Source organism: Phascolarctos cinereus, unplaced genomic scaffold (genome assembly GCF_003287225.1).
Source record: "Phascolarctos cinereus isolate Bilbo 61053 unplaced genomic scaffold, phaCin_HiC Scaffold_2;HRSCAF=192, whole genome shotgun sequence".
NCBI lineage: Eukaryota > Metazoa > Chordata > Mammalia > Diprotodontia > Phascolarctidae > Phascolarctos > Phascolarctos cinereus.
Window position 1 is genome coordinate 236,501,868 of NW_027555625.1, and position 72,089 is coordinate 236,573,956.

The 72,089-nt window shown below is 37.4% G+C and overlaps 1 pseudogene; it reads left to right on the forward strand.

The window, feature by feature from the left end:
* Nucleotides 1-35,246: 35,246 nt before the first annotated feature.
* Nucleotides 35,247-56,166, forward strand: LOC110206716 (eukaryotic translation initiation factor 2 subunit 2-like; annotated as a pseudogene).
* The last annotated feature ends 15,923 nt before the right edge of the window (nucleotides 56,167-72,089 follow it).

Below are 72,089 nucleotides of genomic sequence, written 5' to 3' on the forward strand. Positions count from 1 at the left end.
ATACACATCATTCTTGTCTTGTTCCCCCAAACCTTCCCCTTTTCTTAATGTCCCTATATCATGGAGGGCAATACCATTCTCCTAGTTAACCAGGCTCACAATCTAGCTATCATCCTTGACTCATTCCTCTCTCTCACCTCCCTTATCCATTCTATTGCCAAGTCCTGTCAATTCCACCTTTGCAATATTTCTCTTATATACTCCCTCCTCTGACAGTGTCATGGCCATGGTGCAGGCTCTCATCACTTCACCCTTGAAGTACTGGAATAGCCAGCTGGTTGGTCTCCATGCCTGAAGTCTTTTCCCACTCCAGTCCATCCTCCACCCACCCGCCTATCAAAGTGATCATCCTAAAGTATAGGCACCTTCCTTTCTATTCAGTTAAGTCCAGTGGATTTCTATCATCTCCAAGATCAAATATAAAATGTTTGGTTTTTAACTTCTTTCTCATTGTGACTCCATTTGGGGTTTTCTTGGCAAAGATACTGGAGTAAGCTTGCCATTTTCTTCTCCAGCTCATTTTACAGATAAAGAAACTGAACTGAAACAGGGTTAAGTGAATTGCAGAGGGTCACACAGCTAGTAAGTGTCTGAGGACAGTTTTGAACTCAGGAAGATGAGTCTTTCTGACTTCAGGTCTAGCATTCTATATCCATTGTACCACCTAGCTGCCCATGATTTTTTTCGTAAGCTGGCCCCTACTTATCTTTCCAATCTTACACCTTACTCCTCTCCACAACCTCTGTGATCCAGTGATACTGGCTTCCTTGCTGTTCCTGACACAAGACACTCCCTCTCCCAATTTCATGCTGGTTGTCCTCCATGCTTAGAATTCTTTCCCTCCTTTTTTTGGCTGTTGGCTTCCCTGGAGGAACTAAGAGTTGATGTTTCCTTCAAATCTTAGCTAAAATTCTACCTTTGATGAGAATCCTTTCTCAATCTCCTTTGATATTAGTGCCTTTCCTCTGTGAGATTATCTCCATTTATTCTATATATGGCTTTTTTGCATGTTGTCTTCCTACTGTATTTAAGCTCCCAGAGGGCCAGAATTGTTTTTACCTTTCTTTGTATCCTCAATGCTTAAGACAGTGCTTGACACACGGTAGGATCTTAATTAATACTTGTTGACTTGATTTGTTTCCTAACTTTGAGTTTTCCCCAAAGCTCTATCCTGGGTCCTTTTCTTTTTATATCTTCTTGGTCATCTTCCCAATTCCCATGGATTCAATTATCACGCCTATGCAGAAAACTTTTAGAGCTATATGATCATCCCTATTCTCTCTTTTGAGTTTTAGTATTATATGACCTATTAGACATTTCCAAGTGGATATCCTATTGGCATATCAAATTCAACATTCCAAAAATAGAACCAGTCTTTTTCTTAAAATTAATTCATCTTCTGAAATTACCTGTTTCTGTTGAGGCACCACCACTTTTCCAGTTATTAGGTTCAAAACTTCCATCATCAACTCCTCATTCTTCCCTATATCTCTAATCAGTTACCAAATCTTAATGATTCTGCCTTCACAAGTCTTATATCCAGCCCCTTCTCTCCACTCACATAGTCCCCATCCTAGTTCAGGTCCTCATCTCTTCTTAACTGGGCTATTTCAATAGGCTCATACTAAATCTCCCTGACTCAAATTTCTTCTCTCTCCAATCCATGTTCCAATAACTGCAAAAGTGACATTTCTAAAATACTTCATCACTTTCCTACTTCAAAAACTCCAGTGGCTCCCTACTGCCTATAGGATAAAGTAAAAACTCTTCTCTTTGGCTTTCAAAGACTTTAACTTTCAAGGACATAACAAGTATGGATCCAGTCTAGTTTTCCAATTTTATTACATAGGGTATTCCAAAAAGTCTTAGTGTGCTTTTAAACTTTAATAACCTAAAGTTGCACTAAGATATTTGGGACATATTATGCTCCCTCATTCATTCTTTGGTCTGGCTAAGCTGGATTACTTGCTATTCTTCATACACAATATTCCATCTTTTATATCTGTGCCTTTTTATAAGCTATCCTCCATGCTTGAAATATATCCTCTTACTTCTGACTTTTAGAATATTTCCTTCAAAGCTCAACTCAGGTGTCACTTCCTCCACAGATGCTCTTCTGACCTATCCAGTTGCTAGTGTTCCACCCTTCTCCTCCAAAAGCATTGCCTTGTATTTATTTTCATAAATATTTAGTTTTAAAATCATCTACATTTAGTATGAATAATTGTATATATAGTGTCCAAGATTACAAATTGCTGAATGTTACATTAGTAGAGGGAATTGCCTCACTGAGAGATTGCTGTGCCAAAGAAAAGGCATTAATTAATTAATTAATTAATTAATTTATTGTTAATTTTGTTTATCCCAATAGATGTAAGCTTCTCAAGGAGCACTTCTCATTTTTGTTTTTGTATCCCTAGCACGTGATACAGAGTCTGGTACATAGTAGGTATTTAATTAAGTGCTTAATAAATGCTTGCTGCTGGTGTTGACTGTTGATGTGTACATATCTCTCTGTATAAGCATCGCTTTATGACAAAAGCCTAGTCATTGGAATAGAAGCAGATATGTTGGTTGGCTGCATAATGTATAAAATGAAAAGACACATCAGGCCATTTCAGAAACAATGAGCCGAGAACTGTCAGCTCAACTCTACTACCCTTTCCCTGAGTATTGATATTGAGCTTTATTAGGCACTTCAAACCTTGACAAGAATTTAAGTAGTTTCTATGACAATCTACAGTTCCATAGAATTGCTTAAGTGAGGTGCTCCTCCTTGCTGGAGGGATACATTAGCAACTGGAATATGTCAAGTGCCTCATGAGGATGAGGAGTTAGATTTCAGCCTCTCTTTGGAATAGCTGACATGTTTCCAGGTCCATTTTTTTCTTCCCGTGAGTTTGTATGGCTCTCTTTAATAGAACCTGTCCATATTGATTATTGGTTCTAATAAAGGCAGTTGATGCTTTCTTCATCATTTTACCAATTGTCTTCTGACTAAAATCTGCATGTTTTATCTCTGAAGATAGTAAAGTCCAGGGTTAGGGAATATTAAAGAGTTTCAAAGTGTGTTCTTTTGTTGACCTCAAAATGATTTTGACCTAGCAAGAATTTTGGAGTCAATGAATACAGCATGTATTGCCTTTGAAATCTGGAAATAGAAGATCAGAAGATGTTTTTGAGGTTGCCTACTCTCAGAGTCACTCAGGGGAGTAAATGCATATTGCTTCCTAGAAGGATGTTTGTTCTACTCAAGTGCAAAATATTAGGAAATTTTCCTACAAATATTCAAGAATCGTCTCTTATCATTTATTTTACAGTTAAAGACTCCATAAGAGAGTTCTCCAACTCATACCCTATGTAATAATAGGAAATGACATTCATATAGCATATTATACTTTAATTTAAAATTTTTTTCTTAAAATTTAAAATTTTTTTTATTCCAAACATAAAGATAAAAAGAGCATTTCCATATATACTGTGGAACACAAAAAGAGGGTTGCATATGAAAACATCATTCTCCATTTCATACCTTTTGTCTTTTAAAAAATGTAATATACTTCATATTTCATTTTCAAACCTGTCGTAGTTGTCTGCGCTTCCTCCTCAACTTCCTTATATTCTCTTCAGTGTATTTAAAATATTCCAATAGGCATTAAAAATGACATTAATATTGCTAATCACTTTAAAAATGATATTAATATTGCTATCACTTTCTCAGAAGTTAGAGAGAGAGAGAGAGAGAGAGAGAGAGAGAGAGAGAGAGAGAGAGAGAGAGAGATAGAGAGAGAGAGATTGGGATTGTAACAAATTGAATTATCAAGCAAAATAAATCCACAGTGACCACATTGAAAAAAGTGTGTCTCTTTCTGCACCTTGAGTCTGTCACTTCTCTATTAGAAGTTGAGTAGGATGCTTCATCATAGGTTGTCTGGGGGTATGGTTAGTTATTGTTTTGGCCAGAGTTCTTTCAGAGATGTTTTTCTTAATATTTTTGTCATTGTATAAATATTCTCCTCTCTGATATCTCTTTCATTATTTCTTTTTTTTAAAAATTTGTGTATCAAACTCAGATTTTTTACTGACATGCAGAAATGTGCCTCAGAGTTAATGTTTCTACAAAAAGGCTCTAAAAACAATTAAGAAAACTAGCATGAAATCACAAGATGTTAAAAAATATCACCACACTATAAATACAACTGTTCCCTTCAAGGCCCCAACCACACACAAGTATAAAGAGTTCCACTGAGGCAGTAGTCAAAGCTAGAAGAAGGCATGTTTCAAAACTGACTTTGTGGTCAACAGAAAAACCTAAAAATACTACAACAGAATGCTTGAGTGTGTGGAGGACAGCAAGTCTGTGCAACACAGATAGATACAATGGATTTGAAACCCCTTCTCCCAGCTTTCTCTTGTTCTTCTCTAACCTATGGGTCCATGAGCTGTAGAATCCTCTTGCCAAAGACATTTTCAGCTCATTTTTGTCATGACCCTAGCATGGAATTTCCAGAACTATGGGTAGCTCTCACGATCCCTGACTGAATGGTGGTATTTATAAGGAAAATGTCCTGTAGGCAGTTGGAACTTCAGAAGCCATGAACTTATTAAAGGCACCTGAACCAGGCTACATGGGAACCAAGCCACAAGAGCCAAGTCATGGGAGAAAAGGTCAATGGGCTTAGTTAGCTCTTAGGAATAGATGTTGCCTAATTCTGTCAATAACCTTAGATGCCCATAAAGCACCTGAGCATTAAGTGAACTAGTTAGGGATTGTGGCTGTTGCTCCTTAGGAACCCTTGCTAATGAGAGAATGAAGTGTACTAGTCATTAACGATGACTAGATGTCATCCTATCATTAGTGATGAGAAGGCTTTCCTTGACACAGGGAAGGCAAGGGCCCTGAGGTGAAGACTCAGGTTTGTTGAGTCTCTGAAGGGATATTGTTCTTGGCCACAGCCACTTGTAGATGGTCCATACCCCTCCTCTCAAGATGCCATGCATGCACTTCACTTGCTATCCTCCCAATCCAGCAACAAAATAGGTCTTCCTCCCATCCTCCCTTCCCTCAGCATCTGGGTTGAAGTTGCCAAGAAAAGGCATATGTACCAGTCCCCATGCCTGTAGTGCAGCCGTACACTGGTGGCAGCTCTAGGACTTGCTGAGTTTGGATGAAACAGACGCCCCAACCCCATGTTCTACATATGGTGCAAAGACTTGGAAAGGGAGAAGGGAAAAATGACAACAAGGAACTATAGTTCTGCTCACGGCTTCTCTTGAAAATGCTCAGATATGGAGTTCTGAGTGGGTTAGGAGACATCTTGGGAGAACTAGACAGAATAACGTAAGTCCTAACTCCCTTGAAAACGACACCAATGTAATTGCTTCTGGCCTCTTCTTGGAGCCAGTTATTGGCTCTCCATCCCCAAGCCTGGTTCTTTCTCCAGGTCAGCACTGGAGGAGGAGGCAGTGGAGACAGAGCTACAGGTTAGCTATGAGGGGGAAGGAGAAGAGATGACAATGAAGGCCTGGGAAAATTGTTCAGATGGCCGCATCAGGGTTTGAAGATGGTGCTCAAGCATCCATCCTCATTTTTCAGCACATCACATTCCAGCAACGGCTTTGGTGTTTTTGAAGAGCGATGAATCTTCCATCATTATTTCTGAAAGCAAAATAATATTTCATTACATTCATAGACCACAATTTGTTCAATCATTCTCTAATTGATAGTTTTTCCCTCACCCCAGATTCTCATTAATTTCTGTTCTTTAATTCTTTTTAATTCAGTCTTGAGGATGAAGAAGGTGTTATTTGTTTATTTGTTTGTGATTATACCTTTTCTGATTAGATCCTGTTTCAATATCCCTTCTCCATGTCTCTATTTATTTTTCTGATGTGTTTCTGCATCAAAGTGTTTGTATTTATGTGTAAATGTGTTTTCAACCTTTCTTTGTTTCTGATGAGTTAGATTCATCTGATGTCCACTTCTCACCCTTTTATTCATGTTTGTGTACTCTTTATATCACCTCATTTATGAGCAATAGCAAATTCCACCCCTTCTTTGACTTTTCTACGCTAATGTTCCCTTTGTTTTCTTTCCTGAACCAAGCCTCCTTCCCCCTGCTAGGTCCTCTGTTTTTCTTATTTAATTCCTTCAGTAACCTTTGAATATATTAAGTTTCTGAAGGGACAATTTCTTCTTCCCCATTAGAATATTAGCAAAATGTCTTCATATAGCCTTCTCTAATTGCACACATAAATGCACTTTTCTAAGTTTCTCTGAATTCTTTTATTTTTATTTCAAAGTTCCTACTCAGCTCTAGTCTTTTCATCAAAAATGCTTAGAGGTTCTCTTTTCTAGTAGAGGTCAATTTTCCAATAGGATAATACCAGGCTTTGTGGATGTTACTCTTGGTTGGTCCGCCTCTATCTTTTGCCTTTTGGAACATTGTTTCCCAAGATCTTCTTTTGTTTGTAGTTGAAGTTGCCAGGTCTTATTTGATTCTGATTGTGGTTCACTGGTACTTGAACTCCTTTCTGCATACTTTCAATATTTTTTTCTTTCACTGTTGTCTGAGATCTGGATTTTGGCTATGACATTCCTGAGACTTTTCCTTTTTTAAAATTTCCACCAAAAGGATGATTGGTGGCTTCTTTCTATTTTCATTTTGCCCTCTAATTCTAATGGATCCAAGGAGTTTTCATCTTTGATTTCTTGAAATATGCCATCTCAGTCAAAAAATAAATCGTGGTTTTCAAGGAATATCATTGTTTATGAACTATTTCTCCTCGACTTGTTTTCTAGGGCAGTTGTTTTAAAAGTCATATATCTCAAATTTTCTTTTTTTTCAATCTTTTTATTTTGTTTTACTTATTGCTATCTCACAGTGTCATTGATTTTATTTTTAGTATATTCTAATTTTGAGGAAGACTGTTATTGGATAAGATTTATCATTTTCTGTTATAAGTTATTTATTCTCTTAATCCTTTCCTTCAGTGTTTCTATTTATTTTTATTTTTTTCTTCATTTCTTTTAGGTATTCATATAGCTCTTGTAGATAATCCATTTTTTTTCCTTTTGAGTCTCCACTTACAATTGTTACAGAGTTACTCTCTTCTTCTAGGTTGGAGTTTGGGGCTTCCTTGGACCTATAATAACTGATATTTCAGTTAGGAAATCTGCTAAATCCAGGCTTTCCCATTGAGAAGAGACTGTTAGATTTTCCTTTCTCCTGTTTTCTTTTCTCTATTTTTTTTAAAATTGGTGATAGGCTTTTTCTAGTACCAGACAAGTTGCAACTCAGGAGAATTGTCTAAGATTATGCTTATTTGTTGAATTGTGTAACTGCATATTTAAGGATGAGTATAATCTCCAGACCCACCAGCTATGTATTGTAGACCTTGAAAGATTTAATTTTTAGATTTTCCAAGAACTTTGCCACATGTATTTTTCTGAGATTCTTTGGTACAAGGTGCTGAGGGAAGGTACTTCAAAGGATAATGTTAAGCTCCCCTAAGATACTAGAAAACAATTTAGAATTGGGAATGTGGATACATTTGCTCAAAGCATGCCAATTCTTTTGATAGAGACAGCGAATGTTTTACTGGGGAAGAGTGTGGTGTGGGGCTATTGATCACTACACCCTGATCAATTGATTTCCTCCCAGCCCGATTAGTGAAATGATCACAGTTAAGGGGCATGTAATAGAGACAATGAAGTGTTGAGGTCTTAAACGTTGTAAGGAAGTATTTACACTTTATTTCCCTTTTAATAGATGTGAAGAAGTTCTTGGTCAAGTCTGAAGGAAATAGGTGGCTGGACCATTACTTGACTAAATAATCTGTCATGACCCCTTATGATCCTTTAAACTGTTGACATTCTCTGGAGAGTATGAGCCAGAAGACAGCTCTGAGGGGGTATGAGATCTAACAGTTGAGAAGATAGTTGCCATATCATAGTTACCAGCTCTTGAGAGGGAATTGTTCTTTGTTTCTTGGTGGTGGTGGAGAGGAAATTCTTTCTTCATCTCCTCTTATTGGTACTGGTACATTACAGAAGATCCATCTTTCATTAGAGACCATGCCCAGCAGGAAGAAGGCCCAGGGAAACTAACAGAGAAATTGAGATGAGGGGAAACACTGAGAGGATGTCACAGGAAGAAAAAAGTCATTGTAATCTGGTAGCATTGGAGGACCAATCAACTTGGTCATGTTTGTTCCCTGAATGCATGTCATTCTAAGAGTATACACTTTGGGTTTACTCATTCTTCCCACTGACACTGTGTGTATTTGTGGAATATTGTGCCTTGGTTTATGGAGGAATGTTTTGTAACTACTGCTTGTATTATGCCATCTTAGTAAATGCGTTGCTGAAATCTGTGTCAACTGGCTGAATGTTAAAGGTAGATATATCGTTGGGGGCTTTTGAGACCTAGTTTTAAGCATGTATTCATATAGTTATCATTATGCCCATTTTACAGAAGAAGAAACTAAGGCTCAGAGAAATCAGTTGATAATCCCATGGTTCAAATAGCCAGTAAGTGTCAGCAGGAACATTAGAATCAATTGGAATTTGAGTGAATTTGCAGCTGTGAAATGTTATTTCCTTATTTCAAGATAAAAAGAAAGACCACTGATAAGTGATTGAACTTCAAAACAATCTTTCAAAAACAACATTCAGTTGATTTAAGTTAAATGATCAGGGAGATCTAGATTTCAATTTCCTTTGAAATTCTACTAGGACTGCACATTAAGAGAGTTAAAATATATTGGGGATTTTACCAACACAATGTAGGGAAAGAAACTGATGTTTTCAACCCTCAGTCATTAAATTTGTACGAGGCCTATGCCCTCCTTAATGAACCTTAATGAAATGAGTAAGAACCAAAATATACTAATACCAATTTTTATTGAGATAACATTTTATAGTTTCAAGATGCTTTATATACATTATGTCATTTGGTTATCACAATAATCCTGTGAAGCAGGTAATCCAAGTATTTTTATCCCCGTTTCATAGAAGAGGAAACTGACACCTAAAGAATAATTTCTCATAATCACACTGTTAATGAGTAGTAGAACCCAGTGCACTGGTATTTGCCTCCAAATAATTCTTTTCAGTCTTTCGTCACTTGTCTTCATACTGTTAAATGCAACCATTATAGAACAAACAGATAGACAATTAGTTAATCAGTAAGCTTCTTTGTACCAGGCACTGTGCTAGGTGCTGGAGATAGATGGCAAAAAGAGAACCAGTCCTTGTCCTCAAGGATCTTGCATTTTGTCAAGGGGAGACGTCATATACATACATGTTATCATTCAGTCATTTCAATAATGTCTAACTCTTTCTGACTCCATTTGGGGTTTTCTTGAAAAAGATACTGGAGTGGTCTGCCATTTCTTCTTCCAACTCATTTTACAGATGAGGAACCTGAGGTAAACAGGATTAAGTGACTTGCCCAGGGTCACACAGATAGCAAGTATCTGAGGCCAGATTTGAACTCAGGAAGATGAGTCTTCCTGTCTTTAGACTTGGCACTCTATCCATTGTGCCACCTAGCTGCCCCCCCATAAACATACATAGGTGTATACAAAATAGACGCAGCATAATTTTTTGGGAAGGCCATAGGAGCAGTGCTCAAGAAAGGCTTCTTGTAGATGGTGGCACTTGAGTGGACTCATGTAGAAGGTTATGGATACTGAGATGCAGTGATGAAGGGATAATTGCAAACAAGGGAAATAGCTAGTGCAAAGGTATAGACATGACATATGGACTGCTATGTGCGAGGAACAGCAAGAAGGTCAGAGTGACTGGACCAGGGTATATATAAATTTAACAAACACCAAATTAAAAAGAACATTTCTATGTAGAAGAGAACAAAGAGAGCAGGAAAAAAGAGGCTTGTGCATGAAATTGTGAATCTCTGTTACGTATAGCTTGCTTTTCTTTTAAAGTATGCAATAAATTTGATATGTAACTTTTAAGGCCATTCTGCTTATCTGTGTTTCCTTCTGGCCTTTCTTCTGTTCTCTTCTGTGCATTAAAATGCTTCAGTGACCTTCTTTTCTTTTTTTTTAACTTCCTTTTTTTTACACCCTTATCCATAGGTCCCTTCCACCTCCTACCTCATTTCCTCATTGAAATAAAGAAAAGAAAAAGAAAGTCTTTGTAACAAATATATGTATATATATCTATATCTATATCTATCTATCTATCTATCTATCTATCTATCTATCTATCTATCTATCTATCTATCTATTGTCAAGCAAATAAAATTCTAACACTGGCTGTGTAAAAAAAATGTGTGTTCCATTTTGTACCTTGCGTCACTTCTCTTTCAGCAAGTAGATAGGTAATATGATTCATCACTGATCCACTGGACTTGTAATTGGTCATTGCATTGATTAGAGTTCTTAAGTCTCTCCAAGTTGTTTGTCTTTACAACATTATGTGATTATATAAATTAGATCTGGTTCTGGTTCTAGAAGAGCAGTGTTTTTAAGAGTATTATAGCTTTGACAGCATTTCAATTTTGGCAATACCTGAACTAGAACTAATGGGACTTTGTACTCAGAGCCTTAGCCTCAGGATTTGGAAGTTTAGAATGAGAAAACAGGAGATTTGGCCATTCTCAGCTTTGTTCACTTCTGCTTTATCTCATTAGGATAACCTCTAGGATTGGAGATTGAGACATAAACAATGCTCACTGGATCTGGAGTCAGAGGACTTGGGTTTAAATTTCAGTTCTGCTGGTGAGTGACCTCAGCAAGTAATTTCATTTTTCTGGTCCTCAATATCCTAATCTCCAACATGAAGAGATTATACTACAGGATCTCTAAACACTCTTTTAGCTCTCAATCCTAATATCCAATTTTTCTTGTGGATCTCTATGTTTGACAACACATTGCTCAAAGAGAGAAATCAAATTCAAGGGAAAAAAACTGTAGAAGGAGATTTCATTCAGCCCATTAGGAGGCTTTCTGCAAAAACAAAACAAAAACCCAAACCCTTCATTTTTCCCTCCTTAAAATAAATGATTGGATTGAGTCATTTATGTAAATAACAAAACAATATAATTTTACAAACCTCTGAGTAGAGAGAATAAACCTGACCAATAATAATAACCTTCTAAATGAACATATTTGCACACTGGGGCACTTGCAAAGGAAATTTTGTAATAATATTCAGCAAACAGCCCATTTCCAACAAAATTTCTTATGAGCTTAAAAATATAATTCTGGGGGAAATAAAAGGCATAATATGGAAAATGCTGAATATAAAAACTATCACATGACCTAGTTAAAAGATCTGCTATGGAGGATATCTCCGAACATCCGATAAAATGAGTACCATTATGACATTTTGGGGAAAAAGCTTGTTTATTTTAGCAGTGCAAATTCAAGATAGCACAATATTGAAAGAAGAGAGATTGGGCAGCAAAAGAGGTTACTAGGAAGGAGTCCTTTAATTCTAAAGACAAAAATCTCACTCTGGCTACAAAATTCAGGACTCCAGACACCCACTGAGGAGTATAGTTATTGAAACTTGGGTCTCCTGATGAAAAACCTAAGTTTAGTCTCCAGGTATTCAAACATCTGGAATTCTTGATAGGATTGCCAGTGTCAATGAGAATCCTGCTATTGAGAGTTGCCAGAGTGCTGGAGTTGGTATTCTAGTGGTCTCCAACCTTTTCCTATGACATATCCATATTAATGAAAATCTTTTGAAAGTGCACACCCAATATGTGTATATTGCCAATATAAAATTATAAATGCACAGCAATGTACTAATAATTATGTACATTTTATAACGTTGTCCATAGAGAGGTACTGAAGTTAATTGAGTTAATTAAATGACATGGTCATATCTGCACTTTAGGAAATCACTTTGGCAGCTGTGTGGAGGATGGATTGGGCTGGGGTAAGGTTTGAGGAAGAGAGATCAAATTGGGAAGCTACTGTAATAGTCCAGGTGAGAGGTGGTAAGCCTGAACTACATTGGTGGCTATGTGATTAGAAAGAAAGCGTAAGTCCTTGATTAGCTAGGTGGTATAGTAGATAGAGCGCTGGGCTTGGAATCAGGAAGACTCATCTTGATTTCAAGTCAGACCTCAGGCACTTTCTAGCTGTGTGACCTTGGGCAAGGCGTTTAACCCTGTTTGTCTTAGTTCCTCATCTGTAAAAAGAGCTAGTGAAGGGAATGGCAAACCACTTCAGTAACTTTGCCAAGAAAATCCCAAAACAGGGTCAAGAAGAGTCAGAAATGATAGAAACAAGTCAACAACAATAACGAATTCCTTGGGAATGGTGATTATTTCATTCTTTGTATTTATATCCCTAGCATGTAGCACATGCTTGGAATATAATCTGCATTTAATTAAATGATTGTTTATTCATTAATTGATTGACAGATAAGGGTTATGGAGGTATTACCCACAAGATTTGGCAACTGTTTGGACATATAAGTTAAAGGAAAGTGAGAAGATGAAGATGAACATTGAGGTTGTGAGAACCCAGATGGCTGGAAGGATGGTGTTGCCCTATACATTAATGAGGAAGTCTAGAAAATGGTAGTTTGGAGGAGAAGAAAATGAAATGATTATCTATGATCTATATCATAATCCATTCCATGCCTGCTCGTCTTGTGTGACTTACTCTGTCCCATTCAGAATAAAAAGGTGGAGGGGAGACTGTTGTCAGGTGCAAAGCCTGGCCACACACAGATCTAGATGGTGATCTGGAGGGCAGGAGTTGGGGACAGAATTTTCCCAGTGTGCCCTGTGTAGGTGCTGTGGGTAGAGGTTAGTTTAGGTTTATAGCTGCCCTGAGTGTTCAACACCTGGCCAAGTAGGGGTGAATTTGGGAGTTGGCACAGTGAAAATAGACTGGTAGAGTGCTGGGAGATAGAGTAGGTGTGGTTCTGTTGGAGACAAGCCCTACTTGGCTATGGTATGGAAGGTGAGATGACACCTGACTTCCTACATTCTGACCAGTAGATCACATATTCCTTGAGGTGAGATCATGGCTTCTTTAGAATGTTGTCCCTAATCCCCAGGGCTCACCATTCTCAATTCAATTCAATAAATATTTATTAAGTGTCTATTATGTGCCAGGGATTGTGCTAAGGGCTGGGGATACAAATAAGAAGAATAAAGCCCTTAACGAGCTTACAGCACCTGAAAGGAAGCTGTAAAGGGTGAGGGAGCTTCTTGTTCCATGGAGTTCAGACCAAGCAGAGATGCTGATGGAAAGTGGAATAAGCTGCAAAGTCCAGATCCAGCCCTCCACAAAGGAAAGCTTTGGATGGAATTTAGTGTTTCATCCTCTTCCCTCCAATCAGAGGAGAGAGGAGACTGAGGAAGTTGGAAGGTGCTCCATGGAACAAGTATCTAAAGTTGAGTTAAACAGCAAGATGAGATTTTCAGTGATCAGCTTATCCTGGGTGGGCCATCTTCTTTCTGGATCTTAGACCAAGCAGAGCTATAGGTAGGTCTCACTTTGAAGATGACCACTCTACTCATCAAATAGATTGAAAAATGGGAGCAATTTTAATTTTTGTTCATTTTCATGGCCAAAGAAGAACATTGCCTCATTGACCTAACTGATAATAGCTGAATAGAGCAAGTGGAGAACATGTAACTTCTCCAAATTTATGAAGGTACATTATTGTCTTAGAACATGACTCTTTGAAAAACATTTTCTTTATTAATTAAAAAGTATTATTATCTTTCCTCACCCCCCCATATTAAACAACAAAAAGAAAATCCTTATAATAAATATGCATAATCAAGCAAAGCAAGTTCCTTTGTCGGCCGTCCAAAAATATATATGTCTCATTCTGCATTTTGAGGTATTACCTCTCGGTCAGGAAGTGCTTCCTTTCTGGTCCTCTGGGATCATCCTTTGTTATTTCCTGGGGAATCATGGTCTGTTATTGAGTTCTAAAATCTTTCAGAATTGTTTTTGTTTAGAAATGTTGTTATCGTATAAGTTGTTCTGCTGGTTCTGCTCAATTCACTCTACATCATTTCATCACAGGTCTTCCTAGTTTTCTATGAGACCATTTCATCATTTCTTATGGCTCAATAATATTCTTTTTTTCTTTTTTTTCCCTCCTTTTTAGGAAATTGGGGTTAAATGACTTGCCCAGGGTCACACAGCTAGTAAGTGTCAAGTGTTTGGTCTGAGGTCAGATTTGAACTCAGGTCCTCCTGACTTCAGGGCTGCTGCTCTATCCACTGCACCACCTAGCTACCCCTCAGTAATAATTCTATTACATTCATTTACGATAATTTGTTTAGTCATTCTTCAACTGGTAGGTACCTCATTAATAGAAACCGTTTACTTATAGGATCATAAATCTAGAGATGGAAGGGACATTAGAGGTCACTTAGTCTAACTCCTGCACTGTACAGATGATGAAACCAAAGAAGTTAAAATAGTTGCCTGAGATCACAGTAGCAGAGCTGGGATTTGAACCCAGGTTCTCTGACTGCAAGTGTAACATTCTTTCAACTGTACCATGCCACATTCCTTTGTTCTCTTATATTTAGATACTTCTCTGCTGCCTTGGCAGAACAGCTGGGGAAATAAAACCTACAGGGAGAGTTGAGGTCAGGAAGTCAGAAGAACCTGCCAACCCACCTGTCAAGAGTCTGTATATTCTCAACGCCTACTAAAGCAGATTGAGTTGAAATTCCCCTAATTAAAAGCAGCCACTTCCTTCTCAAGTATATAATTTGTGCATTCCATAATTATAGATTACATGAAACATTTCATGCTTCTTTCTTGGGACAGATGAAAATGTTATGGTATTTTAAAATACTGGGTAAGCTAGTTTTTTCAAAGATAACACAGAATTCTATCTGGATTGGTGCTTAATAATACTTCCAGACCATAAGGAGTGCTGTTTGAAGGCATTTAATAAATACTTGCTGATTTGACATGTGTGGCCTCGAGTAAGCCATTCTCTTGATCCATTCTGTAAAAAAGGACAGTTGAACTAAATTCCTTTCCGACTCCAAATCTTCAATCCCATTCTTTCACGATGAAAATGCACAAAGTCTATCCATTCCTATAACATCTAAAATTAGGTTTTATTGCAAATCATCTCTGATTTGGGATATTCCCATCCTTTTTTTTTTTTTTAGAACTAGATCCTTGAACATCCATTTAGAGTGGGAAGGAACCTTATAACTTATCTGATCCAAACCCCTCATTTTACACAAAAGGAAACAGCCCAAAGAGGTTAAATGATTGCTCAAGGTCACAGAGGTGGAAAATGGCAGAGTCGGGATCAGAACCAGGTAGGTCCTCTGACCGTATGTGGTACATTAATTCTACCTCCTTTTTGGTGTCCTCTGGAATCATCATTTGTTGAAAGCCATTACTCTGATTAGGATGGCTGGGGATAGGAACAGAGGAGGACAGAATAAGCATTTATTAAGTACCTATTAGGTGCTAGGCACTGTGCTAAGCAGTTAACAAATTATTGTCTCATTTGATTCTCACAATAACCCTAGGAGGTTGGTGCTAGTAATATCCCCATTTTACAGTTGAGGAAACAGGGGACCTAAGAGACATCTATTGACCCCTTTCCTTTCTATTTACAATTATAGCCACGTCCCCTGATAGATACAGTGGGGAAGTTTGCCACAGCAACAGAATTAGAGACCAAAACAAACAACCTGCCCCTTGCCCAAGTGTTCTGGTAGCCATCAGTGCAATTTATGGCCCCTTGGAAAGGAATGACAAAGTCCTGCAGGGGAAGGAACTCATTAGTGGTAATGCTCCTATGCTTTAGAATCCCTGTGACCCTGTGGAATATAAATCTCAACAAGGACTTCAGCATGCTGGCCAGCACACTGATAAATAGACAGAGCTGCCCTGGAGCAAAGATTTGCAAACTCTTTGGTTTCTCTGTCCTTGTGTGGCACTCGAGGCCATGGATTTTTCCTGCTAACCAAACATCTACATTATCAAGGGCTGCCAAAGCAAGGTTATCAGTTTGCCATTTCACTTAAGGTCCTCCCCCACTCTTCCTGCCCCTTAACCTTAATTAGGAATGTCCTCTGGGGCTAACATTTAGCAGTGTGTTGAAAAACCCCCAGCATAATGCAGTACCATCCATCTATCTTGACCACCTTAGTTTCAAGGAGAGAATATTGCCCATGGATGGGAGTGATGGGGGAAGTATTTCCACTTCAAAGAACACTTTTTTTTTTTTGCAGTAGGCTGTAGCTTCCCAACTGGTGTGGCTGGGATGATTTAAGATGAAATGTTATAGAAAGAAACAGGTATGAAACATGGCTATCCCTGATCCTGTGGCTTATACCTTACTGCAAACAAATAGAAAGAGTAGCTTCTATATCTTTAACACAGCACTGATGCAGGTCAGCTAGCAATAACCCTTCTTTCCCAAATGCCTTCCAACCCCATGGAAGGAACTTAGAGCCATTAGCACAGCTGGCCCCACTGAGAACCCAAGGAAACCTTCTGGTGTGATTATCTTGTACTTCTGGAAACAGTCAGGCATTTGAGGATTAATAATTTTTTTTTCTCAAAAGAATTGAATTATCATTACTGATTCCATATAAAAATAACTAGTATGAAATTTTGCCCAAAGATCAAGTCTGGAATGATATGTTACCACCATATTTAACATCCCTTCAATTAAGATGCCAATTAAAATCTGATTTATTTCAAGGAAATGTCCAGTTCATTTTTAATTACTGCATGCTCTGTCAGTCACTGAGTTTAATAGCAACATCATCATTAGCATATTATTTGTCTTATACATAGTTAAGTAAGCCAGAGCCCCAAATCACACATTTTTCTAATTTGAGGATAATAGAGAATAAACAAAATAACAGCATTTTATCTTTCAGAAAGAAGTGGCTGCCCTAATAGATAGCCATTTGAGTTCTTTTTCTCTTCCCTTGAGCTTCTTAAACACACACACACCGACACACATGCACACAAGTACATACAACTTAAAAAATTCTCGGAGAGATTAAATACCGTATGTCAGTTTTGCACTAGGTAGGACTGTTTTTCTTTTCCTTAGTCTACTGAGCTATTATAATTATCTGATTTTTTTCAGTAAGAGTAATATAGCATGCAGGGAGGGAGCTCTGTTTTTTTTTCCAGCATGCCTTTGAATGTCCTTCATAGCCCTATGTTTTTCTGTATGTTTGCCTTTCTTTAGCTTTTAAAAATATATCATTATTTTGTTTCAATTTAACAAGCATTTGTTAAGCACTTATTATGTGTTACAGGCAGCTAGGTGGTGTAGTAGATAGAGTGGTGGGCTTAGAGTCAGAAAGACTCATCTTCCAGAGTTCAAATCTGGCCTCATATACTTGCTAGCTGTGTGGCCCTGGGCAAATCATGTAAGCCTGTTTGCCTCAGTTTCCTTTTTGGTAAAATGAGCTGGAGAAGAAAACCACTCCAGTATCTTTGCCAAGAAAACCCTGAATAAGGTCACAAAGAGTCTCATGCAACTGAACAACAAAATTTTTATTCATTGGTAGTCATAACTTATCTCAATCCATTGATAATATTATAATCAATGATGCTCATCCATGCTCTATGCCTAGATGGAAGATATTCAAAAAGTCAAGATACTAACATAAGCTTGACTCCTTTAGTGAGTAGCAGTATATATTCACAGTAGAGTTAACAGAACATTGTGCTGGGAAGCCAGAAGACCTGGGTTCAAGCACCACTTGTAACACTCACCAGCTGTATAATCCTTGGAGGTTTCTAGGACTAAGTTTCCTCTTTCACAAAAAGAGTGGGTTAGACCAGGCACACTTCCTACTGTCCATTTCAGCTCTGTTTGTCATTCTATGTTACTACGTCATTTTATATTACTTTTCCCACTCTCCTTAGGCTCATTCTTGGCACATAGTTGGATGTGGGCAACAACAATAAAAGACAGACCTGGTCCTCTGAGTCATTTTCTTGATCGATCTAATTTGCCATGAAGGTTAATGTATTCTAAACTAATTCTGAGATTAATAACCACTTAAAGATATGTGAAAGACACTTAGCTGTATATGAGCAGTGTGTTGTAACCTCTTTTATTACCTGTTCTATGACTTTGGGAGTTTATTTGATAAAATTTAAAGGGAAATTTTATTGTAGGCTATAGAGAATGACAGGTGCAGTGCACAAAAAGGCCTTTAGAACTAACTCTTTTTTAATAAGCAAAACAAGGATGTAATTTGATTTTTCTGTAATGTGATGCCCTGAATCAAATATTTATTTTCAAGGTGGAAACAATTTTTATTCATTGAATAGTTAATTGAATGTGCTACATGGCTAAAAAGGAAGAATGAATCTTAGGACACAAAGTGACATATGAGTTTGCATTTTACTTCTGTCTCTCTCCCTTAATCAAGTAATGAGACAAAACAGGTAGCCAATTGCTGAATGATTCGTGCATAGCCCAGAGAGCATTTTTGAAAGATTTAATTTGTTTTCACTCAATCGATTTATAAGTATTTATTAGCATGGCACTATTAGTCTCCCTAAGATGCATTCAGGTTAAAAAAAAGACAAAACACCACTACCAACCAAGTAAGTTAATCTGAAGGTTACACAGTTTCTCTGCAGTTTTCCTTTTGACTCTCCAATATGCACGCTATACCTTCTTCCCTTCTCCTCTTCTTCTCCCCATCTCTCTTGTTTGAATAATAGTTTATATTTGTAGAGTGCTTCATGGTTACACAGTACCTTATGTAATGTGTCTCATTTGAGTCTCATGACATCCCCGAGCAGTAAATAGGACAATTAATATTGCTTCTGTTTTATAGATGAGGAAATTGAGTCTCTGAGAAGTGAAATGCCTTGTCCGAGGTCATACAACTAACTAGTAAGTTCTTTCCTCCTGTTATGTCTTGCTCCTTTTCCTCTCCAATTCTCTCTTTCCTCCCCGCTTCTCTTCAGTCAACTAGCTTTCATAAAGTACATATTATGTGCCCAGCATTGTCCTTTGCCTTCAGTAGCTAGGCAATGCAGTAGATCAAGTGCTAGACTTTAAGATCAGGAAGGACTGAGTTCAAATCCTGCCTCAGACACTTAGAATCTTTGTGATTCTATGTCAGACACTTAATCTCAGTTTCCTCATTTGTAAAATGAGGACAATAAAAGGGTTGTAAGAATAAGATAGCATATAAAAAGTGCTTTGCAAATCTGAAGCACATATAAATGCTAGATTATTGCTATTATTAGTTGTCTGATTATCCATGGTATAGCCAAAGCTTACATTGATAGATATATAGAAGAAGTCATGGCCAAATCATGTTCCCCTAGAGGTTATTGTTAGTGTTTGTGGGCATTGGTCTTAATAAAAGCCCATTATATCAATCAAGGCCCAAGATTTTGTAGTAGAGGAAAAAGATGTGTGTATGTGTATCTATATCTATATCTATATCTATATCTATATCTATATCTATATCTATATCTATATCTATATCTATATCTATATCTATATCTATATCTATATCTATATCTATATCTATATCTATATCATCTCTATCTCTATCTCTATCTCTATCTCTATCTCTATCTCTATCTCTATCTCTATCTCTATCTCTATCTCTATCTCTATCTCTATATCTATATCTATATCTATATCTATATCTATGTATTTAAATTTCTCTTGAATGGTTCTTTAGGCTGATAATAATAATTCTTCATTATTTCAAGGATCTATAATTTCATTAGCATAGGTATCCTCTTCACTGGTTCAGATGGCAACTCCCCTATGACTCAGTAGATGATCTTTGAGAGTTGTTTCACCTGATAGTCATTTCTGTGCAGCCAACCTGGTGATAGCCTCTCTGAACTTGGCTAGGGCAAGTTCATGAAGTAGCTAGGTGATGCAATGGATAGAAGGCTGAGCCTAGAGTCAGGAAAACCTGAATTTAAATCTGGCCTTACGCATTTACTAGTTATGTGACCCTGGGCAAGTCTCTTAAACTTTGTCTGCCTCGGTTTCCTCATTTTTAAAATGGGGATAGTGATAACACTTACCTCGTACTGTTGTTTCAAAGATCAAATGGAATTATAATGACAAAGCACTTAACATAATGCCTGGCACATGCTATACAAAGTTAGCTATTATTGTTTGGTGATCCTTGGACAACAGATTTAAAGGTGGGTTGGAGCCCATGTGGGAGTAAACTGTCAAATATTCAGTGAGAAAGCAGCAGAAATTATAAATGAGAGCTTGGTGTTGCTTTATTGGTTGTCTACATCTAAGAAAGTTATGGAAAATATTAATATTAAAATTTAAAATGTATTTATTTTGTATTTTTCTTAAAAGCTGGTTGTTCAATATTCACCAGCACACCCTTGTATACAGTCCATTTCTGAGCCTATATTTGAAGCTTTTCCAGAGATTGTGCTTCCCTGGTATAGCCTGCAATAACCCATAGTCCCTTCAAGGGCACAGTGAGGCATCAGAGAAGGACTTCAGTGAAGCAAGAATAGAAATAACACTAATGATATATTTTCCCCATCATAGCTCTTTGGGATAAGTACCTCACATCTTCCTTATGACCAACTCTAAGAGGTCATGACCAATCTGGTCATTATCCAGCACTAAGAAAACTTCCCAAGGAATCTATGAATTCTGTATTAAAAATAAATAAGGAACTTCTTTGCCTGTAACTAAAAACATGTCTTGCCTGTCTCAGAGTTGGAAGATCAAATCAAATTGATTATTTATTCAGCAAGCATTTACAAAGCTCCTTCTCTGTCCAGTTCCATGTGTTGAGGATAAAAAAGAAAAGAAAACAAAACTCCCTGTTGTTAGGGACTTTGATTCTATTATAGTATCTGTAAAAGTGATTTGTAAAGCTTAAAAGCACTAGTTGAATGCAATTATAAGAAAAATAATAATTATTAATTTTGTTATTCAGTTGTTTTAGCTGTGTCTGACTCTTTGTGACCCTATTTGGCTTTTTCTTGGCAAAGACACTGGAGTAGTTTGCCATTTCCTTCTCCAATTACTACTACGACTACTACTACTACTACTACTACTACTACTACTACTACTACTACTACTACTACTAATTTATTCTCATTTAATGGAGTTCATATAGAGAAAGCATTAGAATGCATTGTTATCAGAATATACTTTTATGTTCTGTGGAATGTTGCTCAGGCAGATGGAATGTCTGCCTTTTGTAATTGAATACAGGGATTGGGATGTGAGTGCTGTTTCTATAGGCTCACTGAAGGCACTTGGGGCACAACTCCAATAGCAGGTAAGGTGACAGGTTTAGTATATACTTTATCCTGTTCCCACATTTGTAATTTCTGGAGACAATGACCTGATCCTGAATCATCATTACAAACCCCTCCATTGCTGTAAACAAATCTATATGACTCAGCTATTTGACACTTTTTTTGGTCAAAATATTGTTAACTAAGGCTTCTTCTTGTTCTTCTTCCTGGTACTCTTTTTACCTTTGGTACCTTTCTATAAGCTAAACGGAAGGTCCAAGACTAATGAAATTGTGTTGGGAAGGCTTAGAAGAAGGGAAGACAACCTGATAGTTCACATTTATTTTTTCTTTGCACATCCCATTGGCCCTGGAAAAATACATAGATGTCAACCAAGGAGGTGGATAACATGCTACTTCTTTTTTTTTTAAACCATTAATTCCCCATTATTATTTTGTCTTTTGAAACTGCATCACCCCTAGCTCCTCTCTGGAAGTGTCTCTGGGCACTTATCCTGTGTACCCTTTGTTAACTTTTCACATAGGTATGTCTTATCTCTCCAGGTAGATTGTAATTATTTGAAGGCAAGGATTGTTGTATTCAATTAAATTTAATAAAAATGTATTAAAAACCTACTATGTTCTAGTACGATGTTCCAGGAATTGTGCTAAGCACTAACGATACCAATAAGAATTCTTTGAATCACAGGATTTCAGAGTTGGAAAAGTCCAAGATATGATACAGTCTAAATTCTTGCCCAATGCATGAATTTTCTCCCTAGCATCCCAAACAAATGATATTCTAATACTTAGACAACTCTAGGGAGCTCAGTAGTTCAAGAAGCATTTGTTTATATTTTTAGTTATTTCTAATTGTTACAAAGTTCTTTCACATATAGGATGAAAAGCTGCCTTCCTGTTGCTTCCAATCCAACAAACATTTATTAGTAGTGTAAGACACTATATTAGGTACAGAGGATGCAAGGCAAAACTAACCAACATACCAGTTGACTGCCACCACCACCACCACCACCAAGAAAAAACAAACAGCGCAACACAACACCCTCCCCCCCAAAAAAACCCAACCCAGTCCCTGTCTTTGAGAAGTATATGCAGGGCAGTATGTCCCCCAAATTATAGTGTAGTTCTAAGCTATTAAAGATTAAAACTGCATGAAGAATTTTGGGACTCCTTGTATTATATGATAAATTGGTTCTAGTTCTGCCCTCTAGAGATATATTCTCATTGATGCTCATAGAATTTAGACCAGGAAGTAACCTGAAAGATCATCTAGTCTGGAGGCTCTTGATTTAGAGTCAGTAAAGTTAAAAAAATTTTTTTTGATTATGTCATTTCAACTTAAATCAGTTTCCTTTGTAATCCTATGTATTTTACTTCATGTATTTTTTTTTAAAGGCAATTGAGGTTAAGTGACTTGCCTAGTGCCACACAACTAGTAAGTGTCTGAGGTCAGATTTGGACTCAGGTCCTCCTGACTTCAGGGCTGGTGCTCTATCCACTGAATCACCTAGTTGCCCCTACTTCATATATTTACAAACATTATTGTGAGAAAGGATCCATCTATAGATTTCACTAGATTGCCAAAAAAGTCAGTGTCAAAAATACCTTAATAACCCCTGATTTAGATTTGCTCTTTTCATTTTACAGAAAAGGAAATTGATGCTCAGAAACATATAGGGACTTGCTCAGGACCGCACAGCTAGTTTTCTTTAGAATATGGCCTAAAATCCAGCTTGTCAGACTTCTATATATAAACAGACTTCTATATATAAACATCTATATAATGTTTAACTTTTTTCCTACAGGAGAGCAACCTCACGTTTTGATATGATTCTCTTCCCCCCCCCCCATCTTCTCTTTTCTAGGCTAAATATTTCTAGTTTCATAGGATTTGGAACAGCTCTCAGTACATAGTAAGCACTCAGTAAATATTCATTGATTTGTTTATTAAGATATCTCTTAAAAAATATTTGGCATGTGATCACAACACTCCCCCAACTGAAGGCTTTTTTTTGGAATATGAATCTTTGGACTGGGCAGGTTTGCAAAGGCAGAAGTTTTATCTTTAGTCAAATGCCAACTCTGAGAAAATTTGGCCCAATATCAGGAATCCAGCCATTGAAGGGCAGGCCTTGTTACATAAACAATGAAATTACAATGGGGTATATTCTGGGTTGGGGGAAAATGATTTATTCTCCCCAGTTATTGATGATCTCCTAAGTGCAGAGGGGTGGAACAGAGCTCAGCTAGGAGTGATTTATGTAGGGTTACCAATACTGAATGGAAATAAAAGATGTCTCCAGAGTTAGCCCCATTGTATGTCCCCTTTATGCAACACTAAGCTCAGATAAATGTCAAGATTAAATCAATTATCTGGCCTCAGCCTCGCACCAACAAAACTGTTTAGAGAGGCAGATTTAATAGTCCAGGAGAATAATTCATCATAGATAAGATCCTTTAGAGTGCAGTTGTCACCAGAAAAGTCACAATTAAATGTGATTAGGTTCCATATCTGTCCTTTCTCAATAAGCTGGAGGCAAAACAGGAGTGTGTGGAGTCAGCTTGAATGGACTCCTGAGAGCTGATTGTTAAATTTTCAGTAAGAGAATTTACACCTTAGAAATTGGCAAGTGCTACAAATCAGGGCTTGATTTATTGTTTTGTTGATTGTCTAGACTTAAGAAAATAATAGAGAAAATATTAATAATTAATACAGATTAAACAAAAGCATGTCCTTTGTGCATTTTTTGTAGATTTTTTTTGGGGGGCACTGGTTGTTGAATATTTACCACTACCTCCCTGGGACTAAATTTCTTTCAATTTAGGCATATCCACTCAAGCTTTTTAAAATGACAAATGCAGTCCCTGTTGTGGCCTTGCTATGTTGTTCCTGCTGTTCATTTCTTTCCTGGCCCATTTTTGAATTCTGCTTCTGTGATTGGTTAGCATGGGCTTTTAGGACATACTAAGAAGAAAAATACCATTAGCTCAATCCCCTTCTGGGCTAATTGACTTTTGTTTTGTTGTTATAGGTTATATTCCTGACTTTAGTCACCTTTGTTGGAAGTATGAAAAAAGCTTCTTCACTGGGGGACAGGGCAATATAGTTTGGGTGGTTGTATATAAATCTATATCCACAATGGGAAAAATAATTAGGTAAATGTCCTACTCATAGTTGGTTGGTAATGTCAGCCTTGTTACTTGAAGGACATTAGTGTGTGTATTCCTGGTAGTTTCGTTGAGTACAACAACACTCTAATTTTGTGAAAATTCAGATTACTCAGGTTGGGATCACAGCCAATATGAAAAGGCTCTCCATTTTTGTTTATGTTTTAAAGCTAGCATTTCATAGGTGATAGTGTGAAGTAGCCCTTTCAGTACTTCTCAACTATGAAAGGTAGGTCACCTGAGCTTGGAACCTCCTTTTCTGGGTGAAGCAATTTCTAGAGAATTTGTTGGTTTGCTTTCAGATGCCACCTTGGCTTTCCTATGCCTTTTTAATACCAAGTATAGGAAATGGTTGAATTGTGATTCATTTCTTTAATATTTCATTAATAATCATTGAAATTGAAAAATGTAAAAGAATAAGCATTTTGCAATGTGGATTATTCAGAGAGTTAGTGAAATGGAGTAGAAAGAGGGTTAGCCTTGGAATCAAAAAGATCTGAGTTGAAATACTGTCTTGACATACAATGGTTGTGAGGCCCAGAGCAAGTCACCTAACCACTCAGTGCCCCTAGGCAACTCTATCTGACTACAAGCTATGGGCAAGTTTCTGGTGTGAGCGGAGAGTTCACACTGGAGAGTCTGCTTATGTATGATACGTTGGGACAAAAAAAAGTGTTTATAGAAAGGAGTACACCCTTACCTTTCCACCTTCTGCCATTTATAACAGTGCTATTTTGGGGGGAGGTTGACATAGAAGAAATTTGTTATCACGCGTATGCATTTATGCCTGTGTGATTTGGACTACCTAATGTGGGAGAAAGCTTTAATTTTGGAAAGTTGTATGGAAGTCTAAGGACTCAGGGGACCTCTTACTTAAATAATGAAGGTTGTTTCAAAAGGATGTAATTTGACCAAGTGTCTGCTAGGCCCTCTATGAATACAAATTACTAACTTAGACTTTCATGAAATCTTCTTATCAGTTTGTATTATTACTATGATGAACAAGGTTGTATGATGTTATAAAACTATATCTGAGAACTGTATATGCTGTTCTTATTTCTTCTTATATCAAGTATTATGGATGGGAGATTTTTTCTTTCTCATATGTATGTATGTATGTATGTGTGTATATGTATGTTTTGTAGTAGTTTATGATTCAATCTAACTACTTTTGATTTTACCTTTCCATTTTATGTTATATATACTATTTCTGGATACCATATTTTAAGTTATATATAGAAAATACTTTTAATTAGGGCCTCTTTGCTGACAGAGGCAACCTTGTGGATCAGCTCATCCTCTCTTTGCCCTGGCTTATTATAATGTTAACAATATGCGTTTGAAAGATTTAAAACAAAAATACCAAGTGAAGTTTATTTCTTCCATTCAGTCCATTATTAAACATCTATTAGACTCTGTGCCAAGCATATTGGGATAAGCACTAAGGATCTAAAGAAAGGTAAAAGGCAGTCCCTGCTCTCAAGGAACTCATGATCTAACAAACGAGACCATATGCAAATAATTCCATGCAAACAATGTGCAGTACAAATTGGAAATGATTAACAGAGGGAAGACAGGGGAATTAAGAGGGATCAGGAGTGGCTTCCTGTGGAAGGTGGGATTTTAGCTGGGCCTTGAAATAAGCTAGGGAAGACAAGAGGCAGAGATCAAGAAAGAGAACATTTTATACAGAGGGGACTGCTGGTGAAAATGTGCTCCTTCTAGACTCTGAGAGATGACAGGCAGACAAACCATGTGTGCCACTGGGATTCTTTTGATGACAAGAGAATGGCCTCCAGCATGTTGGGGAGACCCTCTGTCTATGGAGATGCATGGGAAGCTATGGACAAGTCACACAATATAGGAAAGCATGGATGGATTGCAATCTGAATCTTTGGAAAGAACTCCTAAATTGAGGAAATCCCAAATCCATTTGAGAACTGAGAATATGCTCTGAAGACAGTTACTGATCAAAGAATATTGTCCTAGAATTTTTACATAGCGTGAGAAAAGATAACAAGGATAATAATGTACTTCAGTACTTGAGGTATCTGAATTTTTGTTGGTGTGGATATTCTCTTGACTGATGGAGATCACTCACCAATCCCACCATGCACCTGCGCCTTGTGAGTTGCTGTGGCTGAAAAATTCAGTGCCTAGTGGCCAACTTGGTGATAAGTCTCTCAGGACTTGTGAAAGCTGGTCCTTAGACAACAGACAGAAGGTCCATCACCACGACTATCGCTGAAGCCTTTTCAGCTTCATAGGACCTGACAAACTTGCTCTCCAATGTCACAAATCTTCAGGAACCAAGGATCATCTCCACACTGAAAAGGATTTAGAGGAAGACTTCATAGAGAATATCATGAAAAAATAGAAAAGAAATCCAAGTGAAATGAAAGGTCAGAAAATAATATTTTCTTGCTTGAGTTTTGGGGTGGCATGAAAAAATATTTAGGTCCACAGCCTAGAACCATTAGAGTTGATAGAGGTGGAAGATGAAACAATTGCAGTGTGGCAGAATATTTTTTTAAACACCATTAACAACCTCATTCTCCTTTTAGGAGGTTATAAACTTAAGTAAATCTCCCTTTTGGGAAAGCCCTGGAATTAATGACCTTCTGCTTAAACTGTTTTGTGTGAATTTAATTTCAGCTATTGTTCATAGCCTCAATGAAAAGAAATATTAGGGTTTTTTTGATGAGAAATGCAGAGGAAATGGTAAAAAGCAGAAACATATCATTAGCCTCCATTTTCTCTGGATTGGGTCCATGTTTTCATCTTCATAGCATCATAGATCTATAGATAGAAGGCTCCTCAGTGGATATTTAGTCTAAGCTCTTCATTTTAGAGATGAAGAAACTGAGGCCCATGGGCTCTGACTTCAAATTCAAGTGCTTTGTGCAGTACACCATGTGCCTCCATGAGATGATGGTTTTGGTTGTTTGTTTTCTATTGCACTGATTATTCCATCTGTCTTGCCATGAGTAGATTGTAACTCTTGTGATTAAACATGTAATTAAGACTTAAACAAAATAAGCACAAGAGATTTTGTAATTAGGACGGGACTGTGACGTGAGCAACAGATTTAAATATCAGCACCACTGGAATGAAAAGTAAGACGTTCATCTTAGAGTTAGGGGTTGGAAAGCATCCTTTACACATTGCTAATGGGAATCAGATGAGATCAGAACTCAACGTACCCAGTCGTGACTCCTAGCAGCCTTATAATGGATTTGCCTAGGATGATTTTTTGGAATGATCTGTAGGCTGGCGGCATACACATGACATGGTGCAAACACTATTATTTCAGCTTGTTTATTGACTTGTCATTTCATATCTTTCTCTTTTCAATGTAGTATTGTAAATCTGACTCATACAGAAAAAGTCACCATGATCCACTAGCCTGTCAAGAGTTACGGCAATATTATTATGAAAAATACATTCATTTGTCTATATGGAAAGGATTTAAAGGTTGCTGCATTCGTTTGTTACCACAGTCTGAGCACTTTATCATCCAGACACTATTCAGTAGGAAAATTATCTCTTCTTCTCCAGTCCATTAATGGTACTTTTCCAGTCCTGAGAAATATAAATACCGGAGTATATTAATGAAAATGACACCCAAAGTTGATATACTAGGGCTCAGAAAGGATGATTAAGTGCCTTGTTAATTAACTTTTTTGCCATAGTAATTATAAATGCATGCTCATAATTTAAAGTGGTTTAGATTGCTAAGAAAAGGTTAGTAGACTGGCATGAAAGTGAGGTGAGTCAGACATTGTTCTTTTAATTACATACCATCTACATAACAAAAACATAGACTGAAATTTCAGGAAGTATGAAGATGTGAAAGTGTTCAGAATTTTTTATCATTGCAGTAGAAGGTGATTTGTTTTCTGCCTTTCAGTCCTCTACTTGAATGTCTTGTCATTGTCACTAGCAAGAAAAAGTAAATCAAAGAATCAACAAATCAATCTATAAGCATTCATTAGGTTGGATTATGTGCCACATGCTATGCTAAATGGTAGGAAACAGTTTTTAAACAAGAATTCTATTTTTTTAATTAACAGAAATTTATTTGCTCTCCTTTCCCTCTCCTATCCCATCCCACAGCTGGGGGTGGTGGTGGAGGAAACAAATTTCTTGTAACCAATACACATAGTCAAGCAAAATAAATTTCCTCATTGTCCATGTTCAAAAAAAACATGTCTCATTCTGTACCCTGATTCTATTACGTCTTTGTCAGGAGGTGGATAGCATGTAACATCATTAGTTCTTTGGAGTAATGGATGGTCAGTATTAATGATGAGAACTCTTACAGTTTTCAAAGTTGTTTGTCTCTACTGTGTTGTTACTACATAAATTATTCTCCTGGTTCAATGCATTTCATTCTTCATCAGTTTATGAAAGTCTTCAAAACTGTTTATTTGTCAATGTTTGATGTTATGGTATAAATTGTTCTTCTGGTCTTCATTCTGTATCAGTTCAGGACAGGTCTTTCAATCTCTCTTTGGAATTAACTATTTCCTCATTTCTTACTGCACAATAGTATTCCATCACATTCATGTCCCACAGTTTGCTCAGATGTTCTCCAATTGATGGGTATCCATTATTTTCCCATTTTTTCTTGCTGCCACAAAAAAAGAGCTGCTAAAAATATTTTGTACATATAAGACATTTTTGTCTTTCTTTGGACTCATTTGGTCTTAGACCTACAGCAGTGATACAGATAACTCAAAGGGCATGTACTATTTAATAGTTGTGTGTATGTGTGTGTATGTGTGTGTGTGTGCATGCACACACGTGCATGTGTGTGTGTGTGTTGTTCTAAATCGCTTCCCAGAATGTCTGGAATCATTCACAAGTTTATCCACAATGCATCAATGTGCCCGTGGTTTTTTCCCCCACAGCCCCTCTAGCGTTTAATGTTTGCCTTTTGTTATCTTTCTCAAGCTGACAGTTGTAAGGTGGAACTTCAGAATTATTTTAATTTTAATTTCTCTAAATATTAGTGATTTGGAGCAATTTTCATATGGATTTCTTTACTTAAAAACTGCTTGTGCATATCTTATGACCATTTATGAATGGGGAATGACTTTTATTTTTATAAACTTTAATCAGTTCCTTATATAGCTTATAAATAGGACCTGAATCAGGGAAACTTGCTGCAAAATTCCCCCCCTCCCCCCCAGTTAATTGCTACCTTTTAAATCTTAGCTTTATTAAATTTGTGCAAAAACTTTTTAATTTTATGTGATTGCAATGATTCATTTATCATCTGTGATCCTCTCTATCCCTTGTTTGGTCACGAACTTTTCTTGTATCCATACATCTGACGGCTATTTTTTTTTCCATATTTCTCTAATTTGTTCATGATGTGACCTTTTACATGTTAGTGAAATATCTATTTTGAACTTATCTTGATATAAAGAAAAATATTTTTGCCAAAAACCTTGGCCTAATTTCAATTTCTTCCATACTGTTGTCCATTTTTTTTTTTAAGGCTATTGGGGTTAAGTGACTTGCCCAAGATCACACAACTAGTATCAGTGTCTAGTGTTTGGTCTCAGGCCAGATTTAAACTCCAGCCCTCCTGATTTCAGGGCCAGTGCTCTAACCACTTCACCACCTAGCTGCCCCTGCTGTCCAATTTCCCCAGACATTTTTGTCAGGTAGGTAGTCCTTAACACAGTAGCTGTAGTCTTTTCATTTATTGTGTACTAGGCTGCTACATTTGTTTACTTCCATACGTTGTGTACATAATCTGTTCCAGTGATGAATCACTTTATTTTTTAACCAGTAGCAAGTTGTTTTGAGAATTATTGCTTTGTAGTATGGCGTGAGATCTGGCACTGCTAGGCTTCCTTCATTCCCACTTTTAAAAATTATTTCCCTTGAGATTCTTGACCCATTTTTGTTCTCCATATGAATTTTGTTCTTATTTTTCTATTTCTACAAAGTAATCCTTTGGTAGTTTGAGATGGCATTGGATAAATTGATTAATTTTTGGTAATATTGTCATTTTTACTATATCAAAATATGCTACTCATGAGTAATTGATATTTTCCCAATTATTTAGGTCAGTATTTTTAAAAACAGTACTTTGTAATTGTGTGTGTGTGTGTGTGTGTGTGTGTGTGTGTATTTACATTCTGATGGGTACAATAAAAGGCAAAAACAGTCCTTGAATCAAGGACCTTGCATCCTAATGGAAGAGACAACATGTATATAAACAGGTCCACATTTAGGTAGAGTAGATTGAAGGTAACTTTAGGAAGGAAGGCACTATCTACTAGGAAAGGAACCCATAAAAAGTGGCATTTGAGCCAAGTCTGGAGGAAGCCAAGAATTCTAAGAGACAAAGATGGGGAGAGAAAACATTCCAGGCATGGGGAACAGCCAGTACAAAAGCACAGAGTTGGGAGACGGAGTGGCTGAAATGTGTGACATGATATTGGGTACTTCCTTTGTCTGACCTCAGCTTAGTGGTCAATGCATGTCAGTGAGATACAAATAACCCTGGCATTCAAGGATCTCAATAATTTGAACGTTATCTATTATAACATTCTCTTGTCCCTACCTCCTTTGTTGTTTGTCCTTTGTTTTCAAAGAAGACCAATGATATCATGGGTAATATTTTGACTTGTCCGTGAATTGGATTTAAGTTAGGCAGAATTGCACAAAGTTGTTGGCCTCACTCTCTCCCCCTGACTCATTGAAGTCCAGTGGCAGGACAAAAGTCAAGACAACTGGTGAGTGTCCAGGATGTAGTGGATAACTTTGGTTTCTTTGTTGCCTGACCAAGCTGTAAGTACTCTACAGTGCCTACTTCAGCCACTTTCAAGGCCATTGGAACAAACTATTCATATCCACCCATTCTGCTTGGGGAAGTCTTCACATGCTTGGTGTAGACATCCCTCTAACTCACTTACAAGTTTGAGGCCTTTTGGTTACCCTCGACCTGGTTTAGCTCATCTGCTGAGATAGTTTACTGGGCTGTGGCTTTTGTGCACACTAAAGCTTCTTAGAGCCCCAGGTAAGAGTGGGTGAATCAGGCGGACACCAAAGGTAGATGAGCAACCCTGAAAAGGGCTTGGCAAGCCCTCATGCCGGAGGTGCCAGTCCTCCTCAACACCCCATACACCCCTGACCCTACATGGGGGTTGAAGCAAGGGCCAACCACAGACTAGGATTCAGGGTTATCTGTGGTTGTGGCTTGAGTGGAAGTAAAGAGAATGGCTAATCAAGGAAGGTCCAGAAGTGTTGGGTTGGGATTACTAAAGAGATGAGTTGTGAAGCTAGGTGGCAGAGGCAAGTGAAGTGTAGATCAGAAGTGTGAGTTGAGATCAACAGAGTGTGAAGATCAGACCAAAAGGTTCAATCTGGGTCAGGCAGAATAGTCTGGTATTGGGAGAATGAGTAACTCTGAGATGAAAACGGAGTCCAAAACAATTTGCTGTATTGGAGTCTTATGGTCATTGGCCTACCTTCTAACTCTCCCTGAATAAATTTCGGCCATCAATACATTACTCTTCAGAGAAATGGTTATCTCCAAGTGGAGTTAATCTCTCCATTTTTATCTCCTATGTCTTGCTCTTCTACTCAAAATCTGTTAACAGTCAAACTGCTCTTTTCCTCAATAATGCCAAGTGAATTTCTGCCTCCATTCCACTTTGCTTATAACAAAGTTCTCCTTTATCTAATCCTTTCCTATCTTTCAAGCTTAGCTCAGCCTTTGCTCACTATCCCAAGCCCTCAGAAAAGCTTGAGATTACTAAATGCTTAGAGCTGACAAAAGGCTTTTCCTTCAAAACGAGGGTGCTGAACCTTCTCAAGATGAAGTAGCTGCTTGTTTTCCAATGAATAAGGAGGATGTAGGTCCCCAGGAGGAAGTAAGGCTGGCAAGTAAGACATTATTCAGTAAGGATTGGAGAAAGGAGAGACAAGCTGCAGCAGGTGGCGACTCCTTGCTGGTGGTGGTGGGGGAGTCCTGAAATGCCTGTAACAACAGAGAAGATTGCTATCTTCTTGGGGCATGAATTCAGGATGTTACAGAGAATCTTATATAACTTGTCATAGCAAATTGTTATTATTCATTTCTGCTGATTCAAGCAGGTGCAAATGATACTTGCAAGGAATATAGAAGGGATGGCTAAAGATTATAGTCTTAGACGAGAAATTGAAGACCTTATTAGATTTCAAGCTAGAAGGGAGAGGAATATAGGAGATGTTTTCAGCCTTGTTACTGATTGAAGGCAAGGGATTCCAAAGACAAAAATTTGGAAAATGAATGACTGGTGAAGAAAAAAGAACATGGGAATGGAATTTATATTATTGGACTACAATTTAAAATATTGGAATGATGGCTTTCTGTCTAGCGTTAGAATGTACTTAACAAAGGCTTGCAAATATCTGCATGAAATCTTGAGAGGAAATGGGGCATGGTGGATAGAGAGCTAGCAGAGGGGCCAAAAACCCCCCACAAAGATTCAAGTTCTGCCTCTGACACAGACTAGTGTGGTTCCAAGCAAGTCCCTTAACCTCTCATTGTCCTAGGTAGCTCTCTAAGACTACATTGCAGAGAAGGTGCTGACCTGCATTGGCAATGGGAATTTTCAGAATGAAGAATTCCGATATCCATGAAATCTCAGGTCCAGTCTCTACCCTTCATAAATAAAATCAAAAGAACTTTGAATCAAAATTTCCTATGTATATCCACCAAGCAAGATACTACAGAGAATAGGTATACTGTAGTAATTCACTGTTGGAATGAACATAGAAATGGATAGATTGATGGATGATAGCTAGATAGCTAGATAGATAGAAAGACAGACAGACAGACAGACAGACAGACAGACAGACAGACAGATAGATAGATAGGTAGATAGACAGATAAAGTATTTATTAAGGGCTGATTATGTGTCAGGCACTCTGTTAAATGGTGGGGATACCAATACATCAAGCCAGTCATAGTCCTTAACACTCTAATGGGGAAAGACAACATGTAGAGGGATGCTTGAAAGGGTGAGGAAGGGATACACATAACAACTCAATCTGGAGATTTCTGAGAAGTGAGGTGAAGGTCTGGAACTGGGTAAAAATCCCACAGGAAAAAAAATTCAAGGAAAATACCAGCAGCAAAACTATGACTTCAAATGTTTAGACAGAAATATTAAAATAATGCAAAGAGGCATATTTGACTTCATAGTTATCCCAGTGACATGGTAAGATGAAATTTATGTCAGCAATATGGTGATTGAGAGGTATCTTCAAAAGGTACAGGATAGTTAAAAGAAGTGGCATAATAACATTACATTTTAAGAAGATATACTTACATGAGGAAATCTAGGAACCAGAGGGGAGAAGTTTAGTGTAGGGCATTTAGGTAGGATTCAATGGAAGCAGAAACAGAAGGGATATTGTCACCCAGATATGCTACAGAGCGTCTGAACCAAAAAAGGAAATAGATGAGGGGTTTGGGAAACAGAACACAAGCCTGGCGTGGAGAAATGATATGATATTAACAGGGGACTTTGATTCTCCATACATCTTTTGGAGTTCTCTTTCTGTCAAAAGCAGAGCAGCTAGTACTATCTTGACTTAAAGTAATGGCAATTTCATTCTTCAGAAAGCAGAGAAACTACATCAATAAAGAGAAACTGGTTTCTGGAGTGGAAATGATGGGAGACTTGGGAGGAAGTATCATCCTAGAATTTGTAACAGGAAAGGGGAGGAAAACTGGCCATTGTCTGACTTGAACTATAGGATTGGGGAAGAGAGGTCTCAAAGGTTCAGAGGAAGGAGGGATATGATCCTATGAAATAGAATTTTATCATAGAATTCAATTCACAAGGGGAGAGGTGCTCTCAAGAACAAGAATCCCAAGACATCCATAGAAATGGAATTCTAATATGGGGGAAAAGGCGAACTGTCAAAGAGACAGATGTGCATGTGAAAGGAACTCATCAACCTTTTTAAAAAGACTTGTGCAGATGCTAGAAACAAGGCTAGGTAATGGAGCATGAAGACAAAAGGATAGCATGATCCTGTAAGAGTAGTATCAGGAATATTAAAGTTCAGAGTAAGGTGTGTGTGTGTGTGTGTTATATATGTGAATGTGTGTGGAAAACGAAGTATGACAAAGCATATACTTTAGTTGTATTGGGGGAAAGGAGAGGATGAAAGAAGAGCTAGGTTTGCTGCTGGAGGCAGTTGGGATTATCATAAACAATATCAACAAAGGTGGAGGTATTCAATTTCTATTTTATTTCTGTTTTTTAAAGAGTGTGATCTTTTGACTAGTGAGGGCAGAAAAGAATGAATAATAGGGATATAATAAAAATAAGTAGGTAATAATAGGAGAGTATTGAATGGTCCTTCTTGTCCCCTCCAATGAGTTTGTCAGTGGTGTCACAGATGAACTAGTGAATTGGCGGATGTGATTGCTGAGCCACTCTCACTGATATTTGAAATGTCATGGAGGACAAAATAGTAATTCAGGTTTGGAGAAAAGCAAATGTCTTGTCTTTCAAAATAGGTAAGAAAATGGACATTGTAAGCTTACCAAGGCTGGTAAGCTTGACTCTTACTTCTGTCAAAACTCCAAAATGTAACATTAAAGGAAAAGCTTGTGAATGTCTCTTAAAGGAAATAGGCGTTACAAACAACCAGCATTGCTTTATCAAAAATAGGTCACGGCTTTTGGCTTCCAGCTCATGGTGTTGAAGGCGCAACTTCTTTCAGTCATCCCGAATCTGGGTTCATCTGACACCGGCAGCCACCCTGCAGCATCCAGGCCAAGCCTCCACCTTTTTTGCTGCCATGCCTCCCAAGTTTGACCCTAATGAAATTAAAGTTGTGTTTTTAAGGTACACTGGTGGTGAAGTTGGTGCCACATCAGCTCTGGCCCCCAAAATTGGTCCTTTGGGTTTGTCTCCCAAAAAGGTTGGTGATGACATTGCCGAGGCAACTAGTGATTGGAAAGGGCTAAGGATCACAGTGAAACTTACCATTCAGAATAGACAGGCCCAGATTGAGGCTGTGCCTTCTGCTTCAGCCTTGATCATCAAAGCCCTAAAGGAACTTCCTCAGGACAGAAAGAAGCAGAAAAATATTAAACACAATGGAAATATCATTCTTGATGATAGTCAACATTGCTCAACAGATGAGGCACTGATCCTTGGCAAGCGGCCTTTCTGGAACCATTAAAGAAATACTTGGAACAGCCCAGTCTGTGGGCTGCAACATTGATGGCAGGCATCCTCATGATATCATTGATGACATCAATAGTGGTGCTGTGGAATGCACAGCAAAACTAAAGGAGACTATTGCAATAAATTAAAATTTGACAATAACAACAACAACAAAAAAGAATAATTCATGCCAGAAAAAAACTTTTTTTTTTGGCCAGCACTTGATAAGTGTTTGGTGAATAAAGTTGAATTAAGAACAGGTCATGCCAAATAACCTTAGAGAGAGGGAAAGGAAATGCAACCCTCAGAAACAAAAGAAAACTGAACCAGAGCCAATAGAGGACAGAGATGTAGAAGCTGATGAAGGGGATCTTAGAAAGATGCTTTTGATGATCTGGATGACTTATTTTTTCAATCAAAAGAAAAAGAAGAAAAAAAGACATTTAATATTGATGAAGCTGAAGGAGGTATAAAAAACCTAAAGATTAAAAGTGATGTGCAAGAACTAACAGAATCAGATGACTTTGACATCATGCTTGGCAATAAAAAAGAAGGAAAAGAAGAATGTCAAGTTCCCAGATGAGGATAAAATACTAGAGGAAGATGAAGCTTTAGAAGATGAAGACCACAAAAAGGATACTGTAATTTCCTTCAGTAATCAGACTGGCCATGCATGGGCAGGCTGAGAAAGAAGCTATACATATGATAAATTGCTGAATTGAATATTCATCATAATGTGGGAAAAGAATCCAGATATGGTTGCTGGAGAAAAGAGGAAATTTGTCATGAAATCTCCACAGGTTGTTAAGGTAGGAACCAAGAAAATATTTTTTTATCAACCTCACAGCTATCTGTAAACTATTAAATCACCAGACTAAATACTTCCTGGCACTTTTATTGGTTGAACTGAGTATAAGTGGTTCCGTATATGATACCAACCAATTTGTAATCAAAGGGAGATTCCAACAGAGATAGATAGAAAATGTCTTGAGAAGACATACCAAGGTGTATGTCATCTGCCATACATGTTGGTCACCAGACAAATCTTACAGAAAGACACATGACTCATTTCTTACAGTGTGGACTCTGTCACTTCTCTGTCACCACCATCAAAGTTGGGTTCCAGACCATTACAGGTAAGAAAGAACAGCTTTGCACCAAACTTCACCGATCTGTTCATCGACCCTGGGTTTTGCAATATTTTGGAGATGTGGCTAAACAGGTTTGTGATCAGAGTAGAATTACAATTGTATCAAAAGTATGAAATAAAAGCTTCCGAGCTGTCATTTGGCATTTGCTTGGTTGGTCATTGAAATTCTTGAAAGATGCACTTGCTCAGGCTGTTCACATGCTTATGGAATGTACATGATGGGGAAAGGAGGTACTTTAAAAAAGCATAAAACTTTATAAAATGCAAGATAAAGTTATTATAACAGTGAAAAAATGGATTTGATTTTATTTTCAGGTCTGAGTTCTCTTATCTCTCCCTTTCTACCACTCCCATTGAAAAAGCAGGAAAAAAAAACCTGTTATATATATGTAGTACTAAAGCAAAACAAATTCCTGCTACAATGTGAATTTGGAAGGAAATTTTCTGTAAGAGTACTGGGCTGTTTTCTTCCTTTCTTTTTTAAATCAATGACTTGGAGTTTTTCAAGTTTGAAGATGACAAAGCTTAGCAGGTAGCTCATATTCTAAGTGACAAAGAGGTGAAATTTAGGAATGTATGTAAAGTAATGGAAGAATGGGCAATGAGAACCCAGCCCTAATTTGCATCGCTATATGCTTGTCTTTATGCAACCCTCATGTGGACTTTGAGGTATCTGCAGGCATTCTATGACGATTTGCAGTCCTCTCATCTCTAATTTATCCTCTGTATGTCCCATGGGGTACATGTTGTCTCTCCCATTAAAAAGTTAGCTCCTTGAAGGCAAGGACTGATTTTGCCTTTCTTTGTATTCCCATTGCTAAGGCACATAGTAAGCACTTAATAAATTCATCTTGATGACTTGGTAAAGACTTTTTGATTAGTTTCTGAGCCTGAAATGAACAGAATACAAAAGACAGTAATGACCATTGTTTCAGTGAGGAAGATGAGCTGTTGTGGGTCTCTGGATGGGAAAGGGGCCGTGGCCCTTTCTTACATGGGCCGAGGCTCATATGCACATTGCCCTGCTCTTATTTTTGTCTCTGTTTTGTTTATTCTTCCCTGCTCTTTGATAAAATAAAGTATTGAAGATTGCTGTGACCTAGTGAGTTTCAAAAAGTGGGGAGAGCACCAGAAGTTCACGTACTGGAGTCTATTGAGCGGCAAAGGCAGCTAGGCAGCAGAGGAACTGAGCCTAGCGAGAATCGTATCCTTTACACAAACCTGGTCAGATTTGGGCTAGACATTAGTTGTCTGACAATAAACTGAGATTTCTTTTTTGGAAACCCAATCTGAATCAACAGTGTGATGACAGTCAAAATAAAAATAGGATTAAGAAAGCCAGAAGTACACAAAATACTTTGGAAATACTATTACATGATGCCATTCTAGTAGCCCTTGATTAATAGTTCCTGCCTTAGTCCAAGTCATTTGGCCCTAATGTCATCTCCTCAGAAGGTTTTTTGGGAAAATTGGTCAATAAGGCCATTTCCTACGTTCACATAACAGCTAGAAGGAAACCAGAGAGGTTGTGGGTTGCAGTGACCTGTGTAGCAAAGGATTTTTATATCATTCCAGTATGTAGGGTCAGTGTTTCATTGAGACATTTAAGGACTAGAAAAAGTGATATCTATTGCTACTGGATATAAGCTCTCCATATTTCTATTGTCTTTGGGCAATATTAGCAGAGAACCTTTAGGAGTGAGAATTCAGAGAAAGGCGCTTGCGTACTATATGGTTATCCCAGAAAGTCTCCCTTTATTGGGTATTTGGCTGATTAGCAGTCATTGGAGCCAGACAACTGCTGATATCTTTATACCTCCCTCTGCTAGTGTGTGTGTGTGTGTGTGTGTGTGTGTGTGTGCGTACATGCACACATGCATGAGCACTTGCTGTGGGTTGTAGTTGGAAACCTCAAACGACCACAATGATGCATACCTGATAACTACTTTTCTGAGATGGTTCGGAGATTCAGCCTCATCACCCTAGGGACGTGTTTGAAAGCTCCATATATAATAGCCTATCCCCATGAAGTTTATAGGTAACTTGGGAAGCCTTTATCATGCTCTCTAATGTGATTCTGTATTTAATAGTCAATCAAGTAATCATACAACAAGCATTTATTAAGAACCTCCCATGTTCCAGGTACTGTGTTAAGCACTGAAGACACACATACAAAATCAAATCGGTCCCTTTAAGAATGTATTATGGATTTAGAGCTAGAAGGGACTTTAGAGGTCAGCTAGTCCCACGCCCTCATGTTACAGATGAGTAAACAGAGGCCCAGAGAGATTAAGTGACTGCCCAAGATTCTATACACAAGGTAGTAAATGGCAGACGTAGGACAAAAAGTGAATTTCTTTGACTCCGAATCTAATGTTCTTTCCATGACCCAATACTACTATCCCACCTATCCAGTGTAATATTTGTGGACTCACAACATTTTGTTGCTGACCAATCTAGTCCACATTCATTATTTATCTGGTACTATATGTCAAGAGGTCTGAAGATGACGTACAAATGACAAATGCCTGAACTAACTTTAAAATGACTTTCTGTCTGTCTGACTTTTCTTATTGATAGGAACGCCACAGTTACAGCTGTAGTACACTTTGTCACCCTTGTATTGGAAGCCTTTCAGGAGTGAGGTAATATATTAAATCAACTATACATCATGGCATTTGCATTCTACAATTATTAATGAGCCAATGGTCTGTAAGGTTTTAATGAGTAGAACATAAATGAAGAGACAGAAAAAGATATTAGCTTGTATCCCTAGAGTGAAAGGCTTTAATTACATTTCCGTCTTCAGGTCATTAGCTGCATAAGTACCTGTGCAGGGACCGATGATCATTCTCTCCTGAAAACAAATGCCTTTGCTTTTTACAGATGGACTCTCATTTCATGAAGCACTTTGGAGATAAGAGACATGAAAATAATGGCTTTGCTTGGAAAATAACCATGGCATTATTGTGTTTCAACTGCAGAAAGGGAGCATTATATAGTAGAAAGAGAGCTAGATTTTGAGTTTGAAGATGGGTTCAAATCGTGGCCCTGCCTTTTAATAACTGTGTGTCCGTGGGTAAGTCACTTATCCTGTTTGGGTTTCAGTTTTCCTCTTTTGTGAAATGATAGTTGATCAGACTATTTCCTAGATTTCTTCTAGCTCTAGAAGTGTGATGTTGCTTCACCTGAAATTTTGAAGCAAATAAATAAATAATATATTATTATATATAATATATAAATAAAATTACATACACGTGCATACACACATAAGTCTCTTGTTTTTAGATTGCCTACATTTCTCAATATATTCCCCCACCCCACCCCCATCCTTGCCTTTCTGGGAGTCTTGTCTTATAACAAATAATAAAAAAGAAGGGAAAAAAAAACAGGTCAGCAAAACTAACCAACAAATTGAAAAGGTCCAATATTACATACAGTGTTTGATACCCATAATGCTCTACCTCTGCAAAGAAGTGGGCAGAGGTATCTGGAAACAATTTTTAAAAATCTAAGGGGTTAAGAGTGCAGTGGATACAGAAAAATGGTCTCATTTTTCACATAAAGAAGCACTCTTCTCCAAATTGTATATTAATATATTTAAATTCTCCACACTGCGGAGAAGAATCAACTGTCTTATGAAACTAACTAATAAATCTAGGTGAGTGACAAAAAGACTTAGAAAGATTCCTCAGGCAGTAGAATAGCATTTGACAGTTGAAGGAAAGGGGGCTTGCAAATGAAATCCAGGGAAAGTTAAACCATCTGCTTTCCAGCTTTGGAATATACATACAGTCCCTTTTTACAAAATTAAAAAAAAATGACTGCAGTAATTAAAACAAGACCCCTCAGTTGAATGTATAGCAAAAACTAAAGTTCATTGTCAAGGTACAACTTGAACTGCTGAGAAAAGAAATACATAAACGAATGCTTTCCAGGTTTGTTGGAGGGTTCTTGACTTGGAACACACAGGCTTGAAATGAGTAGTAATTTTCCCTTCGAAGTGAGGCAAGCTCAGCCTCTAATGAGCTCCACTTTCTCTCTTCCCAGATGAGCTCCACTCTTCCTATTTCTGTCAGGAAGACACATGAACACAAGAGCTCCAGGTGGCTTAGTTAATTTTTAATTGTCATTTTTATCTCAGTGAAAAATAGATTTGCCTAAGGAGAGGAGAAAGGTGCAGGAAGTCTATGAATGGTGCACAGAGCTCTTCTTGTGCTTAATTTACTTTCTGCAGAAAAATAAAGTTACAGTGTTCTATTCCCCCACTGTTCCCTAGCTGCAAATAACATTTCCTGATGCAAAGGCCAGAAAACCAGACTGGAGTTCAATTTCCACCTTAGACCTTGTTAGCTTGACTTTGTAAACATGATTTACCCAGTAATTTCTTCAACATGCTGATTGTACATTCTCATCATCATCTTTACCACCACTACCCCCTCCACACTTGACCTCTGCCCCTGGGACCACTGGTCTTGGGTAAGTGAGCTTTCACCCTCTCTTGCAAAAACAAGGCCATTTTCATAGCAATACTTCCTTGTCTTCATCTCTTCTTCCCTCCTCCCCACCATCACAGCAACCTTGGACTCTGGCCCTTGGATGTTGAGTTTTTACCTTATCCTGCCAGGAACCAGGCCTCCACAACATTTATGAGAGATCTGTCACATGTTACTCCCCCCCCCCAACTCCCTGTAGCTCCTCTTTATGAGATCTCTTCCCCTATTTGAATATAAGCACTTTGAGGGCAGGTATTCTTTAGCTTGCTTGTATTTGTATGTTCACCAGGACTTAGCACAATGCCCAGAATATAAATATTCTCCCTCTGTCTCTGTCTCTCTCTCCATTTGTCTGACTCCCTCCATCTATCTATCCATCTATCTATTAGTCTATCATGGATTTATCTATTTATTAGAGCCTCAACTTTCCCATTTTAAAAATTGGGGATAATAAAAGTATCTACTTAGCTCACATAGGGCTATTGTTAAGATTAAATGAGATAAACTTTAAAGTACTTTGTGAGCTGTTATGGTTACCACTACTGTTATCATTCATTAATCTCACCTTTTTCAATGGGATTTGGATAAAAATGGTCCTAGGACAATTTGCTATGCTGCTATTATCTTATTCTGTTTAATATTCTGGGTGGACACTATAGTTTAGTGAAGAGGTTGGTGAACTGTAGTTTACCTATTAATAAATTAATTATTATTAAATAATAGCTTAACATTATTGTCATTAAATTATCATTATTAAACATGTAAAAACTCTTCTTAGTTTAATTATTGTTCAGTTGTTTCAATTGTGTCTGACTCAATGACCCCATTTGGGTTTGCTTGGCAAAGATACTAGGATGGTTTGCCATTTCCTTCTCCAGCTCATTTTATAGATGAGGAGACTGAGGTAAACAGCATTAAGTGACTTGCCCAGGGTCACACAGCTAGTAAGTTTCTGGGACTGGATTTAAACTCTGGTCTTCCTGACTCTAGGCCCTGCAGTCTATCCGCTTCTGAGTTTATGAGCCACAGAAAAACAGGTAGTAGACCCAAATTTGGCCCATTGGCCATACTTTGTTGGCCTGTGGTTTAGGGGGCCATGAAGCTGCAAAGACCTCTGTTTGAGTCCCACCTTGCTGTGTGTTGGTTGGCTACGTGACCCTTGGCAAGTCACTTAACTTCTCAGTGCTTTAAGCAACTTTCTAGGACTCTAAGTTTTTCTCCTCTGGGAGTTCCTATGCCAATGGAATCTGACGTTTAGTCCCATCTTATTTAATATTCTCTAGACTATCGCATAAGTAAATAAAATAATTAGTTGTTTTTGGAGTTGAATGAAAATATTAGAATTTAAGCTCTTCTTCTGTATGTCCATTGAAAGCATCCTCAATTCAACTCTAATTTTAGTCTCCTCTGCTGGGTCTCTATACTTTGAAAACTTTTTCCTTTCTAGGTAGACTGGAGATTAAAAAAAAAATTTGGGATGGTGTTCTTAATATTTATGAGTCTATGTTACTCCAGATGATTGTAGGCAACCACGTAGTCTCAGATTCCAGTGCGATTTATTGGGTGAATTCTTGAGGACATTGAAAAGTCTACATTGATAATATGGAGATTTCTTGTCTGTGATGTCATGAAAGACAATAAGCTTCTGATGTCTATATATAAGACTCGGTGCTGCTACAGGTTAGGTTTGTGGTTTGATAGGACTTTTTGAAATGCCCATTTGTAATAATTCTGCCCTCGGATGTATAGTTATGAAACAAATGAATAGCTTGTGATTAGGCCCTCAGTTAGAGAGAGAACTCCCCCTCCCAACTCTTTAACAAGAGATTAGGGGTAGGGTGGGGTAGAGAATGTGGGTGGGATCTGTGCTAGGAAAGGGCACTCTCTGCTATGTGGTTCTCAGAGTTATCCTGTGCTCTCAAGCCATGAACCAAGGGACACATGGAAATGCAAATGACTTGGTCAACCTCTGGTCTTTATAAGAAGTAAGATTAGATTTGTCAGATACAATCTCTAACAGAATAAAATAGTATACTTAGAAAGAGATACTAATCATATCTAGCTTATGTAGGGTGGGGAAGGGGTTAAGAACCACTCATTTCTCCATGTTTCTTATAATGTATCTATTTTTTCCTCACTGTTCCAGCCACCTATGCAAGCTCTCAAAATAAAAACAAACAAATAAACAGAAAAACAAACTGGTCTTCAATCCCTTTAACTTTTGCTTGTCCAATCTTGGAGGCATTTGAGGAGGACAACTACCAGTATTGCCACTGTTCCTGCTGCCAGCGTGCTGCCAATTCATGTCACTGGGAGGAAGCCCTGCCTGACACTCCTTCATTTTTATGTGTTAAAAATTCCTTCTATAGTCAAAAACCCAAAAGTCTTCACTTCGGTGGCTATTGTTTCTCTCTTCCCAAGCTTAGCTGTTTAGTATTTAGTGACTTAGAGCGCCTTGCACAGCAGCAGGTACAAGACTTGCTAGAGTGACTTAATATAGTTCCAGCTACCAATCGAGTCCTACCTACCAGTACAGTAGATGCTGAATTTTTACAGCCTGCAGTGATTTTTACTGTTTCCTTACATAATCTACGTTTAGAGTCTAGGATCCTACAAGATAACTTAATGCAATTTTTGGTGGATGATGATGATGATGATGATGATGATGATGATGATTTCCATGAGAAAAAGAATATATGGATGTGTGTATGCAGAGAAAGCAATCCATGTGTTCAAAGGCCAAGTTCAAAGTAGAAAGACAGGAACAAACCATTCTCTTGAGAAATGCTGCTGTCCAAGTTTAGGACTCTAAATCATGAAACTTAGTCTGTTCATTAGCCTAGGACAATGGAGGTCATTCTTTCACTGATGAATTAGTTGGCTTATGATGAGAGAGAGAAAAAGTAAAACTCCTTAGAGTCTTCCTTTTGTGCTGGTGAAAATGGAATTAATCCTAGCTACTTTTTTTTTTATCAGGGAAGGTGGTGGTTGTATATATTTCCATATTTAACCTATCCTTGGATTGTGACCCATGGGGCTGGATTCAGAGATGTGGCATTGACCTAGTTTCTGCTTTTAATACTTTAGTTCTTATTCTAGTTCTTAAATATTTCAGTAAATAAACTTCTATAGTTCATATATTCTAGTAAAATGTTGGCTGGATGTTTCATTGGTGAAAGTCACTTTTATTTGTCAATTAAAAAATTGCTTTGATCAAATTACTGTAATTGGACACAATGAAAAAAGTATAGGGCCTTGAATATTGGATGGCCTAAAAATGTTTGTTGAAATGAAATGACATGACATCAAAATCATTACTGTTAGTATGACTGTATGGGGACAGTCCTTGGAGTTCTTTAGTATTTGCATTTAGGAGGGTATTTAATTTGATTTGTAAATTAACATTTGTAGCTCAATAATTTGTCACCTTCATAGTCATTTAAAACTACAAATTAGCAAATCTAATGACCCTGCACAGGAATTGGGACACTTACCAAGAACCAGGGCAACACTTTTAAACCTCCAAAACTTATCTATTTCATTCTAGTTCTTAAAGCCCAGTGGTCTGATTTCACTTTGTTATTATGAACAACTGTTTTTTTTTTGTTTGTTTGTTTTAGGCTGCTTTCTATCTCCAGGTAACAACCACTGCCACCACCACCACCATTATCATTATAGTGTTCATCACACTCAACTCTGAAATCTCACTGCTGTAGGGTTCAACATGGAGGCAAATATGTAGCTTGAGTCCCCATTTAATGCAGTCTTTACCAACAGACCAAGAGACCTTCAATCAAATAGCAAAGTATTTAACAGGGGAAAATTAATATTAAGTAATAATTAAGTATTAATAGGGAAAAATTAAATGATGAACTTACTCTTAGCCCTTCCCACCTATGCAGAATGGCTTATGTGCTATTCCGTAGAGGAAAACAATCCAAAAACACATAATCCGAGGTGGAAATGTGTTTCATGCTACACCTGGAAATTTCTGCAGATTTTGCTCTCCTCTTCCTTTTGTAGCTCGTTGGCATGGGGCAGAGTCGTTGATATATTTCAGCTCTAGAACAGTAGGATCATGGATTGTTGTTATCGTTGTTGTTGTCATCACTCCTTTTTTGAAAAAGACCAATAACTACGAAGGTGATATATTGACTTGAGTGTGAATTGGATTTAAGTGAGGCAGAGTTGCATAAAGTCTCACTCTCCCTTACAGTCATTGAAGTCTAGTGGCAAGACAAAAGTCAAGATAAGTGGATTATTTGATCATGGATTTAGAGATGGATGGGGCCACAGAGGCCATCTGGTCAAATTGCTCATTTTACAGTTGATCTGAGGCTCAGAGGTGAAGTGATTTGCCCATTGTTACATAGCTAGGAAGTATTAGAGGTGGGATTTGAATTCAGATCTCCTCACTACTTATCCGGAGCTTTATCCGATATGCTTCATTGATTTTCACTGCACCAGTTCTATATTCATTGAATCTGGGAAGCTTGCTAATCAGCCCCGCTGCTGCTGCAGTTGTAATCTACTGAAACTGCCCTGTGCTAATGTGCTTCATCTTTCTCTGCTTTATTCCACTGCTATTCAGTCTGGACTACCACCGACGGAGACTCTACTGATGCTGCTGATATTTTTAGGAGGTGTTCTCTAGCGTGGTCTCCCCTGGGCAACATGCCTTGGTCTAGTCTACACATCTTTATCTCGATCCTTAAATAACCCTGCAGTCTCTTCTCCTCTGACACACTCAAGCAGTTAGGGAACTATTCTGGCTCACCCCTTCCTATATAAGGATCTCAGTTTTTAGTCGTAGCTGAGTCAAGGCAAATTTAAGACATTTACTTCTTCCCTGTTTCAAGATGCAGGTAGCCTCCTCTCTTTCCATGTTAAATACCTCCTGAGTGTCTCTGAGGCTCTGAATAAACACTTACATCCTTTTCCCTTTGTCTTTTCAGGTGAATATATCTAGCTGTGCAAACAACACCTGGAACTTCCAGAAAACACTAGAGATAATAGAAAAAAACTGAATTTTTGACCCTTGCCCAAAATCCTTTCTCCCATGGCAAAGCTTACTGGGGCATCCAGTGCTTTCTAGAGGGTCTTTAGTTTCATTTGCTTTCTTAGATACTATTTCTTGGGATAGAAAGGTAGAGAAGGAAGAGAGCTGAAAGGACAAAGAGAAAGAGAGTATGGATGTTTGCTTTTGCCTCAAAGACCTGGGAATGTTTGTAGCCAGCAGTTAAAGAGAGAAGGTAAATGAGGCAAGTTCCAAAGGCCAAGGGAAGAGGATGGAATCAAGGGCAGAAGTAGAGAGCTTGGTCTTTTAAAAACATAACATTGGTTTATACACCCACACACACACCCACACGCATATACACATATATATATGATTGATTCCAATCTCCTTTACATTGTCACAATCACTATATTATATGTATGTGTATATATAATATGTGTGTGTGTATATGTTAAATTATAGATGTATATATTAATATGCATACTTATTATAGGGTTAGGGACTGGACTTTTTTTTATTTTATTGATTAAAGGGACCTCCTGGATGAGGAAATTCCTTCTACTGATGGAGCTCAGTACCTTCACTGATACTTAAAATATGAGAGAGTTGAACAGAATATTTAGAGTCAAAATTATTTGACCTGTATCAGAGGCTGGACTTGAACCTAGGTCTTCTGAACTTCAAGGCCAGCTCTTGATCCAATAAGTCATTTTGCGTCTCATGTTATTATATATAATAGATTTACATATGCATGCATATATTTACACATGTGTATATATATATATATATATATATAAACACACACATATATATATACATGTATGTGCACATATAGGACAGTGTATCTATGATTCATAATCTCCAAGTTGAATGTTGAATGAATGAATAAAGCACTGAGAATTTAAGTAACGTGCCAAATGGTTACATAATGTTCCAAAGGAAATGCTTGAACCCAGGCCTTCCTGAAAGCCTCCTATCCACTCTCCCATGCTGCCTCACATAATATTGATAATAATGCTATTAATTCCTGACATTTATGTAACAATGTTAAGAATATTTAGTACCTTCAGAGAAGGGTCCTGTTTATAAGATTGTTAGAAATTATATAGAAATTATTATGTATTTTTATGGAATTAACAAGAAGGAAAACAATTGTCCTTAAAGAAATCGGACAGTGTTAAAACTACATTAGCTTTGAAGACTGTCACCAAACTCATTACTACTGGAGAATTTCCCCCAGAGGGATTTTTTAAAAAAATAGAAAATCTGATTTTTACACAAAACTCCAACCTAGATTTTTTTTTATTCAAATAAGACACAAAAAGGAAACAGATATATAACCAAAGGGCATAATTCTACCCAAGAATTTTACCAGGAACCAACGAACCCAGATTTGTAGTTCATTAGAATCATAAACTGGAAAGTCCCTGCATATTCATCCTTTTAATTAGCACCTTCATGACACAGAACATTTCCACCAGAAAAGTCAAAGCCCTCAACATAGAGTTCTCATGGTTATTTCTTTTAGGAATACTGAGATACAGATAGGTCTAGGGACAGGTCTGAGGTCACGTAGTGCTCAATAATTCAAGGGCAGGTGCTAACAGACTTCCATTTCAGAGACTGAACCATAAAATGTTGTGTATATTTATCTTCATCCCACTTGACATATTTTTATAAACAAATACTTCTTCCTTATAAGTCAGCTTAGGAGAGTGGAGAGAATACTTGATTGGGAATGAGGAAGTTCAAATTTTGCCTTTATTGATTACTAGCTATGGAACTCTGAGTTGGAGACAACCTCTTTCTAGGGCTTAGGCAACTTTTTTTTTAGAGTTACATATTAACTTACAGGTGAGTTTGATCTGCCCATACTGATGAAACGAGATATCCTTGTGGTACTGATTCTTTAACTTCAAAAACTTGTGATGTCATCATCAGTATATCTCCTCCCTCTGTGGATTCCAGGTTTTAGCAGACTGTTTCATGAGCATGGGTGAAAAAATTCACAGTTCCAAGCTCCAAGCTCCAAACCTTCTTTGAGCTCAAGTCCCAGGTACCCTGGCCTCTCTGCTGATCTGCCACATTCCACCTGCATTCTTGACTCCAAGGTCACTTTGCCTAGAACTCTCCATTCAGTAGGGTTTACTGCCTGCATTTAAAACTGAGGACAAACAAAACAGAACAGAAACAGAAAAACCTCGAGCCACAGGGCCTAAAAGGGGAGACGAGTAGGAAGTATTACTCCTTTCTGATTCAGTTCTTGGTCTGTGAGTGAACTCTGTGTGATCTTTACTCTCTGGACTCAGCCAAAAAGAGAGTGAGACTGTCCCAGTCTGGCAGTTTTAAAGATATGGCCTGCTCTGGCTATCCAGCAAACTGAAGGAGACTACTACCATCCATATAGTAGGAGAAAGCAGGATGTCTCCCCCCAGAAGCAGACCCTTGGCTTTTTCCAAGTGGCTACTTCCATTTTAGGTGATCTCAGCAGGCACAGAGCAAGATCCCAGATCCCACTGCATGTACGTTAAAAAGGGTTTCAATGGCTCTCTCTTTTTTTGGCGGGGGGGGGGGGGGGGCGCATCACTATTGCTAATCTGCTTCCCCTCCCTTCCCAACTTAATTAAGAGAAAGAAAAAGGGGAAAAACCCTTGGAAAAATAAGCATAGTTAAGCAAAAGAAAACCTTGTTCAAAAATGTGAGTCTCTGTAATTTGTGTCTATCATAGGTCTTCTGAAAGTACTTTTAGTCCTTTGATCAGATTTCTTGTCTTTCAAGGCTGTTTTTCTTTACAATGTTGTTATCCTGGTGTAAATTGTTTTCCTGATTCTGCTCACTTCACTTTGCATCAATTTATACTTCTCAGGATTCCCTGAATCCTCAGTCATTTCTTACAAGACAAGGTTTATTTATTATGTTCATATACCACAATTTGTTCAGTCATTCCCCAACTGTCTGAGAAATCCTCTAGGGCTTCTCTTTAGATTCTAGTTCTTTTCTTCTCTTTTCCTCTCTTAATCTCCTTTTAGAATCAGGAATTTTGTTTGCTTTTGACTGCTTCCCAGTATTACTCTGCCTTTTAATACTACTCTGCTCCTACCCCTATTTGTTTCCCTATTGCTTTTGACATAATTCTACACCAAACTCTGCATGCATATGCTTGAATGTTAAACTCTTCTTTGTCCTTTTCTTTCCCTCTTTTTACACTCAAATATTCCTCCTTTTGTTCTTCCTTGTCATTTATCAATTCAAACTCTTGTGGGGGTGGGAGATGATATTCTATCTTCAGATTCTTTGTTTTACTTATTTAATTCTTTCAACATATTTTGAAAACAATAAGGTTTCTTAAGTGACACTTGTTTCTTTTCCTTATATTAGAATGTTAGTGCTAAACCATGATAGAGATCCAATTGTACAAATAAACAGCTTTCTAGGTTTCTCTGGATTTTCATACTTGCATTTCAAAGTTTTTCTGGTCTTTTAATTGGAAATTCTTGAAAGGCCTCTATTCCATTAAAGATCATTTCTCTCCCCTGTAGGATTATCCTTAGCTTCATAGGATCAGTTGATATTGATTGTAAACCTGTATCTTTTGACTTTTAGAATTAAATATTCCAAGATCTCCTCTGGTTTTTGTTAGAAGCTGTCAGGTCTTGTGAGATTTTGACTGTGGTTCCTTTGTACTTGAGTTGCTTCTTTTGAGATGAATTAAGTATTTTTTTTTCCCCCTTTGATGAGGGAATTCTACATTTGGACTATTGTATTCCAAGAACTTTGTGATTCCTTTCATGTCAATTGTTTTTATGCAGCTAGATGGCAGATGGCTAGAGCTCTGGACCTGGACTAAGGAAGACCTGAGTTCAAATGAAACCCCAGACACTTAGTAGCTATTTGAACCTGGGCAAGTCACTTAGCCTCTGTCTGCCTCAGTTTCCCTAAATGTAAAATGGGGATAATAGTAGCATCTACCTCCCACTACTCTGAAGATAAAAGGAGATAGTATTTGTAAAGTGTTTTGAAAATCTTAGGTGCTATATGAATGATAGCTATTATTATTACTGATATTTGATAGCTTATATCTGTTTTGCCATTCTTTTGATTTTTCTGTTTTCTTGCTGTCTCATGAAATCATTGACCCCATTTGATTTATTCAAGCTTTCAGGGACTCTGCTTCTTGAGTAAAGTTTGCCATTTTCTCTTTGGGCTACTTGTTCTCCTTCCAATTTTTTCCCCTAGAGGTTTCATTTATATATTTTTTATCGCTTTCTTAATTTCTTCAAGGTATTAGTGTGTTCTTCATGGAAAATTCATTTTTCCTTTTTTGAGTCTTTGTTTGCAGTTGTAATTGAGTTATATTTGCATTTTTAAAAATACTGGCTGGTGTATTTTTTGATTTACACATCTCTCCAGCTTTAGCTCCTGGACTGGGGCTTTGGAAAAGGGCCAGATTCTGCCCCCTGCTGCATTTTTGAGTGAACTGGTCAGCCCTGCTTGTTCTTGCTCTGAATTCCCTGGGTTTAACTTCTCAGGGTTAGATTCTCCTGAGTCTTGGAGGTTCAGGAGAGCTTGATCTTCTGGGCCCTCTGTGGCATCTCAGGACTGAGTATTAAGGTCATCAGAGTCCTCAGGCCTGGGTATCCTGATACAATCACGGTGGCACCACTGTTAGTTGACACTGTTTTGGTTGCTACCCACCTCTCCTGTTGCCACTTCCCAAGGCTTCCAATGTCCCTACCCTGGGGTTTTCTGACCATCCTGGAGCTTTCTCATAGGAGCTCTCTGTATTGTCTTCAGACACAGGGCCTTGTAGGCTACACAGGTCCTGTTTCTGATCACACTATACTTGCTTTGCTAGGAGTAGTTAAGATAATTTTCCTATTGATTATGGGCTACTAGTTGATTTCTCCCCCCTCATTTCTGGAGTGAAAGATGTCATTTACCATGGCCTCTTATTAAACTTCTTGATCACTATTTTGTCTGGTACAAATTGCAGAATTTTGCTGAGGTGGATATGAAGGAGATGGGCAGCTTGAATCATTGATGGCAGTTCTGAAGCTAGGAATTATAAAAGACAGCAAGATAGCACAGTGGATAGCATATGGTTCCTAGATTGGAAGGTACACCAAAGTTCAAATCCAGCCTCAGATTCTTACTAGCTGTGTGACCTTGGGCAAGTTACTTAACCCTGAGCAAGTCTGCCTTATTTTTTCTTCCGTAAAATGAGGATACTTATAGTACCTTCTTCCCACGGTTGTGTGGAATAATGAGATAACATTTGTAAAGCACTTAGCATAGTACCTGACATATAGTAGGTGTTATACAAATGCTAGCTATTATTATTATAATATTAAAAGGCAAAGGAGATGAGGCAATGCATCCTAGGAATGGAGGCTGTCTTCAGCAAAGATCCTATCTTAGGCCTTAAGATTAACTGTATTAGCCTTCCTGGGCTCTATTTTCTGTGTTTAAAAATGGTCAAGGAAGTCCTATAGTGGACACTAGAGCTTTCATTTTTCACTGCTTCCTAAACCCACGTAATCATTGGATGCCAAAACAAAACACGAAGTCTTTTAGGTCCTGAACTGCCATATTTCTCTGAATTATGAGATAAGCTTCTTAGTTCTTAATTCTTTAAAAAATGTTTTTTATTCAGTTGCTAATTCTTAACTTAATGCTGTAGTCAAGCACCTACTCCTTTTTTTTCTGTCCCTGTCTCCATACTCCAATCAACCAGTCAGTGAATTGGTATTTATTAAGCACCTGCTATGTTCCAGACATTGTCCTAAGTGTTAGGGATGCAAAGAAAGACACGGGACCATCATTGCCCTCAAGGAACTCACTGTCTAACAGGGGAAAACAATATGCAAACAGCTTTGTACATATGAGATATATACAGGATTAAATAAAGCAGTGACCAAGGAGAGGCACTAAGGTTAAGGAGGACTGGGGGAGGTTTCTTGTAGAAGACAGGACTTTAGATGTGACTTGAAGGTAGCCAGAGAAGATGAGAAATGGAGTTGAAGATAGAGAAAGATCCAGGGGCATGGGGGACAGCTGACAAAAATGCTCAGAGTCAGGAGTTGGGGTATTTTGTTGAGGTACAGTAAGAAGGTTGATGACACTGGAATATGGAATATATGGAGGGGAGGAAGGTGTAAGAAGACTGGAAAGGTAGGAAGGGATCAGGTTATGAAGGGCTTTAGAAACCAAACAGAAGATTTTGTTTGTTCCTGAAGGTAGTGTAGGGAAGGGACTCACTGAAGTTTATTGAATTGGGAGGTGAGCTTTTTGAGAGAAAGGATCATCTTTGACTTTTCTTTATAGCCCCAGCACGTAACACAGTGCCTGGCACATAGTAGACATTTAATAAGTGCTTATTGCCTGATTGGGAAAAGGTACATTTTAGGATGATCAGTTTGAGAACTGAGTGGAGGATGGATTGGAGTGGGAAGAGATTTGAGGAAGAGAGACCAGCAAGCTGTAGCAATAGTCCAGACATGAGGTGATGAGGGTGGCAGAAGTATCAGAGGAGAGAAAGGGGGGTAGAAAACGAGCAGGACTTGAAAACTGATTGGGTATATGGAGGTGGGAAAGACGAATCAAATATAACATCTAGGTTGTAAGCCTGGGTAACTGAGGGATGGTGATCTTTTTAACAGTAATAGGGAAAAGATAGTAAATTCAATTTTGGGCATGTTCAGTTTAAGGTATTTATGAGATATCCAGTTTCAGATGCTTAATGGACAGTTGGAAATGCAAGAGTTGGAAATCAAGAGAGAAGTTAGGGCTGGAGTAATACATCTGGGAGTCATATGCAGAGAGATGATAATTGTAGCCATAGGAACTAATCCCATGAGATCACCAAGTTAAATGGAATGGGGGAAAATAGAAGAGGATCCAGTATAGAGCCTTGGGCAACTCCCACAGTTAGTGGGCACGAGTTGGATGAAGATACAGCAAAGGAGACTGAGGAGCATTCAAATACATAGGAAGAGAATGGAGAGAGAACAATGTCATGAAAACTAGGGAGAAGAAAGTATCAAGAGGACAAGGGTGACTGACAGTGTCAAAACCTGCAGAGAGGTCAAGAAGGATTATTGACTACAAGACCATGTTTTTATAGTTTATTTATTTTTTAAAAAGATAGGCAGCTTGGTGTGGTGAACAGAGAGGGTCAGCCTTGAAATCAGGAAGACCTAGGTTCAAGTCCTACCATTAGCAAATATTGGCTGTGTGATCTCAGACAACTTTCTATAAATCATGAGGAGTTGCTGATCCACTTTGGTGGAAGGGGTTTCCACAGGAGGAGGTGCTTTTACCAGTGAAATCACAGGTCGGGAATTCTTGCTCCTCAAAAAACAAAAGCAAAAGCAAAAAAAAAAACCTTATCAGATTTTCTCATCAGGGAAAAGAAAATATACAAAATCAGACATAATACAATGGAGCAAGGTTAATTCGAATTGTGTACAAAATAAACCTACCCAAATCCAGATGGAGTTATTGTCATTGCTGCTCAGTCATTTTCAGTCACATCCAACTCTTCATGACCCCATTTTGGGTTTTCTTGGCAAAGATACTGGAGTGGTTTGCCATTCCCTTCTCCAACTCATTTTACAAATGAGGAAACTGAGGCAAACAGGGTTAAGTGACTTGCCCAGGGTCACACAGCTAGTAGTAAAGTGACTGAAGCCAGATTTGAACTCAGGGAGATGAGTCTTCCTGACTCCAGGCCTGATGTTTTGTGCACTATGGTGCCACCCAGCTAGAATGATACCTATGCCCCTTTTAGCCTAATCCTTAACTAGAGTTATCTAAGCCTAGCATGCCCTGTAACCTTGATCTCCATAGTACCATTATTCTACCCTTGACGAGAAAGTCATCTTTGTTTCCAGGATAATGTAACTTCCCTCTTTTGCTCACAGGTCACAGAACTATGTATGAGCACTCAGGGCCCTCACTGGAGGAGAGAGTATCAGGAGGAGTACAAAACATAATAGGGGTGAAGAAACTCTTACCAGGGTAGGGTTAAGTAAAGGATATCAAAATTCTGCCATGTCTCTGGGTGACTTTCTTTCTACTTTTCTATTTTTGAATCTGGCAAGCAATACTATATCATACCTATCTTGTGTTTCTCTTCGCTTCCTGTTTCTCTCCTCCCCCATCCCACCTTCTTTTCTCAAAGTCCAAAGTAGTAGGGGCAGCTAGGTCAGATTTGAGAAACATTATCAGGACGTGTGGGCTAAGTTACTCAGGTTTCTTCTTTCCAACCTCTGTAGCCAGAAGAGACTTTATTCACTATTGCTGTTTTAGGATTCAAGAAGAAAGCTCAGCATTGGATTGTACAGAAACCAAAAGTTAAAGCATATGCTCTATCTAGATAGTTGTCAGGGGCAACTATACTTATCTGATTTTTGTTTCATAAATTCCATAAATTTTGTTCCATAAATTGAAACCAGTCCAGTATTATAAATTTATCTTCACAATTGCACTGTTTTAAGACGGACAGATATGATTCTTAACAATAATGTAACATACCTTACATCAGATAGCTGAGGTTTTACCATTTTTTTCTTTTCCTATCGTCCTCTCATTCCCTCTCCTAAATCAGTGAGCTATCCTAACATGATTGTACTTTTTGGTAATGTATTAGGCATATTAAACATAAATCCTTGTATTGTTTATCTACAAAAAAAAATGAAGTCAAGGAGTCATGGAATGGCTATTTATCAGATGTTCTGGCTCAATGACTTGAAACATAATGTATAAGAAAAAATGAAAGGATTGATTGTATTGAGGTGACCAAAATGTTTGGAGGTTAAGTGAAGTTGTATTAAAAGGAAAAGTCATATTTTAGATGGCAGAACTTTAGCAGACAGAAACTGTTGATTTTCAGCTGAGGAATTTTCTGGAGAATGTCAGGAAGAGGGTGACCAGGATAGAGAAGGGCATAGGTGTGATGACTGGTTGAAGAGTCTGAGGATGTTTAACTTGGATAAGAGCAGGGGATGGTGAAACAGAGGGTTAGGGATGTGATAACAGTAATCAACTGTTTGAAGGGTTATCATTTAGAAGAAGGGTTGGATTTATTCTGTACAGCTCCAGAGGATGGAACTAATAGCAACAGGTGGAGGTTGGAGAGACAGGTTTTGACTTAATATAAGGAGAAAATTAAGTGTGATCAGTTGCTTTAAAAGACAATGGGATGGATGCCCTTAATTAGAAGTCTTTGAACCAGGCAAGTATGTTGCGTATCTGATTCTTATTCAAGTATGGGTTCTAATTCAATGATTTCTGAGGTCTCTTCCAACTTGGTTATTCTGTGGTTTTTGTCCTAGGTTCAATTCTTGGCTCTACGTTTATTATCTGTTCAATAACAGGAAAGTAACAACATATCTGGGCCTTAATTCCCTCATCTATGAAGTGAAAAGGTTGGGCTATATGGCCTCTAAGATCCCTTCCAACTCAAGATCTATGATTCTGTGATGCTTCTTGAGAGTTATATTTGAAAAGTACACATTTTGAAGAATTTTTCACAAATAAAATATTTTGTTCATTAATTTGGTAACATTAGGTACCAAGGGAAAATAAATTTTCAAAGAATTATCTGTAGTTTTCTAAAACATAATTTATAAGGAATTTTATTGATCTAGGGTAATCTCCAGTGCAGAATTGTGGTCACTGAGGAAGAGACCTCTGCCAGCTTCCTTGTTTTAGAGGTGGCCCTGCATCAGGGCATTGTCTAGGTTCTGGGGATTAGTCAGTACCGCTATTGGCCTGCATTGCCTCTTGGGTCATCCTTAGAGTGTGTCTGCTGGGGATGAAGTCTCCTCCACCGGCGCCTCCACCTCCACCTCCACCTCCATCTCTGCACACCTTCTTCAGCTAAGGCAAGACACCTCTTGACCATATCTTATACCTCCTCCTCCTCCTACGTGCTCTATAGTAAGTCTTCTGGAACCTTATTAGATGCAACATCCCCACTTCCCTGAGGGAAGTCTTCTCACTGCTTTTCTCAATGGACTTCTCTCTAACCACTGATATTTTGTCTAGACTCTTTCCTCAATGGTTAGCACTCTACTTCCCCTCTATACTCCACCCATTCCAGTGATTCTGAATCCTTGGGTGCCAATATACAAACACTGGTCCCTATCTCAAATTGTCCTCCACCTTATTTCCATCTACCTCAACACTACCATACCAATGCCCTGCTAAAGATCTTGCTTGATCTTTCCATAGTGACCTCTGGAATCCTTGCTCCATAATTTACAAACTTCCTTTCATTTTAAATCTCTTCCTTTCTCATTCCTTCTGCCTACTAGCACTCACTGAAACCTAGCTCCTTCCTGATGACACTACCTCTCTCATCAATCTTTTTACTATTAGCTATATTTTCATAGAACTCCAACTCATTGGTTGAGGTAGAAGAATCAGAATACTCCATTTCTAGATAGCATGCCACAGAACTAGAGGAAATCATGACACAATGCTAATTGGGTCCACTACAAATATATATTAACTTTTATTTTTGGTTTTTAAAGTAAATTTTTATTGATGGCTTTTGTTTTCACATCACTGTTTTTTTAATTTGTCCTTCCTTCCTATTCCTCCAAATGCCTTCCCCTGAAACAGAGAATTTCTAAAAATTTAATAAAACTAAACAGTATATTTAAAAAAATTTGACATGCATAGCATTGCATACCCATAGTTACTGACCTCTGCAAAGAGAGAAAGGAGGGGGGGTGCTTTCTTATATCCCTTCTTTGGGGTTAAGTTTTGTAATGATTATCTCACAGCATGCAGTTAAAATTGTTTAATGGTTGTTATTCTCTCCTTTACATTATTGTAGTTATGTATGTTGTTTCCCTGGTTCTTCTTATTTAACTTTGCATTAGCTCATATGAGTTTTACCCTCCTTTTTGTTTTTCAAGAGTGAGTCCTTTAAGACTGTACATAGTATGCCTTATTGGGTTTACCTCAAACCTTTGAATATCTCCTTCATATTTGACTCTTATGCTTACAACAGAATTACATGCTTTTCTACCTAGTTTTGTTTTTCTAAATTATCATTTTTCCCTCCTACTTCCCACCCTTCCAACCCAGTGGGGAAAAAAGAAAGAAAAATTCCCTGCAACAAAAACACATAGTCAAACAAAACAAATCTACACATTGTCAATGTCCAAAAAATGTGTTTCTCACTCTATAATATCTAATCCATTACCTCTCTGTTAGGGCAAAGAAAGCATAAATCATCTATCCTCTGAAGTTATGGTAGATCTCTGGATTAATCAAAGTTCTCAAGTCATTCAAAATTGTTTTTGCAATATTATTGTTATAATACAAATTGTTTTTCCTGGTTTTGCTTACTTCGTTCTGTATCAACTCAAACTGAGGTTGAAAAGTTTTTCATTCTTTATTTTTGTAGATTTCTACTTGTGGGCCCTGATTATATGGAAAAATAAGTGCCAAATTCTTCTTTTCTTTCATAATATACCCTTCTGTCCTTAACTTTCCTTTTTTTCTTTTAAGATCATTGCAGCACAGCAAAAATTACTCTGAGGCTCACCATCTTATTTAACTTTTTTGATGAGCTCTGCTGACATGAATCTCAAGGAATGCTTGTACCATTCCACCCTCCCCATCAGAATGTAATCACTCCATCCTTTTAAAATCTTTTCTGACTACTCACTTTTATTTACCTTTTTATGTTTCTCTTTACCTTACTGTTTACCTTTTTTCTTTTTTAACATTCATTTTTTATTTTGAGTTCCAAATTCTCTCCCTTTCCCCAACCCCTCTCAATACCCACTTAAGAAAGCAAGCAATATGATACCCATTATACATGTGAAGTCACGCAAAACATTTCCACATCAAACATGTTGCAAAAAAGCAAGAAAAATAAAGTAAAAAATATTCTTCAATCTGCACTCAAAGTTCATTGGTTTTCTCTTGAAGTAGACAGAATTTTTCATGATGAATCCTATGGAATTGTCATGGATCTCTGCATTGATTACTGTAGCCAAGTCTTTCATAGTTGATAATCTTTATAATATTGCTGTTACTGTGAACAATGTCTCCAGGTTCTGTTCCCTTCACTTTGCATCAGATCATATAAATCTTCCCAGGTTTTTCTAAACTCATCCCCCTTGTCATTTCTTAAAGTAAAATAGTATTTTGTCACAAACATATACCTGCAACTTGGTTAGCCATTCACTGATGGGCATCCACTCAATATCAAATTCTTTGCCTCATAAAAATAATTTTTATAGGTATTTTTGTACATGTAGGCCCTTTCCCTTTTTCTTTGATCTCTGGGATACAGACCTCGTGCTCATGTTGCTGATTCAAAGAGTATGCAGTTTTATAGCCATTTGGGAATAGTTCCCAATATTCTCCAGAATGAAAGGACCAATTCACAACTGCACCAACAATGTGAAAGAAAAAAAGAGCAATAATCAATGCCTGGAGTGCATTTCTCTGTGTTGCCTTGCTAACCTTTTATCAGCTACAATCATCAGGATAAGAATTAACTGTGATTTATAGTAAGGACATAGTCCCAGGTTAAAACAAACAAACAAACAAAAACCCCAACAACAACTGTGTAATTGAAGCTAAAATGTAGTCCCAGGTGAACACTTGTGTTAGTTAACCTTAGAAGTATAACTAAATCATTGTAAAGTTTATATCTTAAGTATGTGACCATAATATTCATACTTATATATTAATCTTGATACTAAATGAAGTAAGAAAGCCCCATAAAGGGCTAATTGAGACATGAAAGGGTTAATTGAGACATCATGGGAAGAATGAAGTTAAGACATCACAGAGTTAGGACATAAAGGCCTGCAATCTTGTACCATACATGAATCAACTTCTACAGGACTTTGTTGCACCATAGTGAATCAAGAGATCTAGAAATGATTGTGGATTTTATATCTTGGGGTCTCAGACTGTATGGAGTGGACTATACACTGCACGTTTGTTTCTCTTAACAAAGGTGCATTTCTTCGCCCAGAAAGGCTTCCAGTTTCTTTCTAACAAATGCATTAGTCTTTTTTCTTTTCTGTCATATTAGTCAATTTTAAAGGTATGAGGTGGTGCCTCTGAATTGTTTTAATTTGAGTTTCTTTAATCATTAGTGATTTAGATTATTTTTTAATATTGATAGTTTTGATTTCTTCTTCTGAAAATTGCCTGCTCATATCCTTTGACCATTTATCAATTGGAGAATGGCTCTTGTTTTTATAAATTTGAAAAAGAAAATTGGCTCATTTCTGTATATATTTGAAAAGTAAAACTTAATCAATCACAGAAATTTTCTGTATATTTCCCCCCTTCCCAATTTCCTGTTTTTCTTTTAATTTTGCCTGTGTTGGTATAAAAACTTTTAAAATTCATGTAATCAAAACTTTACTTCTCCTGATCCTCTCTATCTCTTATTTGGTCATAAATTCTCCCCTTGTTCATAGATCTGCCAGGTAATTTTCCCCATCCTCCCCTAATTTGCTTATTATATAACCCTTTATTTCTAAATCATGTACCCATTTTAGGTACAAAATTATGGGTCTGAATCATGCAACTATATCTTGGCATATGGTGTGAGATGTTAGCCTATCTTAAGTTTCTGTCAGACTGCTTTTCAGTTTTCCCTGCAAGTTGTGTCAAACAGTGAATTCTTGGATCTTTGGGTTTATCAAACATTAAATTAGTGTGGTCATTTGCCTCTGTGTATTGTATGCCTAATCTATTCAACTGATTAACCACTCTATTACTTAGCCAACAGCAGATTATTTTGATGATTACCACTTTGTAATATAGTTTGAAATCTGCTACTGCTAGGCTACCTTCTTTCCCATTTTTTTCAATGATTCCATTGATATTTTTGATCTTTTCTTCTAGATGAATTTTTAAATGGATTTTTTCCCTAGCTCTAAAAATAATTCTTATAGTTTGATTGTTATGGCACTGAATAAGCAAATTAATTTAGGTAGAATTGTCATTTTAATTATATGGACTAGGCCTTTCCATGAGCAACTGATGCTTCTCCAACTGTTTAGCTTGATTAAGTTGGGTGATAATGAAAGAAGCACTGGAGAAGGGAGAAGGGGGGAAGAAGAATGCAAAAAGAAAATCTTCTCACATAAAAGAGGTATGAATTACTGTGGAAGGGGAAAAGGTGGGGTGGGGATGGGCAATGCTTGAACCTTACTCATCTGAATTGGTTCAAAGAAGGAAGAATACACACACACACACACACATATACACACACGCATACACACACACACACACACACACACACACACACGTATAGAAATCCATCTTACCCAACAGGGAAATAAAAGTGGAAGGAGACACAAAGAAAGAGAAAGTGATTGAAAGGAGGGATAGATTAAAGAAGACATAGTGGTCAGAAGCAGAATAGACTTTCAAGGAGTGATAGGGTAAAAAGAAAGAGAAAAGGATAAACAGAAGAAAATAGGATGGAAGGAAATGCACAGTTAGTAAGCATAACTGTGAATGCTAATGGGATAATTGACCCATAAAATGGGAGCAGGTAGCAGAACAGATTAGAAACCAGAATCCAACAATATGTTGTTTACAAAAGACACACTTGAAACAGAAAAATACACACAAAACTAAAGTAAGGGATTAGAGAAGACTCTATTATGCTTCGGTTAAAAGCCAGGGGTAGCAATTTCAAACAAAGTAAAACAAAAATATACTTAATTAAAAGAGATAAGCATGGAAACTACATTTTACTAAAAGCTACCATAAAAATAAAGCAATATCAATCACACACACACCCCCCCACACACACACACCCCAAATGGCATAGCACCTAAATTCTTTTTTTTTTGTTTCTTATCTTTGTAAGATTTTTTATTGTAAACTTAAATAAAAAAATGAGAGAACTAAAAAACATTGCCATGTACACAGCAGACCACAAGAGAAGAATTATAGTAATAATATAATAGTTATAATAATAAATGTCTATTTCAAGAAACCCTATATAATAAATACTAGATATTGTTTTCAAAGCTGCCCAGCTTTTCTTTGCTTCCTATTGTTTTTCTTTTTGTCTCTGCTGTGCACTTTTTACTTTATTTTCCCCCCTCTCTCTACCCACAACCCCCTAAAGATGGCTACAATTAAGAGTGGAGATACACACACACACACACACACACACACACACTCATACACATATGTGTAAGACCTTACTGTGCTTATTTCCACCTGCCATTTGTTTCTCTGAAGGTGGATAGCATCTTCCTTTCATAGATCCAAGTCTTTCCATGTTTTTCTAAATCAACCAGCTCATCATTTCCTACACCATGGCAATATTCCGAACCTAATCACATCCTATCTGAAAGATTGTCTATGAAAGTTTCCCCCCAATTTTGTGCATTCCTTCTATTGTTAGCTATATAAGTTTTATTTTTACAAGAAATTTTTAATTTAAAATAATGGAAATAATCCTTTTTACAGTTCAATAATGGTCTCCCTTATAATATGGTTTAAGGTCTGATGTTGCTGAATCTACTTCCTAGCATCTAAATTTTTAAAGGAAAAGTTAAATGAATTAAAGAGCATATGGAAAGTAAAACTATACAAGCAGGGAACTTCAACCTTCTCTGTTCAGAGATAAATGAATCTACTCATAAAATAAATAAGAAAGAATTTAAAGAGATGAATGGAAATTTTTGAAAAATTAGATATGACAGACCTTTGGAAAAAGTTGAATGAGAATAGAAAGAGTATACTTTTTTCTCAGCTGTACATGGCACCATCACAAAAAATGACCATGTTTTAGGGCACAAACCTCAGAAACAAATATTAAATTTACTCTTTCTGGACTTTAATAACAATAAAAATACATTCAATAAAGGGCCATGGAAAGATAGATTAAAAATTAATTGGAAACTAAATAATCCTATTCTAAAGAATGAGTGGGTCAAAGAACAAGTCATAGAAACCAGTAATTTCATAAAAGATAATGAAAACAATGGGACAACATGCCAAAATTTGTGGGATGCAGCCACTTAGCCACTAAGCAATACTTAGGGGAAAATTTATGTCTTAATATGTGAATATCAGTAAAAGAGAGAAAGAGCAAATCAATGAATTGGGCATACAACTAAAAAAACCTAGAAAAAGAGCAAATTAAAAATCTCCAATTAAACAACAAAATGGAAATCTTGAAAACAAAGGAGATACTAATAAAATTGAAAATAAAAAAATGAACTAATAAATAAAAGTAGGAGATGGTTTTATTAAAAAACCCCCAACAAAATAGACACACTGTTGGTCAATTTGAGTAAAAAGAGAAAGAAAACCAAATTATCAATATTAAAAATAAAAGGTGAATGCACCATCAATAAAGATGCAATTAAAGCAATTATTAGTTCTTTTGCCCAATTATGTGCCAGTAAAACAAAAATTTACAAAAATATAAATTGAGCAGATTAACAGAAAAGAAATAGAATACTTAACTAACCTTCTCAGAAAAATAAATTGAACATGATATCAATGAGCTCCCTAAAAATAAATCCCCAGGACTAGATACATTCACAAGTGAATTCTATCAAACATTTAAGGTACAATGAATCCCAGTACTACAGAAACTATGTGAAAAAAATAGGTAAAGAAGGTGTCCTACCAAATCCCTTTCATGATACAAATATGGTTTTCATACCTTAACCAATAGAGAAAGAAAAATATAGACCAATTTCTCTAATGAATATCGGTGCAAAAATTTTAGATAAAATACTAGCAAAGAGACTACAGTCATATATCACAAAGATCATACACTATGACCGATGGCATTTATACCAGGATGTAAGGCTTGTACAGTATTAGGAAACTATCAGCATAATTGACCCTATCAATAACAAAAACAACAAAAATAATATGATTATGTCAATAGATGCAGAAAGAGCTTTTGACAAAATTCAACACTAAATCATATCAAAAACACTAAGGGACAGCTAGGTGACACCATGGATAGAGCACCAGGCCTGGAGTTAGGAGGACCTGAGTTCAAATCTGGCCTCAGACACTTACTAACTGTGGGACCCTGGACAAGTCACTTTATCCTATTTGCCTCAGTTTCCTCATCTGTAAAATTAGCTGGAGAAGGAAATGGCAAACCACCCCCGTATCTCTGCCAAGAAAACAGCAAATGAGATTACGAAGAGTAAGACACAACTGAAAATACTTCAATAACAACAACAACTTCATTAGGGACAACTAGGTGGCACAGTAGATACAGCACCAGCCCTGGAGTCAGGAGGACCTGAATTCAAATCAGGCCTCAGACACTTACCAAGCTGTGACCCTGGGCAAGTCACTTAACCCCAATTGCCTCTTTAAAAAAAACAAAAACAAGCAACAATACTAGAGAGAAGAGTAATAAATGGAGCCTTTCTCAAAATAATAAGTAGTATCTATTTAAAACCAAGAGCAGGCATTCATTTGTAATGAGTAAAAGCTAGAAGCCTTCCCAATAAATCAGGGATGAAGCAAAGATGACCGTTATCACTTCTATTCATTATCGTATTAGAAATGTTAGCTGTAGCAATAAGATAAGAAAAAGAAATTGAAAGATTAAAAGTAGGAAAAAAAGGAAAAAAAACATCACTCTTTATAGATGAAATGTGCCTAGTGCCCATACAGGTGTCCCTTATAACCTCTTTCTGACTAGTGGTTCAAACCCCTTACTTTCTCTGGACAGCAAGAGCTCCTGGAACTGCTGCTGCTGCTGTCACCACCACAGCCTTCAGAGCTTACGGCTGGTATTGTTGCCAAGCTTTCCTCCTGACCAGTCCCAACCCCAGTGTCACAGACCTCTCCTTCCAATCTTAGTTGTCTTGGGCTAGAAAAATGTCTCATCCCACCTTTTGTTGGTTATGCAATTCCAGAATTTTTTGACATGATACATTAAAGTTGTTTGGAGGCGAATGTTTGGAGAGTTCTGTTGCTCCCTCTATCCCATCATCTTGGCTCTGCTCTTAGTATTTGTTTTTCAAGGTTTCTAAGTAGCTCCAGTTGTTTAATCAACTATTGTTTTATAGTTGTATTTCGTTAATATTCCATTCCTCCCCCTTCCCCCCTCCTGAGTAGATTACACTCAGTTTTACTGGCTATGTTATTCTTGGTTGTCAGCCTTTTGTTCCCATATCTTTTACCTTTTGGAATATCACATTCCATTCTTTCTGCCTCTTTATGGCTACTAAAAATTCTGTGATCCTGGCTGTGATACCTTGGTACTTGAATTCTTTCTTTCTGCCTCCTTGCGGTACCCCCTCTCCCCCACTGAGACATCTGGATTTTGTCTAGGAAGTTTGTGGAGGTTTTCATTGGGGCTTTCTTTCATGAAGTGACCAGTGGATTCTTTCTGTTTTCACTCTGGCTTCTGGTTCTAAGAAATATGTGAATTTTCTTTCACGCTTTCTTGAAATATGATGTCTGCTCTCTCTCGCTCTCGCTCTCTCTCTCTCTCTCTCTCTTTCTCTCTCCCTCCCCCTCTTTCCCTCTCTCTTGTCATAGCTTTCAGGGAGTCCAACATTTCCTAAATTGCCTTTTCTTGGTTCTGTTTTCCAAGTTAGTTGTTTGTTTTTTTAATATATGAGATACCTTACATTTTTTAGTCTTTTTTTCATCTTTTGACTTTGTCCTAATAGTTCCTTTTATCTCATGGAGTCACTAACTTTGGTTTTGTCCCTTCTAATATTGGTGGAGTATGTTACTTGGGTATAGTTTCGTACCTCTTATGTTAAGCTGTTAATTCTCATTCCAAGTTTCTTTTTCATTGCTCTCATTTCTTTACCAGTTCTTTTCTCTACCACTCTTATTTCCTTTATAATATCATTTTTATAATTATTTTAGAAGTCTTGCATAATTTCTTTTAGGGATTCTAATTGATCTTGTGCACAAGCTGTGCTTTTATTTGAGGCTTTGTTTGTACATATTTTGGGGTTATTCTCTTTTGAGTTTGTTTCTTGGCATCACTGGCATCACAATAGCTCTTTATCTTTTTGTGTTTAGTCTTTCTTACAATGTTCTGTTTTGGACAACCCAGTATTGCTGATCTAGATTAGAGGCTGAATAAGAGATCAGCTTTGATTGTCCCCTGAGCTTCTGGCTTGCCTCTTGAGTCTGTAATCCTGGCATAACCCTGTTCCACAATTCCTGTTCTGGTCACTTGTCCTTGGATTGAATCTGTGACCTTGGGCTACAAAGATTACTCACTGTAATTTTTCCTTCAATTTTCCAATCACTCTTCTTAGATTAATTGTTGTTGGAGTGTTATGAGAGAACTTCATTCACCAAAATGGATCTAATTATCTCAATTTAGATCACTTCATCAAATTAAGCAGATAGTCAAATAAGTATGAAAAATTTGGTTCTTTTGGGATTGTATACTAGAAGAGGTGGTGTATTATTGGCAGCTGGACTTGAGTGGGAAGTGTGCGGACTTTTTTGTCTCCCACTACACACCTCCACAATGTCATGGCTGTAATTAAACAAACTACTTACTTTCATAACTACTCCAACAATAATTGATCTAAGTAGAAGATTCTGTTGGTGAATGATACTGTGCTGATTTCATGAAGCACACTTTGCATCTGTTGCCCTAACAGGCTTCAACTCTACACAAGATGGATACTCCTCCCAGGATAAGCTTATCACTTCTAACCTTACTAAAATGCTGTTAACTTAAGCCCTGATTGTACCACCTCCCTCAGCCTCCTCTCTCCTCTGTTTGGAGGGATGGAGGGCAAGTACCAAAGTCTTCTCTATGTCTCCCTTTATAGATACCAGAAGCTATGTACTCAGATCACTCTACTTTGCTTTTGCTGTCCTCCCTAGCTTCAACTCCACTGGACAAGATGCTTATGTGTTAGGTATTCCTTGGTTTTCCCCTATCCTACTTTCCAGTTTCCTTTTGTGTGCTGTCTTTCTTTTTAGATTATAAACTCCTTGAGGGCAGGGACTATATTTATTTTATTATTTGCAGCCCCAGAATTTAGCACTGTGCCTGACCGAACAGTAGGCACTTAATTAAATGTTTATTGGATTGGATTAGATCAATCCCAGAAGCTTTGTAGGCCCTCTGAAATGAGCTCCATAATCACTCCAAAAATTTAGCCTAATCATCTACCCAGGGGAAAAAATCCTTAAGGCAATAAAGAATTACTATTGTTCAGATTATGAGAGGTATTATGGTACAGGAAATAGAGCACTAGGCTTGGTTAAAATTTTTTCTCTGCCACATACTCATTGTAACCTTGGACAAATGACTAAACTTTTTTGCACTCAGTTTCCTCATCTATAAAATGAGGGGGTTGGGTAGATGAACTCTAAGATAATTTGCAACTGTATATATGTGATACTATGATATGATATCTTATGATAGGCAATTGAATGAGCAGCTGGTCTACCCACATATCTCTATATTTTTATTTCAATCTATCATCTCAATCTATCTCTAGTTATGTCTCAGACATAGATAAATAATGGTTTATCTCTGCATAAAATCTTTAATGCAATTTTTTTGTTAAACATTAGTTTCCCTTTTACGTTTAGGTTCCAGTTAACATTGATTTGGTTAGTGAAAAAGCTTTCGAATTTCACATAATTTAAATGATCTATTTCATCTTTTGTAGTGGCCTCATTCCCTTATTTGGTTAAGAATGCTTCCCTGTAGTCATGTCAGCTCTGAATTTCTATGAAACAAGTGGAAGATTCATATGGTAGGGATGATTCATGCTTCAAGTAGGGAGTACATGACCTTTAAGGGCCTTTCCAACATAGAGATTCCATGTTTTTATAATTTTAAGCACCAGTTATTTTGAACTACAGTAAAACCAAACCTGGATGTAAATTGCATATCTATGTCAAAATGAGCAATAGTTTTCCCATTTTCAGTGTAAAACTTACATGTGAATCTCAGAGCTATCTCAGTGAGGGGCCATGCCCATTTTGAAAAACAATGATTACAGAATTATTAAAGGCTTGCTTCCTATGAGTCTAGAACATCTTTTCACTTATTTATTCATTCATTCATTTATTTATTTATTTATTCATTTATTTAGTGTGTGTGTTGTGTGTGTGTGTGTGTGTGTGTGTGTGTGTGTGTGTGTGCTTATTCCTTTGCAGATTTAATTCCTTTGTATATCTTCTGGGTTTTCAATTTCCTCTAGCTCCATACCCATGTTGATTGGAGTCTCCTTTTTGATGAATTAAAATGGAGACTCTAATTTTGATAGACCTGTCACCTTCAGTGCCCAAATCCTCTAAATGAAAGGGTTTGAGGAGGGGGTTATGCAAGTATATTCTATTTGAGTTTTATGACAAGGATCTTTCCCAGTTAAAAAAATGCCAGGGAAATTTTTAATAAAAATCACTAGTCTGGATCTCCATGTCTTAAATAAAAATCAATATCTGCAAGGAAATTGTAGGCTAAGCAGGATGAAGAGTAATGCACAGACTGTGAGTCCCTGCTGCCTGCCTCTCAGACATTACTGAGTCAGTCCCATTGAAATGAAAGCAATATTTCATAATAGGCAGAGTAGTTCAAACTTAGTCTGTCAAAGGGCAGGAACTGGGGGAAATCTGGCAAGGACACCCAGGGTATATCAATTGGTGTTAAAAAAAAGTTTTAAAATGGGATCCTTAATATCCCCAGAGGCAGGGGAAACATCTGTTTGCTGTCTCAGTGCTGCTGCATTAATCCCCAAGAAGGTAAACCAGAAAATGAGCCTTCCCAAGCAGCACAGTTTCAATTTTAAGGGCACTGTTCAGAAGAGGACATTAAGATAAATATGTAAAAGGAAAGTCTTATTTTCAAGAGCAGTTCTGCTTGGTAGACTTAGTGACTTCCTTCCTTTTCTCTCATTCTCCTTCCTAGTGCCTAGGTAGCAAACAAAGCATTCAGACCGTAAAAAGAAAAACAATAAATTTATGTTTTTGAAAATAGAATCTTTGTGGCCACTTCCTGAAGCAACATGAGGTAGAAGAAAGATTCTTGGACTGGAGGTCAGGAAATTTAGGCTCTAAGTCACTAACTCACTACCCACTAACTCACTAGGTAACTTGGAATAAGTCATTTCCCCTTTCTAGGCCTCAGTTTCCTTATCCATAAAACAAGGGGGTCGGATTAGATGATCTTCAAAACTTCTTCCAGCTCTAACATTCTCTGATCCAGTGGAAAAAGTTAATAATATCACCTAATTACCCATTTCTCCTTTACTGGAAAGACTTTCTTAGGTTTTATTTTGGGGGGAATAGTAGTCCTCAGGAGGTAGGTGAACCATCTTTTTGTACTTTCATGGATTCAGAGTCTGTTGGTGTGGGTGTTCTCTGTAAATTCCCAACCCCTCAACATCTTCTAATTCTGTAAAATTCTTTTTTTTAATTTTTAAAAATTAATATTTTATTTCCCCCAATTACATATGAAAATTTTAACATTCTTTTTTTCTTCAAAATTTGAGTTCCAAATTCTCTCTCCCCTTCCCTCCCCTCACCCCCTTGAGAAGGCAAGCAATTTGACCTAGGTTATATATATGCAGTCACGCAAAACTTATTTCCATGTAAGTCATGCTGTAAAAGAAAACATAGACAAAAATAAACCAAGGAAAATAAAGAAAAAGCATGCTTTGATCTGCATTCAGACTCTGCCAGTTCTTTCTCTGGAGATGGATAGCATTTTTCATCATAAGTCCTTCAGAATTATCTTGGATCAATTGTATTGTTATTTGCAATTGTGTATGTTATTAACAACTGGTCATCATACAATATTGCTGTTACTATATGCGACGGTCTCTTGGTTCTGCTCATTTTACTTTGCATCGGTTCATGTAAGTCTTTCTAGTTTTTTTTTTTCTGAGTGCACTCTGCTCATTATTTCTTATAGCACAACAATATTCCATCACAATTATATAAAACAACTTGTTTAGCCATTCCCCAATTGATGGACATCCCCTCAATTTTTAATTCTTTGCCTGCCACTAAAAGAGCTGCTATAAATATTTTTTGTACATATAGTCCCTTTCCCTTTTTAAAAAATATCTCTTTGAGATACATAGTAGCAGTGTATTGCTTGGTCAAAGGGTATGCATAATATGGGCTTAGTTACAAATTGCTCTCCAGAATGTTTGAATCAGTATACAATCTTACCAACAACGTATTAGTGTCTCAATTTTCCCACATCCCCTCCAACATTTGTCATTTTCCTTTTCTGTTATATTGGCCAATATAATAAGTATGGGGTGGTAGCTCTAGTTGTTTTAATTTATATTTCTCTAATCAATAGTGATTTAGAGTATTTTTTCTATGACTATAGACAGGTTTGATTACTTCATCTGAAAGCTGATTGTTCATATCCTTTGGCTGTTTTTTTTAATTGAGAAATGGCTCTTATTTTATAAATTTGACTCAGTTTTCTTTCTATTTGAGAAATGAGGTCTTTATTAGAGACACTTGCTATGAAAAATTTTTTTAACAGTAATGATTACTGTGTATTTCCCTCTTGCTTATTTTACCCCTGTTTGTCTTGTCCTTTCTCCTTTTACCCTGTCCATTCTTAGAAATGTTTTGCTTCTGACTTTTACCTCTCCCAATCTGCCCTCCATGCTATCAGCACCTCCTCCCCCTTATTCTCTTATCCATTTCCCCTCCTACTTTCTTGTATGGTAAGATAGATTTCTATACCCAACTGAGTGTATGTATTATTCCCTCTGTGAGTCAATTCTGATGAGAGTAAGGTTCACGTACTCCCCCCTCCCACTTCCCCTCCACTGTAAAATCTCTTTTGTGCCACTTTTATGCCAGATAATTTACCCCATTCAACCTTTCACTTTCCCCTTCTCTGAGCGCATTCTTCTTTCTCACTCCTTAATTTTATTTTTTTAGATAATCATCCCATCATCTTCAACTCACACCTGTGCCCACTAGAGTATACTCCTAACTGTTGTAATTATGAGAAAGTTTTTAGGAGTTACAAGTATCATTTTCCCATGTAGGAATATAAATAGTTTAACTTTATTGAATCCCTTAGAATTTCTATTTCCTGCTTACCTTTTTATGCTTCATTTGAGTCTTGTATTTGAAAGTCAAATTTTCTTTTCAGCTCTGGTCTTTTTGTCAGGAATGCTTGAAAGTACTCTATGTCATTGAAAATCCATTTTTCCCCTTGAAGGATTATATTCAGTTTTGTTGGCTAGGTGATTCTTGATTGTGATCCTAGCTCTTTTGCCCTCCAAAATGTCACATGGCAAGCCCTCCATTTCTTTAATGTAAAAACTGCTAAATCTTGTGTTATACTGACTGTGGCTCCATGATATTTGAATTGTTTCTTTTGACTGCTTGCAATATTTTCTTCTTGACCTGCGAGCTCTAGCATTTAGCTATAAGATTCCTAGAAGTTTTCATTTTGGGATCTCTTTCAGGAAGTGGTCAGTAGATTCTTTCAATGTCTATTTTACCCACTGGTTCTAGAATATCAGGACAGTTTTCCTGGGTAATTTCTTGAAAGATGATGTCTAGGCTCTTTATTTTGATCATGGATTTCAGGTGGTCCAATAATTCTTAAAGTATCTCTCCTGTATCTATTTTCCAGGTCAGTTGTTTCTCCAATAAGATATTTCACATTTTCTTCTATTTTTTCACTCTTTTGATTTTTTTTGTGTCTTGATGTTTCATAAAATGAGTTTTTGTACCTCCTTTTCCATTTATCCAATTCTACTTTTTAAAAGAGTTCTCTTCTCTATATATATATATTTTCCCATTTTGCCTATTCTATTTTTAAGGTGTTTTCTTCAGTATTTTTTGTGCCTCCTTTTCTAAGCTGTTGACTCTTTTTTCATGATTTTCTTTCATCACTCCCATTTCTCTTCCCAAATTTTCCTCTACCTCTCTTACTTGATTTTTAAAATCCTTTTTGAGCTCTTCAATGGTCTGAGACCAATTCATATTTTTCTTTGAGGCTTTGAATGCAGGAATTTTGATGTTGTCTTTGTCTGAGTTTGTGTTTTGATCTTCCCATAGTAACTTTCACCATACAAACTTACTATAGTCAGGATCTTTTTCTGCTGTTTGCTCATTTTCCAGCCTATTTCTTGTCTATTAATTCTATACTAAAGTGGGGCTCAGCTTCAAGAATGGAGGGGGCACCATCCCAAGCTTCAGGTGTTTTGTGCAGCTGTTTTCAGAGGTAATTCTGGGCACCTGTAAGTTTTCAGTTCTTTGAAGGTGGTATGTTCTAAGGAAAGGTGTGTTTACTACTCTCCTGCATTGTGCTCTGGTCTGTGAGTGATGACAAGCACTCTTTTCCACCATGGTAACCAGGGTCCCAGTGCCCTTGCTGCCACAAGTTGTGGTGTGCTAATGCTCCACCTCACCCTGGGACTGAGATCAAGGACTGTAACCCAGATGCAAGTATGGGCAATGCAATCATGTCTCAGGTGCCAGCAAAGTGACCCTTGTAATCTCCTGACCAATTGTCTGACCCCCTTTCCAGCTGTAGGCTGATAGGTCCAGAAACCACCACTGCTGCCACTGATTCAGTAATCCCCAAGGCCTACTACTGATTTCCTGTAGGGCAGCTTGCATTAGACTGAGCTCTACTCTCACCTTAGTGTAACAGACCTTTCCTACTAACCTTCTAAGTTGTCTTGGGCTGGAAAATTGTTTCACTCTATCCTTTTATGGATTCTGTACTCTGGAATTTATTTTGAGGTATTATTTAAAGGTGTTTGCAAGGGTTTTGGTGAGAGCTCAGATGAGTCCTTTCCTTTTCTCCACCATTTTGAC